The sequence below is a fragment of the Mesoplodon bidens genome (genome assembly GCF_964165515.1).
Source record: "Mesoplodon bidens genome assembly, chromosome: 15".
Classification (NCBI taxonomy): domain Eukaryota; kingdom Metazoa; phylum Chordata; class Mammalia; order Artiodactyla; family Ziphiidae; genus Mesoplodon; species Mesoplodon bidens.
The window spans coordinates 64,027,547-64,097,599 of record NC_138171.1 but is presented as its reverse complement, the minus strand read 5'-3'; the positions used below and the strand labels follow the sequence as shown (position 1 = coordinate 64,097,599).

Sequence of the window (70,053 nt, the reverse complement as noted above, 5' to 3'; positions counted from 1 at the left end):
TTTTGGATGTTGAGGAGGTCCAATTTATCTTATTGTTTGCTTGTGCTTTTGGTAACATATCGAAAATACTATTGCCTAATCCACCAACACAAAGGTTTACACCTTTGTTCTGTTCAAAGAGAGATAGGTTTAGCTCTTACATTTAGGTCTTTGATCCATTTTGAGTTAATTTTTGTATGTGTCGTGAGTCGGGGTCCAACTTCATTCTTTTGTATGTAGAAATCTAGTTGTTCAGCACCACTTGTTGAAAAGACTATTCTTTACTCCATTGAATTATCATGACAACCTTGTTGAAGAGCAGTTGACCATAATTGTGTGGGCTGCTTTTTAAATCTGAATTTAAATTAAAGTTAAATAAAATTAAAAATTCAGTTTCTCAGTCACACAAGCCACATTTCAAGTACTCAGTAGCCACATGTGGCTAGTGGCTGCCATACTGAATAGATCTTCCACACGGCAGGAATCCTGTTGGATAAAAGCACTGTTGTGGAGTTTCCGTAATTAGGGTGCATGTCTGGCCCATATCCCAATTTCCAATCACATATGCTGTCTGTCAACTTCATAATGGAAGAAAATACCACACTCACTGGATTTACCATTATTTGAAGAGAGAGTGGTGGTCAGTGTCCATGTAAGTGAGGGTATATTTGCAATGTTGAAATTTCTGATGGGTTTGCTTTTCCCTATTTCTCCTTTCTTAAACCTTTCCCCAAAGGTAGGAAGGCGGGAGGGGTTGGAGAACTTGTTTCCTAACTTTAGTACACATCAGAATCACCCCAGCTTCCCCCTGTTAACTGCAGACTTCCAGGTTCCATCCCCCAGAGATTCTAACTCAGCAGCCTTGGGGGAGCAGGGGCAGCCTGCTTGGTGGACAGCTGCCCCAGATGAGTCTAATGCAAGTTGCCAAGTGGAGAACAGCACTTTGAGAAACTTTGCCGTGTATCTCATAGCTCTTTTGCTTGGGTTCTTTCTTCGAAGCCCAGAAATGAAACATATTCTTTATAATTATAGAGGCCTCCAGAATGAAAAGTGACAACAAGGAAAATCCACAGCAGGAGGGAGCTAAAGGAGCAAAGCCATGCACGTTGTCAGTGGGCAGGCCCAAAGGGAATGGTCTGCAGAGCCCCGAACCCAGGGGGGCGACTGTGAGTGAGCCCCGGTTGTCACGGAGGCAGGTCAGCCCCCCACGCGCTCAAAAGCCATTTGCTCACTACCAGAGACATTGCAGGGAACTGGAATACATCAGCAGCCCCCTGAAGAGCCACGCACTGAGAGAGCTGAAGAAAAGCAAGGGAAGCAAAAGAAACCTGAGCAGCCGTTTGCAACGTCTTGGTCACCAGCCGACCCGCTCAGCGAAGAAACCTTACAAATGTGATGACTGTGGGAAAAGCTTCACGTGGAATTCAGAGCTGAAAAGACACAAGCGAGTCCACACAGGGGAGAGGCCCTACACGTGCGGAGAGTGTGGGAACTGCTTCGGGCGGCAGTCCACCCTGAAGCTGCACCAGAGGATCCACACTGGAGAGAAGCCCTACCAGTGTGGCCAGTGTGGGAAAAGCTTTCGCCAGAGCTCAAACCTTCACCAGCATCACAGACTCCACCATGGGGACTGAAAGCAGGGCTGGGTCCTCTCTGTTCAGAAGAAGGTACTTGCATTTCTCCTTCCCCTCGCTTGCATGTAAATCACAAAGACGTCTGCGTGACTTACAAGGAAGAAAGCAAGAGACCCCTGAGGAGTGATGGCGCCCGTCGAGCTGGTGAGGCGTCGGTCGGGAAGAGGCTGACGGGGGACTTGATCGTGCACGGGGTCGTGTACGATGATGGGGGAAGAGATGGCAGGTCTAGGCATTGGGTCAGAGAGCACCGGGGTGTCTGTTGGAGAGTGGGGAGTCACTACTGAGGGAGAATCAGGACGATCCTGCAGATGTGCCCCACACCTTGATGTTAAATCTCCCCCTGCTGCTTTATTTATCCTCTAAATCTGTTCAAGGATAAATCCTATATATAGTTATGCGTTTGCTGTCATACCAGACAATCTTTATCATTGCACACACTCCTTTAATAAAGATGAGTGATCTGCAAGAATTTCAAGGCAGAAGTTCATTGGAATGTAAATCCCCTAATATTCTTCCTGTCATTCCTGGCTCTTCATAACGAAGGACACATGAAGTGGGAGTATGGACATGTTTGTGTGAGGAGGGGGTCTCCAAGTATTAGTGCTTTTACCAAATAAATACACATATACACACACTAAAGGTTCTTTTTATATCAAAGCACCTTTGATTTGGTAAAAGAAAAATCACAGCTGCTGCAACCGCCCACCCATAGTGATAAGGAAAAGCTACAAGAAGCAAGACTGCTAAGACAGCAAAGGGAATCCTTCCTACTTTCCTTTCTCACTTAGGCCAGTAGCTTTAAGAATAACAAAATGCTTGGGGTGATGAAAATATACTAAAACTGAATTATTTCAGAACAAGTACCCCAAACCATTGAAACATTCATTAATTTTATGGTATGTAAGTTATACCTCAAAGAAGTTTCTAAAAATGACAAAATGTATTTATCTAAAATGTTAAAGTTCTAGAACTAGGCCTGAGAGATCATCTAATCCCACCCCTCATTCTCTCAAAATGAAAATTATAACCCAATCAGTATACAATTCTTAGTCACACAGTATACAATTCTTAGTCACACTTAGTGGATATCCCAGTTTAGAGAAGACTTTTGGTAGGTGGGTGCAGTATGTCAAGCAGGAAACAGGTGCAGGTAGCGTTCTTCCTAAAGCATCAGTATCATCAGGTCACTGCTGGCCACCTCAGGGCTATGGTTGTGCTATTGTGTCCCCCCAACCAAGGATCTCAGGTTCCTCTGACCACAGAGGGACAGGTGCTCACATGGGCAGCCCTGTCCCCCAGGTCTTTGCACACACTGTTCCCTTTGCCCTTAGGACCCGCCACCCCCACTCCCTCTCGCATCTCACAAGAGTTGCCAGCTCTGCAAAGCCTCCTCTGACAAGTTCTAGGCAGAGGTAGACTTCACCAGTGGCGCTCAACCTGGTAGCAGATTCGCCCCCTAGAGGATATTTGGGAATGTCTGAAAACACCGTTGGTTGTTAGGACTTGGGGGAAGGGAGCATAGCTCCTGGCCTCTGGTAGGTACAGACCAAGGATGTAGCTAAACATCCTGCAGTGCACAGGACAGCCCCAAAACAGTTATCTGTTCCAAATGTCAGTAGTACCAAGGTGGGGGAACTGTGCTATATATGTTAAAAGCTCTTTAAGGACAGAACCTTGATCTTCCATCACTTTAGCTTTAGAACTTAGCCCACACCCAGCCAGGAGAAATAGGTGTTCAGTAATTGAAGAGTTGAGGGCCCCTGCTTCACCCTGGGGCCCATTCCTGCCTGAATTGGAGATCCCGGTGGCAGTCATTGAATGCAGTGGACAAAACCTCGCATCTTTTGGGCAGAGAGAGACTTAATGGGAGCCCAGTGGCCTGCTTCCTGGTATTTGGTGGCCCTTCAGAATCTAATCCAAGGTCCCTTTCCCAACAATTATGTTAGATGTTAGAAGAGTTTATCTTTATTGTTAGGCCTGCCCGTTATCTCACTCCTGTCCCCTGCCTCTCACCGGTCAGAGCCTCCTGATTCCTTATTCTGTTACCACCTTTTTTTCTCCAGGCCAGTTTCACTGTTGTTTCTTAGTAACTTCCCTAATTATATTTACATCTGTATTAGTTTCCTCTTGGTGCTGTAACAGATGACCACAAACTTAGTTGCTTAAAACAACACAAATGTCTTCTCTTATAGTTCCTGAGGTCAGAAGTCCGAAATCAGCTTCACTGAGTAGAAGTCAAGGTGTCAGGTGGGCGGGTTCCTTTGGAGGCTCTGAGGGGTGAATCCGTTTCCTCGCCTTTTTCAACTTCTAGCGGCTGCTGGCATTCCTTGGCTTGTGGCCCCTCCCTCCATCTTCAAAGTGCGCCCCTCCCTCCATCCTCAAAATGCATCCCTCCAATCTCTGTCATCACGTCACCTTCTCTTCTGACTCTGATCCTCCAGCCTCCCTCTTAGGAGGACCTTTATGATTATATTGGGCTCACCCAGATAATCTGAGATATCTCCCCATCTCTAGATCCTTAACACACCTGCAAAATCCCTTTTGCCATATAAGGGAACATTCACAGGTTCCAGGGATTAGGATGTGGACCCCTTTGGCGGGGACTGTGATTCAGCCGACCACATCCATCTAGTGAATCAATTCGGTTAGTCAAAGACGATCTCTCCTAAAAGCAAAGGAACATAGATTTCCACTTTCCTTAGATTTGGGACAGGAAATCTCTCTTAAAATGAGAGCTTTGTTTACGTGGTATGTTTTGAAGAACCCGTGTGCGTGTGTTTTCTGTTTCCTGATTATGAAATTAATAATTGCTGAATCTTAATGTCTTTGGGTACCTGTTCAACTGCGGGCCTTGAATAAACGTGACAAAATCACCACTCGGAGTATCACTCACTCCCAAAAGGTTTTCAAGCCTGTGCTGCTGCTGCCTCCCCCAGCCCAGTTTTCCTTTGACAGGTGAGGAGTGCCCGTGAGGGTCTGAAGTCCTGGTAGAAGGCCCCTGGGCACTCAGCCACATTTGCTGGTCTGTACTCACTTCTTCAACTGTGGGAGTCCCCATGTGTGGTTCCACCAGAGGGTCTCAGCACAAAACATTGACGTGCTGACTTACAATCGGCTACCCCATATTAGAAAATAACCTCTCTCCTTTTGTGTGCAGGCTTTACCCACGCAGCGGTCTGTTAAGTGTCACCATGTTTTCTGAGTTGGCCCTGTACTCACCCGTGTGGGGGTGGGATGATTCCTACCGTGGTTATTTGGTCCCTAGCTTACCCCAGGAGACAGGGAGAGGGGAAGATTGCATGCATATGTGAGGGATCTGGACCTCGCAGATTTCTCTGAAAAGCATTTTCCATCTACAGCAGATAAGGGCTTGTAAAACCTGTCCCATGATACCGTTACTGCTCCCAACAAAATTAACAACTCCCAAATACCATCTGATAGATAGAGTTGAAACTTCCCCCAGATATTTCTAAAACCAAAATGCTATTTTTTACAACTTTATTGAGGTATAGTTCACATATAAAATGTATCCATTTAAAGTGTACAGTTTTTTTTTTTTTTTTTTTTTTTTTTTGGCTGTGTTGGGTCTTCATTGCTGCACGTGGACTTTTTCTAGTTGCAGCGAGCGGGTGCTACTCTTCATTGCGGTGCGTGGGCTTCTCATTGCGGTGGCTTCTCTTGTTGTGGAGCATGGGCTCTAGGCGCCCAGGCTTCAGTAGTTGTGGCTCATGGGCTCTAGAGCGCAGGCTCAGTAGTTGTGGCACACGGGCTTAGTTGCTCCGTGGCATGTGGGATCTTCCTGGACCAGGGTTCAAACCCATGTCCCCTGCATTGGCAGGCAGATTCTTAACCACTGCGCCACCAGGGAAGCCCCTAAAGTGTACAGTTTAATAATTAAAGTAAATTCACAGTGTTATACCACCATCACCATAATATAATTTTAGAACATTTTCAACAGCCTAAAAAGAAACCTTTGGGACTTCTCTGGCGGTCCAGTGGTTAGGACTCCAGGCTTCCACTGCAGGAGGCATGGGTTCGATCCCTGGTCAGGGAACTAAGATCCCACAAGCCGTACAGTGTAGCCAAAAAAGAAAAAGAAAAGAAAGAAACCCTGTCTCATTAGCAGTCACTCCTCACTCCCCATCCCTGGGCCCCCTTGAGCCCCCTTCCTCCTTTCACTCAGCACAATGTCTTCAAGGTTCATCCATGTGGTAGCACATGTCAGTACTTTATACTTTTAGTGGCTGAATAATATTTCACTCTGTGAACAGACCATGTTTTTTTTTTTTTTTTTTTTTGCGCTATGCGGGCCTCTCACTGTTGTGGCCTCTCCCGTCGCAGAGCACAGGCTCCGGACGCGCAGGCTCAGCGGCCATGGCTCACGGGCCCAGCCGCTCTGCGGCATGTGGGATCCTCCCGGACCGGGGCACGAACCCGAGTCCCCTGCATCGGCAGGCGGACTCCCAACCACTGCGCCACCAGGGAAGCCCCAGACCATGTTTTGTCTATCCATTCATCAGTTGATGGACATTTGGGTTGTTTCCACTGATTGGCAATTATGAATAATGCTGCTATGAACATTCATTTACAAGTTTTTCTGTGAACATATGTTTTCATTTTTGTTGGTTGTATACCTAGGAGTGGAATTGCTGTGTCCTATGGTAACTCTATGTTTAAGAATTTGAGGAACCGCCAGACTGTTTGCCACAGGGTCTGCACCATTTTCCATTCCCACCAGCAGTGATTGAGGGTTCTAATTTCTCCACATCCTTGTCAACACTTGCTATTATCTGTCTTTCTGATCGTAGCCATGCTAGTGGATATGAAGTGGTGTCTTATTGTGATTTTGATTTGCACTTCCCTGTTGGCTAATGATGTTGGCATCTTTCCATGTGTTTACTGGCCATTTGTGTATCTTCTTTGGAGAAACAGCTATTCAAAATCTCTGCCCTTTTAAAACTGGGGTTTTTGTCTTTTTATTGTTGAGTTGAAGAGTTCTTTATATATTCTGGATTCAAATCCTTATCAGATAAATGACTTGCAAATATTTTCTCCCATTCTGTTGTAATGTAATACTTTTGCACAATTGCAGTAACTCTCTTTAAAGCACCGTCACCTGCCAAAATACAAAACTGACTAATACGGTAACAGTCCTGAATTGCCAGTGAAACAGACGTGTGAGGCAAAATGTCACTCCTGCCTCTAGAAATGCGTCTGGACCAGATAAGGGCAGAGCCAACTAGGGTAGCCCCAGGAACTTACCTTGGTCTACCTACCTGACCTGACTTAGTCAAGTCTGAGGCAGCTCCATAAACAAACCAGAGTGGACTTGGTACCAGGCTAAGACCAAGGATGGCTTTGCTCGCAGCTCTGTTGTCCCCCAGCCCCCTGACCTGGATGTGTCACTTAAATTCTTCAAGCCTGTTTCCTCCACTAGAAATGGGAAGACCCACTCTGCTTACCTCACATGATTGGTGAAGTGAACACACGTGTGTGAAAGTATTTTCTGTAAAGTGTTACATAAAAAGAAAATTATGTGTCAAGTAAAACAGCATCTTGAAGTCTCCTTCTGTCAGCTTTTCAGATCCAAATACTTGTGCCTGGAATGAGCAGAGAGGCCGCAGGCGTTCGAGGGTGGAGAGGTCCTATTTTCCTGGATTTGGCACTTGCTCACACTGGGGTCGCGGTAGAGAATGTCCTGGAAGGGGAGAAGAATTTCTCCAGAAGTCTGTTTATGAAAAATTGATGTCCTAGAGGGAGGCACCCCAAAGCAGAGGCACCCGCCCTTTCTTCAATGCCCCTTCATGCTGCTCCTTACTTTTCTTTTTAACATTGACTTTTTAGAAAATTTTTTATTGTGGTGAAATATAAATAACAAAGTTTACCATTCTAACCATTTTTATTGTAGGATTCAGTGGCATCACGTACATTCACAATATTGTGCAGCCATCACCATGATCCATCTCTAGAACTTTTTCATCTTCCCAAACTGAAACTCTGTCCCCATTAAACACTAACTCCCCGTTCCCCCTCTTCTTGCACCTTGCATTCTACTTTCTGTCTCTGCGAAGTTGCCTACTCCACATACCTCGTATAAGTGGAATCATACAGTATTTGTCATTTTGTGACTGGATTATTTCACTTAGCACAATGTTCCTGAGGTTCATTAGAATTTCTTTTCTTTTTATGGCTTAATAGTACACCGTTGTGTGGATAGATCACATTTTATTTATTTATTTATTTATTTATTTATTTTGGCTGCACCATGTGGCTTGTGGGATCTTAGTTCCCAGACCAGGGATCAAACCTGGGTCCCGGCAGTGAAAGCACCAATTCCTAACCACTGGACTGGCAGGGAATTCCCATGGATAGACTGCATTTTAACCATTTATCTGTCAATGGACACTGGGGTCATTTCCACCTTCTGGCCATTATGAATAATGTGCTCCTTACTTTTTGCAAATACATAGTTTCAAAAACCCCAATGAAAAATTTGCCAGAGGGCCCCCGAGTCTTGTGAGAGTGGCGCTGCACATTAGTGTTCCTGGAGCAGCTGCAAGCAGGAATCGGGGCAGAGGTCCAGAGAAGGGCTTGTCCTAGGCTTGAGCAGAGGGTTAGGGGCCAGGAGGGAGACAAAGGTGGCAGAGGGAGGCCATCCCGGATGGGAACAGCTTTAAGGAGGGTGGAACAGCCAAAGATGAAGGTTACAAGTTAGGGCTAACCTGGGTCCCCCTGGGAGATATGGGGCCATGGATGTGTCTGAGTGTCAGGAGGGGACACCTGCACCGAGGTCTTGGGAGGACAGGAGCAGTGTTTTCAGCAGTGGAAGGGAAGGCCAGAGTCGCAAAATTCTTAAAGTGGCACAGTCTTAGGAAGTGACGCTGCAGAGAGATAGATGGTTCATGTGGAATGGGGGTGTGCAGGCTAAAGACAGTGTCCAGAGAAAGAGTTTTAAGGCATTTATTTTACCTTTTAGAAAACTTTAATAAAGGAGCATTGGGACATAGTTCAGCGTAGACAAGTGTTTTAGTCTGGGCTGCTGTAACAAAATCCCACAGGCTGGGTGGCTTACAAACAATACATATTTATTTCTCACAGTTCTGGAGGCTGGAAGTCTGAGATCAAGGCACCAGCATGGTCAGGTTGAATTCTAGTGAGAGCCCTCTTCTTGGTTCATAGATGGGCTGTCTTCTTGCTGTGTCCTTACATGGTGGAAAAGCTGAGGGAACTCTTTGGGGTCTCTTTTATAAGGGCACTAATCCCATTCATGAGGGCTCCATCCTCATGACCTACCTCCTAATACCATCACACTGGGGGTTAGGATTTTAACATAGGAATTAGGGGGGGTGCACAGACGTTCAGACCATAGCACCTGGTGTGCGTGAACTTTGGCTTTGGACAGACCTAGCTTCAATCCTGGCTCTAGTTCCCCTTTCAAACCTGTTCCTTTAACTTTATGAGGTTTAAATGAGAGGATCCGAGTTATTTGCCTCCATTGTGGTGAATGCCCCAGCACTCTAAGGCAAAGGCTCCATGGGCATAAATACTTCGCCCCTCAAGAGGTCTGGTCCCTGTCTGGGTGGCTCTCATGGGTCTGGTCCAGCCATCACTGGAAGTATGGACCAGTGGGCAAGGCTACCCCTGGCAAAGCTGGCCCACAGCAAAACTGGGAGGTGATCAACTGCCCCACACTCCTCTTTACAAACCTCTTCAAAATCACAGCCTATTGCTGGAGGAAAAAGCAAGATTGTCCACACTGCCTGTTACATAGATCCTCCTACCACACCCTGATAAGCTGTCATCCAGGCTCTTGTTAGAAATTCTTGTAGATGGGGGAATTCGCCACTTCACAAGCTGCAACATTTCATTTGGGGGCATCCTAGTTGTTTTAAGTTCTAGGAAGCTGGACTTCCAGCCATGCAGACTTTTTGCCCCTGGAGCCCTGGTTGCTTCTGTGAATACCTTGGATGGGCTGGTGCAGGGATGAGGGGGATCATGTTATAGCCTCTAGAATGCCCCAAATGAAGGCTTCATAAACACCGGTCCATCTGAACTCCTTTGAATACAGGGAAGAAGCCCACTAGTGAGGTATGTTTTCAGAGCACATCAGGGACCCAGACACCTCCAGAGCGCATGCCCCTGTATGTCCACTTCTGAGGCATATGCTGCACTGAGCAGGATGATTTCTTGGGAATCAGGCTCTGTTCTGGAAGAGGATGGTAAGAGTCCTCTCTGATCCAGGATTTTGAGAATCGGAGGTCAAGGATCACACCAGAAGTCAGATACATGCCCTCAGGAGGGAGAAACTGGAGCTAAGGAGAAAGTTCTGATGGAGAAGTTTGCTTCTAAAGAGTAAGGGGTGGGCGGAGGAGCTGAGCGGGAAGCACGCCTCGCACCAGAGACATGCATCGGCTCCTCTTTTCATCTGGATTTCCTGCTCAGTCTATAGCTTTTCCCCAAACCCCAGTGAAAACTCTCCCACGCTCAGTTCTTTGAAACTATGAGACACTCTTTTCCCTTTGCAACAGGTGGGTTCTATGGAAGGAAATCGTGCCTAAACCAGGACACATCTTTTCAGTATTTTAAAAAATCTTTTTGGGAACTGCATTCCTATATTAACATGCAGTTTATTTGATTTTTATTTTGGTTGCACACTATTGAGAAACTTCTAACGCACTCAGATAAGTAGTTGAAAAATGCTAGTGGTTCTAACAGCTCATCTTACAAGATATCTTTGCACGGAAAAGGCAAAAGCAGCTTTACTATCAGGTCTGCCCCAAAATAAGTCATGCTGGTAGCATAAATTATTTCATGTATCTGATGCGTTATTTTGTGTATTACATTTAAATATTTTATTGCAGCCTTTTTTTTTTTTTTTCTGTACGCGGGCCTTTCACTGTTGTGGCCTCTCCCGTTGCGGAGCACAGGCTCCGGACGCGCAGGCTCAGCGGCCATGGCTCACGGGCCCAGCCGCTCCGCGGTACGCGGGATCTTCCCAGACCGGGGCACGAACCCCTGTCCCCTGCATCGGCAGGCGGACTCAACCACTGCGCTACCAGGGAAGGCCAATAATATAGTTTATTTTTTCTTTTTTAATTAGCTCTACAAAGTAATAGCTTAGCATAGCTATTAGTTTATCTTGTAAATAACCTTTGAACTAGTTTCTGAGTAGGTTGTTTTCCAGAAAGCAGTATACTTGATAGAATAAACACTAAATGATTTTTTTTTTCGGTACGCGGGCCTCTCACTGCTGTGGCCTCTTCCATTGCGGAGCACAGGCTCTGGACGCGCAGGCTCAGCAGCCATGGCTCACGGGCCCAGCCGCTCCGTGGCACGTGGGATCTTCCCGGACCGGGGCACGAACCCGTGTCCCCTGCATCGGCAGGCAGACTCTCAACCTCTGTGCCACCAGGGAAGCCCTATTGCAGCTTTAAAATACATTTCAACTTTTTTTTTTGCTTCAAAGTTAATTTTTGTGTGTGTGTGTGTGGTACGCCGGCCTCTCACTGTTGTGGCCTCTCCCGCTGCGGAGCACAGGCTCCGGACGCACAGGCCCAGCGGCCATGGCTCACGGGCCCAGCCGCTCCGCGGCATGTGGGATCCTCCAGGACTGGGGCACGAACCCACATCCCCTGCATCAGCAGGCGGACTCCCAACCACTGCACCACCAGGGAAGCCCGCCAAAGATAATTTTTTAAATTGAGATATATAATTCATATACCATAAAATTCATCCTTTTAAAGTACAAAGTTCAGTTTTTTTTTTATTATACTCACAAAGTTGAACAACCAGACCCATGTCTTTTTGAGAGAGACAGAAGTTACTTCTTCACAAGGAGTTAGCTGATCACACACATGCCACTGCACTTGAACCTGACCAGGAGACAGCCTGAGATGGTGGGAAAAGGCCTGGGATGGGGAAAAGGCACTGAAGAGCCAGGTTCCATTTTCAGTGCTGCAGGCAGCCAGTTACTGAGCTCTAAGATGCCTGCACCTCAGTTTCCTTATCAGTAAAATGAGGTTTTAGACAAAATGCTCTCTAGTTTTCTTTTCAGTTCTACTCTGAGCTGCCCATGAAACCTTGAAAGTTTGGGTCTTTCTTGGGCCAAAATAAAGGTGACCCTCAGCTCAATGGTGTGGACTCTTGTTGGAGGCCTTGGAGACAGGACCCCCGGGGGAAGAGGAAGCAGGGGTGTAACGTATGCTCAGGGTATCCCCCCGTCTACTCTTTCCCAAGGAAAGGAGCTTATCACCCATCCTGTGTTCACTCTCTGAGTCTCCTCTGGCCCTTCTCACCCAGCATCCTGGTTCCTGGGCTCTCTCTGCAAATCCCCCATCAGGGATGCTGTCTTTTGTCACCCTCTGGGTGTGACACTGAACCCAGTGTGGATCCCTCAGACAGGATGGGCCGGAGAGCTCCAGTTCCAGCAGCTCCAGGATCTGCTCCTTGGTGGGCATCTCTGGCTTTAGCCACTGATGGCACACTCTCCAGAGGTGGCTAAGAGCCTCTCTGGCGCAGCCACCCCTCCTGGCAGAGGGGCCTAATGCATTGACAGCAGTGTTTCAGGACCAGGATGGTGGGCTTGCAGGTTTGAATCCCGCCCCCAGGTGGTATCTTTTATCAGGGGGCTCTCCAGTTCAGGGGGGTGGGGAGTTCCAGGGCACCCAAGTTTGCAAGCATCTTATGGCTCAGGGGATAGCTTCATACCAGCTGGGACTGAACTGAATCTGGGAATGTCACACCCTGTCTCTCTGTGGGGTTTGGTTGGGCATCTGGGTTCTCCAATTTCTGTTTTTCCCTGGAAACAGTATAGGTGAGCAGGAAAAGCTTACTATGTGTGGGGTCAGCTGACACATTACCTGAGGTCCTTGCTATGTTCTCTGTTAGGACCCTGTGCCCTTTCCGGAAGCCTCCAACCAATGAAGTCGGTATTTAGCTCTCAGCTCTTCTTTCTGGCCAGGTGCGACCCCTCTCACAGCATAACATACCTCTTCTCGATCACACTGAACATAGCTGCACTGTCACCCTCACTTGTGATGAACACGTCTCCCTAGAAAGTTTAGAAAAACTGTAAACTCATGAGAGGCAAGCAATCTCTCCACAAAGCTACCAACCATCAAGTCACCCAAACCAGAAACTTCCAAGTCATCTTTGACTCCCTGCTTTCTCACCCCACCAAAGCGTCACCTTTTCCTCCTCAATCTGTCTCGAAGCCCCATCTTCCTCATTCCCGTGACCCCTAGTGAGGGCCCTCATCTCTCACTCGCTTTATTGCAACAGCCTCCTGAGTGTCTCTTGTCTCCGAGCTTGTCCCAGTCTGCAGCATCTGGCTATGGTCATCCCCACAACGTCAAAACCCTGTCCCTGCCTTGCTGTCAACCTGGGGCAGTGCTGTTGGGTAAGGGTGGAGACAGAGAGAAGTCAGCTTTGAGAGATTTTTTTTTTTAATTTATTTTTGCTGTGTTGGGTCTTCGTTTCTGTGCGAGGGCTTTCTCTAGTTGTGGCAAGCGGGGGCCACTCTTCATCGCGGTGCGTGGGCCTCTCACTATCGTGGCCTCTCTTGTTGCGGAGCACAGGCTCCAGATGCGCAGGCTCAGTAGTTGTGGCTCACGGGCCTAGTTGCTCCGCGGCATGTGGGATCCTCCCAGACCAGGGCTCGAACCCGTGTCCCCTGCATTAGCAGGCAGATTCTCAACCACTGCACCACCAGGGAAGCCCTGAGAGATATTTTTGAGATAGGATCCACAGGACTTGATGATTGAGAGTTTGAGAAGCAGAGGAGGGAGTGTGTGTTAGTAGCATGAGCAATTGTGTGGATGTGGCGCCACATACTGGAGGCAGACAGATGAAGGACTAAAGGAGTGGGACTTCCCTGGTGGCGCAGTGGTTAAGAATCCACCTGCCAGTGCAGGGGACATGGGTTTGAGTCCTGGTCCGGGAAGATCCCACATCCCGCGGAGCAACTAAGCCTGTGAGCCACAACTACTGAGCCTGTGCTCTAGAGCCTGCGAGCCACAACTACTGAGCCCGCGTGCCACAACTACTGAAGCATGCGTGCCTAGAGCCCATGCTCTGCAACAAGAGAAACCACCACAATGAGAAGCCCGTGCACTGCAACAAAAAGTAGCCCCTACTGGGGCTTCCCTGGTGGCGCAGTGGTTGAGAGTCCACCTGCCAATGCAGGGGACGCGGGTTCACGCCCCGGTCTGGGAAGATCCCATGTGCCGCGGAGCGGCTGGGCCTGTGAGCCATGGCCGCTGAGCCTGCGCATCCGAAACCTGTGCTCCGCAACGGGAGAGGCCACAACAGTGAGAGGCCTGCGTACAGCAAAAAAAAAAAAAAAAAAAAGGTAGCCCATACTCACTGCAACTAGACAAAGCCTGCGCACAGCAAGACTCAACTCAGCCAGAAATAAATAAATAAATAAATAAATAAATAAAAATCTTTTTTAAAAAAAGGACTAAAGGCATGAGTTCGGTTTTGGGCATGTGTTTGTTTTTTGTTTGTTTGCTTGTTTGTTTGAATTTTTTTGGAGTATAGTTGATTTACAACATTTTGTTAGTTTCAGGTTACAGCAAAGTGATTCAGTTATACATATACATTTTTCATTCTTTTTTAGATTCTTTTCTCATATAGGTTATCACAGAGTACTGAATAGAGTTCCCTGTGCTATACACACAGGTCCTTGTCGGTTATCTATCTTATATATAGGAGTGTGTGTATGTTAATCCCAAGCTCCTGATTTATCCCTACCCCCTCCCCACGTTTCCCCTTTGGTAACTGTAAGTTTGTTTTTGATACCTGTAAGTCTGTTTCTGTTTTGTAAATAAGTTCAACTGTATCATTTTTTAAAATTAGATTCCACATGAGTGATATCATATATTTGTCTTTCTCTGTCTTACTTCACTTAATATGATAATCTCTAGATCCATCCATGTTGCTGCAAATGGCATTATTTTGTTCTTTTTTATGGCTGAGTAATATTCCATTGGGCATGTGTTTTCATGCCTCAGAGACATCAAAGAAAGATCTCTCTTTTGCACTTGAATACAGGCATCTAGAGTGCAGGAGAGAAGAAAAATTGGGGCTAGACAGAAAGTGAGGTACTTGTAGTCATGGAAGTGGCTAAGCTTGCTTGGGGGTTGGGGCGGGAAAGGGGGGGTGGGGACTATGGATTCAGGTGATCCCAAGATACACTCTGACCAAAAGCATGTTAGAATTCGGCTGTGGAGTACACAGAAATCAGTGAGGAGACTGGCGCTGGTTCCAGAGAGAAGTGTCGACTTTTAAAACAACACACAACTTAAAAGTTGTCGGTCAAGTTTATTCATTGTCTTACTGAGGATTACAGCTGGGGAGACAGCCTCTCAGATAGCTCTGAGAAACTGTTCTGAAGAAATTAGGAGGGGGATATATGTGATTTTGACGAAGGGGTATGCAGCACGCCCCTCTGTAGAAGGTTACTGCTATTCACAAGGAACAGATATTTCAGTAATGCTTTTAGTGCTTTTCCAAGTATGGGACGATGCAAGAATTTGGGTTCATAAAATTTTCTCCTTAAAATATCTCACTCTCTGAAGGCCTGCTCTGCCAGTTTTCCCAGAGCACAGAGTGCCTCATTCCTGATCTTCGCCCTGAATTCCTTTCGGGTCGTGTTGAAGGTCAGTGACTGCAATGGCTAACGACTCAAGCCTTGCAGAACTGGACAGGCAGCGACACTCTTTAGTTGGCAGAAGACACTCTACCCAGGGCAAGTGAGAAGCTCAAAGCGTCCCTTTCGACAAGTTAAGAGACAAACAGGGCGAGCCCATAGCTTCGCGTTGCCAAAGTAGGGTTAGGGCCCAGGAGGTAGCGCCGGGCTCCTTCTCCCGCCACCAGTGCGAGATTCGGGCTGGCCCCCCACAGTCCCACCCACGTAACCTTCCCGCTGGTGCGGAGGGAGAGACCAGAGGAGCCGCTCCGCAGACGCTCTCACCCGCCCCGCTCGGCTTCCGCAGAGGCCTCCTCTCGTTGGGTGGCGAAGGTGGGCCGGGAGCCTGGCCGAGCGCGTGGCCAAGCAGCCGCCGGGTCCCCCGCCCACTACGGCCGCTCCAGGAACATGCAGCTCTGCCGCCGGAAGAGGGCGACGGAAGTAAGCGTAGGACTTTCGATTCCCAGCCTTGTGGGCCGCTCTAGCGCGTCCCGTCTCTTTGGTGTTTCCGCCGGCTTGCGCGGCTGACGGCCGAGCGCCACAAGGTCTCTCCCAGGCCTCGCAAAGCTTTCTGGGAGCCTTACTCCACGCGTTCTCAGCTCCAACCCCCGCTCCAGACGGCGGCCCACGCAGGGCTTTGGTGGCCTGCGTGGCCGGAGGTATAGCCGTCGTGGAGCAAAGACTGGAAGGGAAGATGACGTCTAATGCCATCTCCCGGGAGCTGTGCTGGAGTTTTCTTCTGACTTCCACGAGCAAAAGATTTTACCTCCATTATTAAACGGCCGAAGTCACTCATTAACCCCTAACAATCCTTCCACACGATGTCACATCTCATTGACATCTCAAACTACTAAAGTGTAAAAAAAAATTTTTCAGTTCACTTCATTGTCATCATCATCAAAAAGCATTTATTAGATGCCAAATTGCACATCAGACAGTAATCACTGCCCAGTGAGAGCTTGAACTGTAGAGCTAAGACTGATGAGAATACACCAAAAACTGTAAAATCCAAGCATTAAACAAACAACACAAGTGCCTCCAACAAACATATTACTTCTAAGGTATCCAAAGGAACTAGAGATTGCAGCATATTCTCAGGTTTATATAACTATATTTATATCATATCCCCACACTCCCTAGATTGTTAATACAAGGAAGGGTGTCAAAAAAATAAGACAAAACACCTGTAGTCAGACGGGCTGTGAAAAGATGGATAATGGTCATCCTGATATCAATAGCTCTAGTTACAAAACTAAAACAGATGAATATAAACACTTCTAATGAAGATTAGTTACTTTTTAAACAGATGTCCAAGCAAAAACACTTTCCAACGGAAATCCTATAGGCTTAACAAGTTTAATGAACACTTTCAAATAGACTCTTTATTCAGATAAACTATAACCTGCTTAGTACACATATGCAGTAAACTGGCAGATTACTTTGAGCAAAATCTGCAGTATCAGATTGTATGACATGCTGCAGTCATCAGAACAATGCCACTTAATTATATGGAATCACAGGAGTCAAAGACTCAGAACAGTATTTGCTGTGAAATGTCACTTGTTTTTAGTTTTAACTCCCTGAATTACTGGGTTAGTCATTTTCTGTGTTAAATGCAGAGATGTGAATAGACTATTACCTACTGCAACAACGCTGTAAACAAAACTATTTTGAGTTCAACTCCTTCAAGAATAACAATTAAATTCCACAGTTTCTTTAATTACAAAATGTAAACTGTTAACATCTGCATGCTATTGGAATAATGCTGTTTCATCAATGATGTATGTTAGAGAACCTGATAGTTCAGCAATCACATTAAGGACTTTAATACACATTTTCATCACTGCATCAACAACAAAACCAAAGAAATTTGTTCAACAATTGAATTCTTCAGTACAAAGTTTTCACTCTGCCTGTGTCAACATCCATGATGCAAAATGTTGTGAACCAACTGTTCCTAACAATAAACTCCTGCATTTAGTTTTTCATCCCTATATTAACTTTCATCCAAGTATTCATTGAAAGTAACATGGTAGGCTAATGATGTCTCTGAATTAATGACCATCTGTGGAATCTGTCAGTTAACCCTGTAAAGAGGGTGAAAAAGCCATCTGCATAAAACCAGCATGGGTCTCACTGATGGATACTGACCGCTTCCTTCAATTCCTTGGGCTCAGAGCAGCTCGAATTACATCCAGCAAATGGATCTAGGTGCAAGTGCACAATAAAGCAACAACTGAAAAGATGCCTCTTTCACAGTAGCTGACACTCAGGGATATTTTTTTCCTCCGCGTAACAATCATTAACAATATTACACCAAAAAGGCATTTTAATTATACTCATGTATATATTAACGTCTTTGTAAAAGATATTTTTCTAATCTCTTATGGAGGTTTGGCATAATCTTCCAAAATCTAGAAAATAAAAATGTAAAAACTGAAGTTAATTGTGAAGGAAACCTCATCTGGAAAGGTAATTTCCCATGCTGAATGCAGAACATCATTTATGGTATGAATTTTCACCTTCCCCTGTATTTTCTTAGGAGCAAAGGAAAGGATGACAGCTTCCATGTTTCAGGCCAGTGCCACTCTGTCCAAATGCCTTCTAAAATAGTCTTCTCTACTTCTTTCTGCAGCAACTCTGCTACTAGGAACCTCTTTCCCAATTTCATCCTCGACCCTGCAACTCTTCAGTTAACTGAAATATGGGAGCCCCTACTATGTGCCAATGGCACATTGTGCCAGCTGCTCCCATGGAAGGCAGAAGCAGGAAAGCAGGGAGGCAGTACTTTCTGATATTTAGCAAAGGTCTTTATATCCCAGAGCTGGCCGATAAGAAACCTAACTGGAGACCATCTTTCTACACAATTCTAAACACCTCAGACAGAGAGACTTGCTGAAGAAGAACCCATAGGAGACCTCGCTTTTTTATTTGAGACCCCAAAGGCCTGGCAGACTAGTGTCCTGTATCCTAAGAGCGGAGACATCGGAAAAAATGAGCCAAGTGTGACCTTGACATACAGAGCACAGGGTCTCAACTGTGGATCTGCAAACAAGAAGCAAAAGAAGAATGAGGAAAAGGGGGAAAGGAGTGGGTGACCTGGGTTAGGGCTATTGGTTTCCCTTTTCCTCACCAACAGAATCTTCCTGCCTCTAATCAGTGTTAAGAGCTTACAGCAGTAGCCAGCACCTTTTTGTACATTCAGTTCTAAATCTGCTGTTCAGTACAAAGACCCTACCTTCCAGGTACTACTTTCCTCCAATTAGTCCTAAAGAGGCCTATTATTACTCCTGAGGTTTCCCAGTGATAATACCATTTTAGTAAATGCCATACTTTTATACCATTTATATAGAATAAGACAATTCTCACATCCCAATCAAAAACCCCTTTAAATGCTGCTTTGCTGATAGGTACACAATTTTGCTTTAAAGAGAAATTCCACATGAATGTAATATTTACAAGATCCCCTGGTTCTTTAACATTAATAACCACTCCATTTAACAATATTTTGCTCCAGTATTTACATGTAACAGCAGTATCTAAAGACCTATATATTTTCAAGTATTTTGATTAAGCTCTAACAATTTTCTATATGTATCTTTCTTTGGATATGAGGAAGAAAAACTTTTTTCTTAAACCAAACTCAACTAAAACCTAAACTAAACTCAAACTAAACTAAAACTGTACTCTGTAGTTTGCAATCTGATTATAGGGATGGAGTTTGAACCTCAAGTCCCGAACAGTCTCTCCGTCGCTTTGTAACCATACATGTAAGTCAGGCTTGGGATGAAGCACTAAGGGAGTGAAGCACGTGCACAGGGTATCCTCCATGATGGCCATCCTCACCCACCGATCTCAGTCTCCCAGCTGCCTGCAGTTTTAACATGTGGTGCAAATGCCAACATATAAGGCAGTGTCGCTGAACACATGGCCTCTGACAGCAGAGACCAGAGGTTAAATGCCAGCTTCAGCACGTTGCTACTTTTGTGTCTTGCGAAATGTACTGATTGTACCCTCTATGGGCTCTACTTACTCATCTACGAAAGGAGGATAGTCCTTTTCTGTCAGATTTATTCTGAAGATTAAATTAAATAATATAACTGAAGTATTGAGCATGCACACTAAACAAGGGTTACTGTTATTCATAGTAAGGCAGGTAATGTGCTTTGGTAGAGACTTGGAGGTAAATCCTCTTAGAGAGAAACAAGTACCTTTCCATTGCTCAAGTCCAGGCACCAGAAAGGGCTGTAGTCAGATTGCTAAAATTCCTTCCAAACACTTGAATCACAAAGGCCAGTGCCATCAGATCTGAGAATGGATACTAACTTCACGGATACTAACAGCCATCTTGACACTAACTAGTCCAACCCATTTGGGAACACTTCACATGGAGGGAAAAAAGCTTCCAAACCCCTCCAGAAGTTCATATGTAAAACAATAATCTCATACAAACATTACATTCTGATTGTTACAGCAAAAAAAAAAAAAAGTATAAAATAGATATAAAGGTACTTACTTTCCTAGATCTTAGATCTGCAGAACTAGCAAACAATAAATAAATTTGCCTTCTAAAACTTACTTAGAAACCATGTAAACAAAATTAAAAGAACTCTAGCAATAACCTTCATTTTAGTGAAAACTGAATTTTTTTTTTTTATAAGTTCTGTATCTTTCTCCGGCTCATACAAATGGAATCTGGATAGTAACTGAGCTACTGAGTTAGAATTCTGGCTTTGTTCAGTAGCTGTGACACTTACTATGCTTCCTTGATTATAAAACAGAAATCATGGTGCCTAAATCAAGGTTGTGGTCAAAATTAAATGATATATTACATGGAATGTGTGTAAAATGCTTAGCACAGTACCTGGCACATAAAGGGTAATTGTGCCCCAGTTTTCAGTATAAATATTGAGAAGCACGAGCATTAATGTAAACTTGCTATATTTACGTGGTGTTTTGCGCATGGGTTTGCTGATGGACAATGAGATGTGTTTTCAACCTAAAACTTTTCCCACACACGGTACATTTAAAAGGTTCGAGACTGTGTGGTTCTTCTGGTGGCATGCAAGCTCTGAGTCCGAAATAAAACTTTCTGCACAGGGTTTGCATTTATGGGGCCTTTCCCCTCTGTGAATGCTTTGATGGGAGATAAGCTCAGAGATACGAAGAAAGATCAGCGAACACTCAGGACACTTTAAGGGTTCGAATTTTAAGAACGAAAGCAAATTTTCCCCGCAATCGTTGCAGTGTTCAGGGTTGTCCTCGTGGCCCCGCTCAGGAAGGGCCAAGTGCGAGGGCTGCCCAAAGTATTTCCTGCTCAGACTGCATGGGTGCTGGCTGGCTGACCCCGTGCCTTTTCTCAGGCAAAGCCAGATTTGTTTTCTGATCAAAATATTTACCACAGGCTTTTTTGGCAGCGTGGGTTTTCTGATGCTGTGCCAATCCTGGGAGCCACATGAAACCTCTTCCACATATGCCACAGGTGTAGGGTTTCTCCTTTACATGGATATTCATGTGCCGAGACAGATGTGAGTGCTGGCGGAAGCTGCTGCCGCACTCGGCACACTTATACGGTTTCTCGCCGGTGTGGATTCGCTGGTGGGTTCTTAAGCTGGCTCTGTGACTGAAAATCTTCCCACAGTCACCACATTTATACGTTTTCTCTCCTGAATGCATTTTCTGATGCAAAACAAGGTATGAACTATCACTGAAGCTTTGGTCACATTCAGGACACTTGTATGAATTTTTGGCTTCTTCCCCAGGCAATTCAAGAATTTCAGAAAGTGCTCTGGCTCCTAAACACTGAGATAGTTCTATCAAAGGGGTGTGGTTTTCAATGGTAACTAAAAGGCTTATGAACCTTCTCTTGCAAGCAGTTCTATTTGACATCTTCCTTTCAAGGTTTCCAACTCCATGCCCAGAGGATTTTTCTGGGTAGTAGACAAGGGGCACAGCAATGGAGTATTTTTCTAGGGCAAGCTCTTCAAGTCCCATAGATTCTAGCCTTAGCTTCTGATTAATCTCAATCTTGCCTTCTCCTCCTGTTGATAAAAACAAAACAAAGCAAAACATAAACACCCTCGAGTAGTACTGGGGAAAGAACAAACTAGTTACACAGAGGACCAGGAAGCTGTAGGATGGCTGACAAAACTCAGGCCTGCCCAAAAGCATTAGTTTTTAATATTTTCCCAAATATTCTTAATTTATAAAGCCAATATATCAATCCAAAAGGGATCTTTCCTTCCAAAGCAACAGCCCTATGACTTCCCCAGCTCACTGCCTGGAAAGGGTTTCTGGGCTGCAGGGCAGTGTGTGGAAATCCAGTCTTCAGTGGTTTTTGCTGATTCGAAGAGACCAAGTTCAGGAATGCCAAGGCTGCTAGAATTTGACAGCAAAATACCAGAGAAGAGGCAGATGCCCAGGCAGAGACCTCTGGGCATCTAGATGGGGTCCCCTTAAGACTCTGGCTGCATACTAATCTGTAAATGCATCTGAGGAAACTACCCCAGGTCAGGGAAAGAACCACCAAAAAGGAATAGAAAGAGCAATCTCCAGAATTCACATAATAGTTCAATAGTTCATGTTCCCACCAGCCAAAATGGAAAGACTCCCTACCACACAGAGCATCAGGCAGTATGCTTAGAAAGACACTGCCTTAGCAGCAGGCCAAATCAGCCCTAGACTAAAGATTGCTCTGAACACACCCTAACAAAGCAAAAAGCAAGCCTTGAAAGGATGATATTGATCCCAAGTAACTTACTGATAAATGAGCACCCTACCCCAAAGTCCAAAAATTGTTTTGAAAATACAGCAAAAGCCAGCATACAACAACATAAAACTCACAATGTCCAACATCCAATCAAAAATTACCAGGCATGTAAAGAAGCAGAAAAATATGACCCATAACTAGGAGCAAAATCAATCAACAAAAGCAGACCCAGAAATGACACAGATGATAAAACTAGTAGAAAGAATGTTTAAAGAGCTATTATAAATATGCTTCACATGTTCAAGAAGGTAGAGGAAAACAACACGATGAAGACAGAAGTAGAAAATATAAAATGTGAGTTCTGGGAAAGTTCAAACAGTCAACCCTAGTCAAGGATTTATCCTAGACTAGGATAAAATGACTAATGTTTCTACATTATAGTTCCTCTTAGGTGAGAAAGGCACACCATCCCCTTAATATTAAAGCGATTTCCAACCTTTAGCAAATAATAGTAACCCATACTAATGGAGTTTCACAAGTAAAATTGTGAATTGACGGTAACAAATATCTGGAAAGATTATCAGGTCTTATGCAAAACCACAGTCACTGTATTAGACAGGATTTTTGCCTTTTTAAAAAAATTTTAATTTTTTATAAAATAAATTTATTTATTTTTATTTATTTATTTTTGGCTGCATTGGGTCTTTGCTGCTGCGCACGGGCTTCCTCCAGTTGCAAGAGCGGAGGCTACTTTTCATTGTGGTGCGTGGGCTTCTCATTGTTGTGGCTTCTCTTTGTTGCGGAGCACGGGCTCTAGGCGTGCCGGCTTCAGTAGTTGTGGCTCGTGGGCTCTAGAGCACAGGCTCAGTAGTTGTGGCACACAGGCTTAGTTGCTCCATGGTATGTGGGATCTTCCCAGACCAGGGCTCGAACCCATGTCCCCTGCTTTGGCAGGTGGATTCTTAACCACTGCATCACCAGGGAAGTCCCTAATTTTTTTTTGCCCTGCTGCATGGCTTGCATGGGATCTTAGTTCCCTTTCTGGGGCTCCTGGCAGTGAAAGCACCGAGCCCTAACCACTGGACCGTCAGGGAATTGCCAATTTTTGCCTTTTAAGAATCAACTCACCCTTTGAAAACTGCACTCTTCTGCAAGTTCTTATCATGTCCACATAAATCACTCAGGGATAGGTCCCACTCCCCCATACCAACATGTGGATGAGATATGCAATCCTAATCCTAGAAATGACCAAAGTTCAAAAATGCAGGAAAAACAACTTTGTTACCCATCAAGGCCATATCCTCCAAACACTCCTGTGGCGTGTCTCTGCTGCAGGACCTCTGGGCAGGGTGCAGACTCACACACTCCTCTTGAGAAAAATATACAGCCAGGTCCTCAAACAGCACTGGCCCCTGAAACAACACGAGAGCCCATCTCAGGACAAGAAGCTGGAAAGCTACCCCCTTACTCAGTCTGGGAAGGCTGAGAAGAGCTAGAAACATCAGAGGCAAGGGAGAAAAGGGCTTGGTGGAAAAGGTCCCTGAGTGCTGGCGAGGGGGTATGAATGGGTTCTGAGGGCTGGGGGTGGGGATTAGGAAGGAGAGAGTAAAAATGGACCACTGGAGGTAGTGGTATAAGGACCAAAACGGTAAACTGGGAGAAGTTCTAGAAGAGCCTATTAGAAAAGATGAGGGAACAACTCTCAGGGAACCATTAAGGAAACCATTACGTAGGGATGCTCTAAGGGAAAGGAGAAGACTGAGCAGCCCGGGAAGAATCATGACAGGACAGGAGGTCCATTGTTCTCCCAACATCCTTCCCTTTGCTAGTCCCTCTCCTTCTTCTTCGTCACACTCATGGCTAAGCTCACTGCAGCATCATATCCAGGCCTATTCCTCCTTCCCTAAGTTTACCAAACTTATAAATCAATAGAGCTCTGGTGTGATTAGGAATCACCTGGGGTTTCTGTTTGTTTCTGTTTATTCAACAGGTGTGGAATGAAGCTTAGAAATCTGTAAGTTTGAGCAGCATTCCAGAAAAACACTTTGAGGTACCCTGTAATAGCCTTCTCCAATGGGCCCTGCTCCCAGTTGGTGGTTCTAAAAGGAAGGCTCTGATAAGCCATTTCTCCTATATGCCTGGTAGGAACAAAGACAGCTTGGTGAAAGGGCTCTCTGGGGATCAGGGCCCCTCGCATCACGGGCATGCCTCACCCTCCTCCAAAAGAGGCCAGGCAGAGGCCAGAAAGGAGCGACCGGAACTTGGACCGAGAGAAGGGACCCGGTCTCACCTGGGCCCCGGTTGTAGAGAGTGTGGATGCCATCTTGAGGGGTGGTAGTGTCTTCAAGTCGCCACAGGGACTTCGGAACAGATCTGGGAAGGGAGAAAATAGTATTTGGAGGGGCCAAGCTCCTCCACGCACCCCCTCACATCCCCACGCCCTTTAAGACCTGAGCCTATGACTCCTCTCCCCGGCCCAGCCTCGTAAAGGCCGACTCCCGGGCCGGCCGGGCCCCACTTACGGCTCCGAGACTAAAGATCTCAGGAAGCCTCCCGCTAACCAGGCAAAAGCAACAGGAAGCGACGCCCAGCCGAGACTCGAGACCGAGAGACGCCGTTAGGATCCCACGCTCCCATGCTCCCCTACGCTGGACCTGCCGGGAAAACCGCTGGATGCGGCGGGCCCCCGTGCTTTTACGCAGCTCTGCCTCTGATTGGCTAGCGTGACCTAAGAGGGGGCAGTCCCTTTTAAGTGTTGACCAATAGGGCGCCTTAACGGAGAGCCTCCCTCCCCCGGCTCACCCGGCATTCTGGGAGATGTAGTTTTCCCTCAGTTTTTCCAAGCATTTCCGGTTCCGCTGTCTGGGTCTCCCCCGTGAGCTCCGTGCCCACAGACCTGGTGAGGTGGAGCGATAGGCTGACCACGGAGGGACGTAATGTTTCAGGGAAGAAGGAAAGCAAGTAGACGGAGAGAATCCGGAACCTGAAGAGTATCGGTACTGAAATGTGGGTTCGGCCGGCAGTACCCTGTGGGTCCGAATCTTTGGTCCGGCCGAGGTGAGATGCCTGAGTGGCCAGGAATGCGGGTCCTAGTCTTAGCCTGAGTAGTCCGCTGTGTCTTGGGCGGACTGCGGGGCCATGGAATGTAAAGGGGCGTCTTCTGAGTGGACAGAGTTCAGGTCGGCGCAGGCCGGTTGCTCGTCTCCAACGCAGTGTATTCTAGGGGCATTGTGCCCGGCGACTGCAGCCCAACCGAGCCATATCAGGCTTGGAGCCACAGCGGACTTCAAGCGGTAGTAGAGCCATCGGATTGCTTCGCGGGACGTTGTAGGCCTCTTAATACCTCCCATTCGACCTGCCCCATTGCCACATATTTTCCACTTTACAGGCCTTGGGTGCCGTGGTGTAGGGCTTTGGAATTAGAAAATTGAGCTGCTTCCGCAGCTCTGCCACTAATTGCTTGTGTCATTTTGGCCTATATACAACTTTACTTTCCTCAGCTGCAAAGAACTCAGAAGCCTCTCCTCAGAGGGTAGTTTCAAAGAAATTGTCAGTTTACAAAGGTGTCGGAAAAAACAAGTGTGATATTTACCTTAATAGAAAATTCTGAATACGTCTCAATATATTTTCTTATTCTTGTGCCAGGCATGTTCCTATACCTAAAAGGTCACTCAAGGAGTGGTTGCATATTAATTGAAACAATATTATCAGAGTTGACAAAATAAGTAATGGGATTTGGTGGAGTATCAGATAGGATAGTTTCAGCTGCAAGTAACAGAAAACCCAACAAAATGTTCAAAGGTAGGGCAGTTATAGGTTGATTAATTCAATGGCGTAATGACACCATCACGGTCCCAATACTTCCATATTTGTCCTCTGCCATCCTTAGCATGTTGGGGAAGATGGCAGTGGAATCCACGTAATACATGCAGACAAGCATTGTGTCATGTACCAATCCTAAACCAATCATTATCAAGAGTAAAAAGACTAGCTACTGTATTGGTTTTCACCCATCATGGTTCACTTCCAGGGGACCCAGTCTCTCTTGACCATCTGCCTGCACAAAATCAGGGCTCTGTTGGAAAATAAAAAGAAAGACGAAGAATAGGTTAACTAACCGTATCTGCCACAAGTGACATCTTGACAGGTAGAGCTAGGCCTTGTGGGGATGGGTCACAAAAGAGGTATCTGGGGGTCCCAGGAGGAAGGAAAAAGGTGCTGAAAGGACAGGTGGAAGAATGATAAGGACAAACTTTCCTACAGGTTAGACCAACCCAAAGTGTAAATGTTGAAGAAGAGCTAATGGCCTGGTACATGTTCACCATGTAATCACAGTGCTGTTCAAGTAGTCCTCTTTCCCCTCTTCCTTTGTACTTAATTTTATGGTATTCTTATGTCAGGGATATCTCATTTGGGGCTCAGATCCTCCTGATTTTGATCTGTGGCCCTTTCACCAAGAACAAGTGGCTCTAATGGCCCTTTACTTTGAATCCTGTTCTCCTTATTACAAAGAGATAAACCCAGTTTCCAATGACTAGAAGTTAAGCCTGTGGTATTAACTCACTGGGTAACCGGAGAGTTATCTTTGAAACAGGAAAGGAAACAAAATCTTCCCTAGGCCTTCTGACTACCAAAACTGAACACATAGATCAAGAAAGAAGAAGCTTGAAAGCTTGATCTTGCTTAAAGGAAAGAGATGAGATACAAAGTCTGTGATAGACCAAGATTGAACGAATAAGACTGAATTATATACCTAACTTGATTTTTTATTTTTTTATTTATTTTTCTAACTTGATTTTTTATTTATTTATTTATTTATTTTTGCTGTGTTGGGTCTTCGTTTCTGTGCGAGGGCTTTCTCTAGTTGTGGCAAGTGGGGGCCACTCTTCATCGCGGTGCGCGGGCCTTTCACTATCGCGGCCTCTCTTGTTGCAGAGCACAGGCTCCAGACACACAGGCTCAGTAGCTGTGGCTCACGGGCCCAGTCGCTCCGCGGCATGTGGGACCTTCCCAGACCAGGGCTCGAACCCGTGTCCCCTGCATTAGCAGGCAGATTCTCAACCACTGCACCACCAGGGAAGCCCCTAACTTGATTTTTTTTAAATCAGAGGTGCTTGACCATATATCCATTAGAAGTTCAAGTGACAGATTTTAATCATCCAAACTTAAGAATTCGTCTGCCACAACCCTTTGGCAAGTTTCTTCATTTCAGCCCCTAACATACCAATAATAATAATAATCTGTATGTATTAAAATTCTTTCCATAGCCAAATATCTGCTTTCTCTCTGAAGATCACATCATCTTTTTTAAAATTAAAAGTAATTTTTTATTATTACAAAACAGTATATGTACATTTTAGAAAGTTAGAAAATACAGATAAAAAAATAGAAGATAAATGCACCACATTCTTATCACCCAGATGTTATCACTATTTATTGTTAAGTATATATTTTTTCCTTGGTAATTTTAAACATGATTTCCAGAATGAATTACTCACTAGGTTTGGTGTTATTTTGGCCATGCTGCGCAGCTTGCGGGATCTTGGTTCCCAGACCAGGGGTCAGACCTGGTCCCCAGCAGTGAAAGTGCTGAGCCCTAACCACTGGGCAGCCAGGGAATTCCCAGGTTTGGTGTTTTTAACATTCCCAGATGGTACTGCTTTTTAGGGTTTATTACTTAAAAATAAGTATGTCTGTTGTTCTTATAGCAGGGGTCCCCAACCCCCAGGCCGTGGACCGGTACCAGTCCATGGCCTGTTAGGAACTGGGCCTCACAGCAGGAGGTGAGCAGGGGGCGAGCCAGCGAAGCTTTATCTGCCGCTCCACATCGCTCCCCATCGCTGGCATTATCGCCTGAACCATTCCCCAACACGCCCCCGCCACCGCTGTTCGTGGAAAAATTGTCTTCCATGAAACCGGCGTCTGAGCCCAGAAAGGTTGGGGACCACTGCTTAGAGCCTTTAGTGTATCCTTCATGAGATTTTACTACCAATGGGAAGTTCTTCTTACAGTGCACCAAAGGAGTCTAGACAAGCAAGAATAATCTTTTTTCCCGACTTCAGCAAGAGGCTTTTCTCATAAGTATCCAAAATGCCTGACTGAGCAGTTAGAAAGCTGGGTTCACTAGTTTGTCTCTAATTGGGGAATGATGGCTGTAGCTCATGCCTGCAGGTTTTACTTTCACCAAGAATAAGAGGCTCTCATGATTTGAAGCTAGGATCACCTCTAGCTGGGCAGGAGTTCCTTCATCAGAAAGAAGCTCAGGGCTCTAAAATGTACCCCCAGTACATTAATCCCATTAACAGAAAGTGGCTTTGCTCCATATCAACTCTAGCAGGATTCTTTTTCAGTCACTGAGGCCAGAGACACTTCCAAAGAAAGGTTCTAGATCTACTGATACTGATTAATTCTTGCAAATAGAAGCTGCAACCAGAGATTCCTGGAGGGTAATGAGATCTACAGAGAATGCAGGTTAAACACAGTGAGGACGGAGAAGAAATGATGGGTTGGATAGTAGGTTAGAGGACTATGTGCTCAGATAATTCATTTTCCCCAAAAAGGCCCATCAGATTGAGAATTCTGAGATCAGACTTGTCTGAGACACTTGGCCTGGGAGTTACAGAGATGGCGTGGCCAGGAGCAAAGTGATGGCCTGCCTCTTTCTCCCCTGCAGCATAAGAATGGCTGTACCTGGAGGGACGGGGGACTGAGCCAGCCGGAGTGCAGAGAAGAGTTCCAGGGAGTGAGTCAAAGCCTGCTGTGTCCTAAGCAAAAACTAAAAGAATACAGCAACACTAAACCTGCCCTAAAAGAAATAATTGAAAAGTCTTCCTTAAATAGAAAAGAGGCAAGGATCTATAGGAATGGGAAAATCACAATAGGAAAGGCAAATGTATAAAAGGACTGAAGATCACTTAAACAATCCAGTACATAGATTTAAAAAACAATCAAAGTTTTGTAAAAGTGATTATAACCACAATTAACAGCAAAAGGATAAACAAGATGTAAAAGCCTGCTCTGCCTTGCTGTGGATGATGTGCTCATAGTCAGAGGGAACCTACTCAAATGAAACCCATCTTGCTAGTCAACATTTAAAAAATTATTAATACTGAATAATAGAGAGGGTTCAGTGAGACAAAAGCTTTTACTTTGCTGGTCAGTTGGTAAGCAAGTATACTCAGTATACTCTTGTAAAGTAATTTGCCCCTATTGTATGCATTGTGCAGTTGAAAGCTATTCATACCATTTGACTCTGTAAATTTAATTCTAAAAATCTATGTTTTAACTGGGCATCTGATTTCATTAACTCTACTAAGAAATTCAAAATAACATTGGCTTAAACAAACAGAAATATATTTTTCTCCCACATACAGTCCAAGCTGGTCTGATAGCTATGCTCTGGAAAGTTGCTGGGGACCCAGGCTCCTTCTGCTTTGTGCTCCACTATCTTAGAGTGCTTCGTATCCTAAGCATGACTCTCACCCAGTATGGCTCAGTACCACACCTGCATTGCAGCCAACAGGAAGGAGAAAGGGAGGGCATGTCCCTTCCTTTTCAGGGTGGAACTTGGGAGGTTGCAACTATCACTTCTGTTCACATTCCATTAGCTAGATCTTAGTCACGCGGTCACATAACCACACCTAGCTCAAGGGAGGCTAGGAAGCATAGTATCACTCTGGTAGCCCACACCCAGCTAAAAAGCACAAGTTCTATTACAACGAGAAAGAAGGAGGAGGTAGACACTGGGCACAGCTGGCAATAATTGCCATGTTATCCTAAGGAAATATGTTGAATATGGAAAAAGATGAATGGAAATGGATGGGAAAACATGAAGGTCATTGCAGAATTATTTACAGTAGAGAAAAATTGGAGAAAAATGACCTAATTGCTAAGTATTTTTCCTCTCAGGAGGAAAGATTGCAGCCAATTAAAATTATATATAAAAGGAGTTTTTGATAACATGGGGAAATGCTTCCAATATGTTTTTTTTTCTTTATAAATTTATTTATTTATTTATCTTTGGCTGCTTTTGTTCTTCGGTGCTGAGCATGGCTTTCTCTAGTTGTGGCGAGTGGGGGCTACTCTTCGTTGCGGTGCGTGGGCTTCTCATTGCAGTGGCTTCTCTTGTTGCAGAGCATGGGCTCTAGGTGCGCGGGCTTCAGTAGTTGTGGCTCGTGGGCTCTAGAGCACAGGCTCAGTAGTTGTGGCGCACAGGCTTAGTTGCTCCATGGCATGTGGGATCTTCCCAGACCAGGGCTCGAACCCGTGTCCCCTGCATTGGCAGGCAGATTCTTAACCACTGCACTACCAGGGAAGACCCCAATATAAGTTTTTAAATGGGATACCAAATTTTACATAAAATACCATCATAATTATTGAAAATATACTGAAAAGAGCAATAAGGAAACAGTAATGTTGAGTGATTATCTTTGGATGATGAGCAAAGGGTAATTTTTTCTTCTTTATACTTTTTTCTATATTTTTCTTATTTGTTACAGTGAGTATGTATTTCTTCCATAATTAGCAGATTATTTAAGCCAGGGCTCTGGAGTCAGATTGCCTGGGTTGAAATTGCTCCTAACAGTTTAACAGCTATAACATCTTGGGTTAATTATTTAACCTCTCTAAGCCTTAGTTTCCATATCTGCAAAATAGGAGTAATGATTGTAACTGTCTCAGGTGATTATTGGGAAGATTAAATGAAAATATATTGCATAACACTTGCCATAAAAGAACTGCTCAAAAAGTATAAGCTTTATAATTGAAAAGGTTTCTAAATAAAACTGTTGTGTATTGGCACTTTAGCAATCAGATACATCAGTGTAATCCACAGATAGCTTCCTGTAATGAGGCATTTCCCAAGAACTTGAAAAGAGGGGAATAAGGCTGAATTTTGAGAATTAAACGGGGAAAATGAAGATAAAATCATGTTTCTGCAGAAATAAGAAGTAACCTCGGGACGTCCCTGGTGGTCCAGTGGTTAAGACTCTGTGATCCCAATGCATGGGGGCCCCAGTTCGATCCCTGGTCAGAGAACTAAGATACCACATCCTGCAACTGAGCCCGCGTGCCTCAACTACAGAAACCCGTGTGCTGCAACTAGAGAAGCCTGTACGCTCATCGAAGAGCCTGTGCAGCCAAAATAAATAAATAAATAATAATAAAAATTTTTAAGTGACCTTAAGGAAAGCCTGGGAAGTTAAGGCGTGATTTATGGATCTGAAAAGTAATGTGTTTACAGAGCGGCCTAGTCTGAATGGAGCCAAGAGAAAGAAGAGTCAGCAAGAGTCTGGCAGCCCTCCTGGCACTGCTCAGACACAAGGAACATGGACTTGTGGGGCAAGCATTCCTGACCTTTGAGAAAGGCCTGAGTAAAAGATCTCCCTTAAGGCTCTCTTTTCTTTCCTCTTTATACGCTGCTCACCAAGAACTTTCTGGTTAGCAGTCTAGTTTCCCAGGAACACTAAGAGAGGAGGAGGTGTCTGGAGCAGGGTTAAGAGCATTCCAGTGACTCTTGACTATAAACAAGTAAACCAGAATTTGGTTTAAGCCTCAGTCTTTTGTGAGCCTGACTGGTAAGCCCAGTCTCAGGGTACACTGACAATAAAAATGGAGAATCAGACCTTCCCAATATACTGGCTTGACCCTCTTAGTCCAGGCTAAGTGGCCACCTCTGTCTTGGTTTTAATTGCAGCAATCAGTATCATTCTTGGTGATCCAGCTTATACACTTGCATCATTTTACACCCAAAGGGAATTTTTTTGGAAGCAAATTTTTTTTGGCCTTGCAAAACTATTTTATTTTTATTTTTTGAAATTAATTTATATTGGGGTATAGTTGGTTTACAATGTTGTGTTAGTTTCTGCTGTACAGCGAAGTGAATCAGTTATACATATATCTGGTCTTTTTTAGATTCTGTTCCTATATAGGTCATTACAGAGTACTGAATAGACTTCCCTGTGCTATACAGTAGGTTCTTATTAGTTATCTATTTTATATATAGTAGTGTGTATATGTCAATCCCAATCTCCCAATTTATCCCTCCCCCCAGAAGCAAAATTTTTGGTTCCTAGTTGTACTGGCTTTGATTCATGCAAATTTTTTCCATTGTTTATTTTACAATACAAATGTGTTATAGCCTTTGCTTCTTTACGCTTAAGTATATCTAGAGAGACTTTTTTTATATTTGCCCATGTAGATCTACTTTGTGTATTTTTTTTCTTTTCTATTATGGTTTATTACAGACTATTGAGTATATTTTCCTCTGGTATACAGTATAGGACCTTGTTGTTTATTTTATATATAGTAGTTTATATCTGCTAATCCCAAACTCCTAATTTATCCCTCCCCGACCCCTTTCCCCTTGGATAATATATGCCCAGTAGTGGGATTGCTGGATCATATGGCAACTCTATTTTTAGTTTTTTAAGGAAACTCTGTACTGTTTTCCATAGTGGCTGCACCAATTTACCTTCCCACCAACAGTGTAGGAGGTTTCCCTTTTCTCCACACACTCTCCAGCATTTGTTATTTGTAGATTTTTTAGTGATGGCCATTCTGATTGGTGTGAGGTGTACCTCATTGTAGTTTTGATCTGCATTTCTCTCTCTCTCTCTCTTTTTTTCGGCCGTGCTGCCCTTGCGGGATCTTAGTTCCCTGACCAGGGATTGAACCTGGGCCTCGGCAGTGAAAGCGCCAAGTCCTAACTACTGGACTGCCAGGGAATTCCCTTGCATTTCTCTAGTAATTAGTGATGTTAAGCATCTTTTCATGTGCCTATTGGCCATCTGTATGTCTTCATTGGAGAAATGTCTACTTAGGTCTTCTGCCCATTTTTTGATTGGGTTTTTTTGTTGTTGTTATTGAGTTGTATGAGCTGTTTGTATATTTTTTAAATTAAGTCCTTGTCAGTCACATCGTTTGCAAATATTTTCTCCCAGTTCGTAGGTTGTCTTCTTATTTTGTTTGTGGATTCCATTGCTTCGCAAAAGCTTGTAAGTTTGATTAGATCCCATTTGTTTATTTTTGCTTTTATTTCTACTGCTTTGGTAGACTGACCTAAGAAAACATTGCTATGATTTATGTCAGAGAGTGTTTTGCCTATGTTCTCTTCTAGGAGTTTTATGGTGTCATGTCTATATTTAAGTCTTTACACCATTTTGAATTTATATTCATGTATGGTGTGAGGGAGTGTTCTGACTTCATTGATTTACATGCGACTGTCCAGCTTTCCCAACACCACTTGCTTAAGAGACTGTCTTTTCTCCATTGTATATTCTTGCCTCCTTTGTTGAAGATTAATTGACTATAGCTGTGTGGGTTTATTTCTGGGCTCTCTATTCTGTTCCATTGATCCATATGTCTGTTTTTGTGCCAATACCACGCTGTTTTGATTACTGTAGCTTTGTATTGTCTGAGGTCTGGGAGGGTTATGCCTCCAGCTTTGTTCTTTTCCCTCAGGATCGCTTTGGCAATTCTGGATCTTTTATGGTTCCATATAAATTTTAAGATTATTTTTTCTAGTTCTGTGAAAGATGTCATGGGTAATTTGATAGGGATTGCATTAAATCTGTAGATTGCTTTGGGTAACGTGGCCATTTTAACAATATTAATTCTTCTAATCCAAGAGCATGGGATGTCTTTCCACTTCTTTGAATAATCTTCAATTTCCTTTATCAGTGTTTTATACTTCTCAGCATATAACTCTTTCACCTCCTTGGTCAGGTTTGTTCCTAAGTATTTTATTTTTTTATGCAATTTCAAAAGGGGTTGTTGTTGTTTGTGTTTTTTTTTTTACTTTCCCTTTTTGATATTTCATTGTTAGTGTAAAGAAATGCAACCGATTTCTTATGATCCATGTAAATATTAATGAACCCATCAGAACCATGAGTCAGAACAATCCACTGCACCTCCAGCCAGTCTCCTGGAACCTTTCTCCTCTCCTGGGAGTGCTCCCAGGGAGGTCCAGAGTCCTCTCAGGCAAAGAAGATGCTAGTCAACAAGCTGACTGTCTACAGGGCTTGCCATGAAGTGGCTTGTTCATGATCTGTTTCTGGGATCCTGGAAAAATGTTTTTGGTGTCTTCCTGGAAAGGCTGGTTTTGGTAAGTCAGCTGTCTTCCTGGGTGTCAGGAAGGTTGTGATCCAAGAGAACACATCACGTCTTTAAATGAAGAACCAATTTGTTTGTTTCTTGACTTGCATCCTTCATGGTGCCCCTGGAGAGAGAAGTTTCATTCTGCATGCTATAAAGGCCTTGGGTGGGTGTTTCATTGTAAAATGGGACAACAATACTGACTTTTCAGGGTGATTGGGAGAGTAAATGAGGACATTGAGGAAGTGTGTAGCACATAGCAGACACTTAGAAACTACATGTTCACTCAGATTACATTCAGAAAGTTCCATTATTCTGTGTAAGTGCTTCTGTTGAAACCCTCATCAAACCGTCTTGTAATCACACATCTTCTCAAAGGCAGAGAACACATCTCAGTCACTACTGGTACCCACAGCTCCCAGAGTAGTGCACAGCTATCCTTAAGTGAAGGAAGAAGGGAGGACAAGCATCCAGTACCCAAGCTTGGCCCTCATCTCACTCACACTTGCTTTTCATTTATGAAAATATATTGTCCGTGTAAATAAGATCTCTGAGAGCATGCAGAGACGCTGGTAACAGTGGAGAACTCTGTTACTCAGAGTCAGAGGGAAGGAAACTTACTTTTCACCGTATATCCTTTTGTTCTGCTTTTAAAATTTTACCATGGGCATACATACTTCTTTGCTTTTAAAAAACTTATTTATTTATTTACTTATTTATTTTTTGGCTGCATTGGTTCTTCATTGCTGTGCGCAGGCTTTCTCTAGTTGTGGTGAGCAGGGGCTACTCTTCTTTGTGGTGTGCGGGCTTCTCATTGTGGTGGCTTCTCTTGTTGTGGAGCACGGGCTCTAGGTGCGCAGCCTTCAGTAGTTGTGGCACGCAGGTCAGTAGTTGTGGCACACGGGCTCAGTTGCTCCGTGGCATGTGGGATCTTCCCGGCCCAGGACTTGAACCTGTGTCCCCTGTGTTGGCAGGCGGATTCCCAACCACTGTGCCACCAGGGAAGTCCAGGGCATGCATACTTTAAAAAAAATGTTTATGTCATAAAATCCCCCCAAGTTAAACCAAAACCAAAATATGTTGGATACATCTGTAAAAATCATATAAAGGTGAAATGTAAATGGTTAATAAAAATAGAAAAAAGTGATCAAACTTACTAAGAAGTACACATTAAAATAATGAGATTTTTTTTTCCCCTTATAGAGTGCAGAGAGGTAAGGAATGATAATATCCCATGTTGGTGAGGATGTATGAGACAGGAGGCAATGTGGCATTTGTTTTCAAATGAAAATGAAATGTTTTCAAATTGAAAATGAAATCAATTAAAAATAACCAACATTCGGGACTTCCCTCGTGGTGCAGTGGATAAGACTCTGCCCTCCCAGTGCAGGCCTGGGTTCGATCCCTAGTCAAGGAACTAGATCCCACATGCATGCCGCAACTAAGAGTTCACATGCTGCAACTAAGGAGCTGGCAAGCCACAACTAAGGAGCTGTGGAGCCACAACTAAGGAGCCTGCCTGCGTCAACTAAGGAGTCCACGTGCTACAACTAAGGAGCTGGCAAGCCACAACTAAGGAGCCCTGGAGCTGCAACTAAGGAGCCCACCTGCCTCAACTAAGACCCCGTGCAACCAAATAAATAAATATTTTTAAAAAGAATATATTATATATATATTTTAAAAAATCAACATTCTAGGAATTTTCGCTAAGGAAATAATCTGAAATATGTGCAGGTTTCTGTCCAAAGTTTTTAGTGGCAATACTGCGTACAACCTGAATGTCCGGGTGTTGGGAGGGAAACCTTATCCCCAGCCCCTGCTCTCCCCATCTCCCCAACCGCAGTCCATCTATGATAGAGCAGTGAGTAAGGCCCTGGGTGGCTGGGATCACCTAGGGTTGGCAAAAGACAGCAGTACCCGACCTTATTCCTCTATGCAACAGAGAGAGAGATGAAAATTAATATGCTTAATCTCGCCTTAATTTCTGGAGAGATCTTGGCCTTGGAAGTTTGTGGAACGGCAGAGAAAGTTAATTCCTATTTGTTACAGTGAGCATGTATTACTTCCATAATTAGAGTAGTTCAGCCGGGGCTCTGGAACGGCAGAGCCTGCCCATGGAGATGGTAGCTTGCGGCTCTCCCTGACCCAGCAGAGCCTGATTACCTCCCTATCACCGAAGCTGGGAAAGGGCTCTGCAGCTGAGGAGGCAGGAATTGAGGGTTTCCCTTCAAGAGCTCCACAGAGAACCACTCTTCTTGGCAGCTTGGAACGTGGCTCGAATGCAGAAGTAGAGACTGATGACGCCCCCACTGGTAATGCCTGTAGATATCTCTGTGCTTGACCCATGGCCAGAGGGTGAAAACAGTCATGAGTAGGCAAGAGAAAAATAACAGTACACTTGAAGAGACTTGGCAGCCAGAGGGAGAAGGAGCTGGCAGAACTCTCAGAATAGGCAGCTCTTGAGGAAATAAAACTTATGAAAGAGACAGATGGCAGCTCTACCCAAATACGATGACTGGAGGAGGTTCGATTATAGCAAAACCTTCTGGAACTGAAAAGCATGTTTTGTTTTGTTTTTGAATTTACATTCAGTAGGGACTTCCCTGGCAGTCCAGTGGTTAAGAATCCACGCTTCCACTGCAGAGGGCACGGGTTTGAACCCTGGTTGGGGAACTAAGATCCCGCATGCGGCATGGTGTGTTGCAGCCTAATTAATTAATTAACATTCAGTAGGTAAATTGAAGGAGAGGATGGTCATCATAAAGTCAGTGGTCTCTTAGATCAAGTGGAAGAAATATCTCAAAACACACCAAAAAATAGAGAAAAACCAGGAAAGCAAAGACTTGGAGGACCAATCAGTATTGAGCTCAGTGCTGATTAGACCTTTCCTGAACCAATTCCTGTGGTCAGGAGAGGCCCCTTCCCACTTGCTGGGTTATCTGAGCCAGTTGCTGAGCCAAGGGAGAATGGGTTGAACTTAACAGGTTAGACCAAAGTAGGGACCATTTTGGGGTGGAGTCAATACCACCCACACAATGTGATAGAGTGGAATTTTTTTAAAGAGGACAACTACCTGGAATATCTCTTGTAGTAACACATGGTACCTGACTGAAACCATTGTCCTGAGGATAAATGAGATCCTGTGTAAGTTGCTTACACAGTGCCCAGCACATAGTAAACCCTGGGGGAATAGTTATCATTATTTTCTCTTTTTTTTTTTTAGAAAGTGCTTTTAAAGTTTGAATGGATGTAGATGCCCTTCTCAGTTTTGACAATTCATCTTATTAGTGCTCTGTGTAGAACCCTGGAAACAACAGAATGTTGTTAACTTTGCTACACTTACAGAGTGCTTCATACAAATTCTGATTCAGTCTCGTGAGGCTTGAGGTTCTGCATTTTAAACAAGCTCCCAGGGCTTCCCTGGTGGCGCAGTGGTTGAGAGTCCGCCTGCCGATGCAGGGGACACGGGTTCGTGCCCCGGTCTGGGAAGATCCCACATGCTGCGGAGCAGCTGGGCCTGTGAGCCATGGCCGCTGAGCCTGCATGTCCGGAGCCTGTGCTCCGCAACGGGAGAGGCCACAACAGTAAGAGGCCCGCGTACCGCAAAAAAAATAAAAAATAAAAAAAATAAACAAGCTCCCAGGTGATGCTCATGCTGCTGTACCACAAGACCACACTTTGAGTAACAAGGACCTGGGAAGGGTTTTGCCTTTCCTGTGTGATTGAAGGGGCTTACCACTACCCCCATGTTCCTTGGATGGGAACATGATGGAAGGCAAGAGAAAGGATGAGGAAAACAAGCAATTTCCTTTTTGTAAAACCTCATCCTTTTAATTTAAAAATTTCAAACCTTCTGAGTATTTGAAAGAATAATGCAGTAAACACCTATGTACCTTTCACCTAGCTTCACCAATTATTAATATTTAAGCAATTTCCTCTTAAGGACATGCTTAAGAACTTGTTGTCCACATCACTTCCACTCTTGTCAATCAGTAAAAACTTTGGCATATAGCCTCACATTGCTGCAAGGGAGGGTAAGAAGTATAAGCTCAGCTTGACAGCTATTACCTGCTATAGGGGGTGCTGTTCTATTACTACAAGAGGATATGAGAAAGCAGTTGCTTTTTAAAAAGAACGAAGATGGGACTTCCCTGGTGGTCCAGTGGTAAAGGATCTGTCTTCCAACGCAGGGAGCGCAGGTTCAATCCCTGATCGGGGAACTAAGATCCCACATGCCACAGGGCAACTAAGCCTGCGCCACAACTACTGAGTTTGTGGGCCTCAACGAGAGAGCCCATGTGCCGAAAACTACAGAGCCCACGTGCTCTGGAGCCCACGTGCCACAACTAGAGAGAGGGAGAGAGAAGAAAAAAAACCCCGCATGCCATAACTCTAGAGAAGCCCGCCTGCCACAGCGAAGAGCCTGCGTGCCCGCAATGAAAGATCCCACATGCCGCAACTGAGACGCAACACAACCAAAAATAAATAAAAAGAAGGGAGAGGAGGAGGAGGAAGACAGTCGATACTAGGGGACAATTAGCCACCTCTGACACACTGACTCGCTGGATCTCCCAACCAGTTCTCTTCAAAGTGGATTCTGGAAAGGCTGAAGCTAAATTTGCAGCCCATCTCTACAAAGTATGTAGGACTTCAAAGTATGCATTTTATACCCGCCTCACTGTTGATTGTTCTATCTTCATTTATATTAAAGCTTTTTTTTCAAGTTTGATTATAATAGTGACACACTAAATATAATTGTATAGAGCGCTTGAAATGCTCTAAGTGGACCCAAACACGTTTACCACAGCATCTTTGCTTACAATAGCATGTTTGCAGTACTTAAAACTGTTAACTGTACCGAGTTGTAAATGATATTGTTTTCATTTGCCCGAGATTTTTCAGCCTTTAAAAAAATAGGAACTTGCAGAAACTGTTACAGAAAGGAAATACAAGTTGCTTTACACAAATCAAGATTCCATCAGTCACTAACATCATATTATGTAGACAATAGAATATCCTGGTTGTTTTACATCCCCTTGTTCCACTACTCTTGATCTATTTACACCAATTGCCTTTAAAACTTATAATCTCTTTAGGTATATTTTCTTTGTCAAAATGTTAAAGAATATGCATTCAACATTTATGAGATAGTGTGATTTTATTTTATTATTTTAAAAATATTTATTTTTTATTTATTTATTTGTTTTGACTGCGCCGGATCTTCGTTGGCGGACTTCTTACTTGCCGCATGCATGGGGGATCTAGTTTTCCGACCAGAGATGAAACCCAGGCCCCCTGCATTGGGAGCCCTGAGTCTTAACCACTGGACCACCAGGGAAGTCCTGATAGTGTGATTTTAGACTGTTTTAATCTGTGATAACGTTTATTCATTTAGATGTGAATTAAATCCTTTTAGGGTTGATCATTTTAGCCTTCCGATTCCATCCTTTGCCCCTGTTACCACTGTAAGTTATTTGAAGGCAAAGAATAAATCTCTCCTTTAAAGTTAACATCAGAGTGCTCAACACGAGTCCCTTAGCAACAAAATTTGAGTTAGGTTTTGTGATGTAGAACCTCCTCTAACTTGAGGGCAACTGACCCCCCCCCATTTACACGGCGACAGCCTTAACTGCCTGTCTGCGGAAGCTGGACTCTGGCTGCCGGCCGACGTCCGGCGCTGGGCGCGGTGGCGCTGCCCTCCAGCCGCTGTCGGTTTTCCGATCTCGCTTCCCTGGCTTGACAACCCTCCAGCCGCTGGGGATGGAAAAGCTCAAGCCCTAAACCCAAACAAGGAGAGTGTTGGCTAGGAACTGGAGGGCTGTGAGCCTCCGGGTCTGCGCGGGGACGCTCAGCTGTGCCCGAAAAACCCGAGCCGGCCGGCTACCAACCGGACCGCGCCCCCGGCGTCCACACCCGCCAGGCTCGGGCAGTTCAAAGTTCGGCCGGGTCCGGAGGGATCTCGGACCCTCCGCTGGCTCTCAGAGCCTCGCCAGCCGCTAGCAGACGCGCCCCCTGGAGGCGCGCCCCCAGCCCCACCGCCAGCATCCCAGCCTCTCCTGTGTTCGGCTTCGCGCCAGGCCTGCCAGCTCCTAAGATGGCGGCGGCGGCGTCGAGAGGTGGCGCCTCACGTGGGCGCCGGTGGCCAATGGGCTTTGGGCCTGCGCCGCCGGCCTGAAGCGGGAGGCGGAAGTGCCTCGGGCAGCCGCCTCCTTCCAGGCTGCGGCCCCTGCTGGTTACATAACTCGTTGCGGGCTGCGCGCGGTCCCACTTCCTGGCTCCCTGAGAACCGAGGATGCACTGAGCCTCACAACGCCGTCCGCTGCCGCCGGCTCCCTCCCGAGGTGAGGCATCCCGGGCTCGGGCCTGCAGTGGGGCGCCGGACCCGGCCGGGGACGTGGGTCGGGAGAGGCAGGGAGCGCAGCTGGGGGGACGGCCGGGGTGCAGGGGGACCTAGGCGGCCCTGGCGGGGCGCGGAACTGCCCGTCCGTTCAAGGGAGGCCGGGGGCGCGGCACACGCCAGTCGGAGCCCAGATCTTTCCGCGGTGTTTCGGGACGGCCTCAGAGCTCACGCTTCCCAGGGTGAGGAGGTAGCCGCGACCCCAGACTCCAGGGGTGCCGAGAGGCGCGATTCCGACCCTTTTGCCTGGGACGCCTCCGTGCGAGGCCCCAGGACGAGTTGGTGGGGAAATTTGGATCCTCAGGTCAGCCTGCCCCTTACTACACCCTAGGTCTCACGGGAGGTGCAGGGCCTGTCCTCTTTCACAGTTCAGTGATTCACCGCTGCCTCGCCCGGCCCTACCTCTGCTTTAGTACTTGTTGCACGGACTGTAGTTATTTGCCGACTTGTTTGCCCTCCCGTGAACTCCTGAAAGCCTGGGAATCTTTCTTGGTCGTCTCCACATCTTACTCCTTCAGCTGTACATTTTGATTAAGATAACTTATTCCTTACGTTTTTGGTAGTTTACAGACTAGCCATGCAGACCCCTACACCACCTCTGACCTCCTCTGCCCTATCGGGCACTTCCCAAGGAATAGAGGGAATCTATAGCTTCTGTGGTTTGTGCCCCAGGAAGATTTTCAGGGAGGCTGAGTGCCTTCCCTAGACCACTGACAGCAAAGATCTGTGTGCCCAGCGGGTGACGGAGCCCAGGGCCTGTAGATGAGGAAAGGAGTTACTCTGCAATAAACATGGACACTGCCTGCTTCATTGGTCTGTTTTCATTCTGCCAAATCCTTGAGCCATGCCATTTTCTTACTAATTTGTCCTGAAGGAAAAGGATAACAGCCCCACAGGGTAGCTCCCTGTGGTACCTGGAGTGGTTGTTAATCAGAGAGTCAGAACTGGAGAGAACATTGCTGGTTGCAGATATTTTACCGGGGCATGGAAGGCAGAAAACTTCTAGTTAATGCTTAACTGACTGAACCGGGAAAGTCACTGTGACTCCAGGTCATCTATAGAAATACCACATTCCGTGTAGTACTTTGTGATGTACAGATAAGCCTTAGAAGTTCTTTGGCCAGTAGTACTGGATTGCGAGGTGGGGAGAAGGGGAGTCTTGAACAACATTGAATTAAAAGGGGCTGGAGCAAAACAAATACTCTCTCACAAGAATCCCTGAATTGAGTTAAGCTCAGTTAGAGAAGAAGGGATTCCAGACCAGAAGAAACTCAAGGGTAGCTGAAATATAAACGTCAGTCATTTAACAAATGGACAAAGTCAGTCATGGCTCTGCACTTAGGTCTTCATCTCCCCTGTTCCAGGATTTTGTACGTCACAATTAAAGTGCAAACTGGCCCTTTGAGAAAGCAGTGTGCGTGAGCTCCTTCTCCTTTGGGCCACAGTTTGCTGGAGTTCCATCTCACTGAGCTTGCAGACATGCTGGGTTTCTATAAAGATGGTTAAAACCTGTAAGTAACAAAGTCAAGGCATGGTGTGGTGTTCACAAGCCAGAATAAAAAATACAGACACTTTTTTAAAAGGTCTGTGTGTGTCTTATCTTTAGCCTCTCCCGTTGTAACTTACAGTGACTTTATCACCATGTTTATTTTAACCGCACCCACTCTCAGACTTCTGATGTGACTTGTTGAGGTTGCTTGGCAACTTGGCCTGTGCCTGGGATGGAAGAAAATCCCTGGATGTTAGGAGATTGGAGAGATAAAAGACACCCAGTAGAACTAAGAAGGTTGGTGCCGTCACTGCTCACCAGGTGCTCTGCCCCACAGACGGTCCCAGCCTCACTGGACCTGCTAGCAGCAGTTTGTCTTCAGGCAGCCCGAGGTGTGTTTAGACCAGGTGGACACAGCATCCTTACCTGGCAGCAGCCACAAGGAACACAGTGTAGAGAAGAATCCTCAGAGCTCTGAGTGCGGGGCAGTGCATATCTCTGCTCTGCTAAAATGACCCAGAGGTCTCTCCTTGTTGGTGACAGCTCTCCTACCTGAGTAGAAGGCTGGCTGCTTGTCAGGCCATGTCTTCTCTTAAATGGTGGCTCCTGCATCTCTACATCTTACCGCCAACACCTCCTCCCCTGACATCTCTTTCTGGAAGCAATCCACAAAGTCCTCATGGCTTTTCCACCTCAGTTCTTCGTTTGCAGAAAGCTAGATTGGGATATAGACTCTGTGCCGAAGCTGGTCCTGCTTCTGTCCATGTGCAGTGCTTTCAAGTAAAATGCTGATTGGTGAAATGATGCTGGAACTCCTGGGTCTCATTCTGGCTAAGGCCAAATGTTGAATTTCATTCAATGAGTATTTCTAAGTGTCTTTGATAACTCCAGGATCAGGCCTCCTTCCCTAAATATCATTCTTTTTAGGGTGACCTCTGATACAGGCTGGCTGACAGGCTAGGTCAGGGTTATCTGAAGCCCAGATATCTTACACTGCTGATTAAAGAGAGGCCTATGTGTTTGAAAACCCAGTGAGCACATACATAGTAGGGTTGACGTTCCACTCTGAACCTGAAGGTGTTTGCTCAGTGCTTGTGGAGTGATGGGAAGGGGATCTGAGCAGGGAGCCAGGGCTTTCTGCAGGAAGTAGTTTGGGGTCTACATCAACAGTGGAACCAGTGCTCCACTGAGTGCCCCACTGCAGAGGCTGGCAGACACGTGACAGTCACCCCGAGGTGCCCACAGCACTGAGCCTGGATGGTCAGGTGGAGGGGGAGTAACCATGCATGAGGGCCAGTCCCTAGTCCCGTCCTGTGGGCATCTCAGACTCCCCATCTCCTCACCTGAGGCCCACTTCCTGCTCAGGCAGGGCCTACATGGCAGGGAGGGGTCCAACACTCTGAATATTGATGGCGAGAACCACCTGTGAGTGTGACAACGTAGAGCCTTTAAAATGTCTCTTCCAATTCATAGACTCTTAGTGCCAACGTTTAAGCCCCATACCCTTGGAATAGCACGGCATTTGTTCACTGGTACCAGAAGTAAACATTCTAAACGTTCTAATGAGATGCACAATTGTAAAGAAGCAAAGAGGAGCTGATTGTGGAAAGGGACACAGAACAAATGTTTGTTCCCTTTGCTTCCACAGGAAGACCAAAGAAAAGTATTTTGTCATCTTTAACAGACCACATTAAAAAAAGGAATTCTTCCCAGTTCTATTTCTTGTTGTTATTAGAAAGCAAATTGTGTTCCTCTTTTTTGTTTCCTGCATTCCTGAAATAGGGCAGCAAAGTATTGGGGCAGCAAAGTAGTGAAATTTGAGCCCATCTTAAAAATAACTGAGAAGAAAGCAATTTCATTTTATAAAATAGTCTTTGGGTAATTGTCCCTTAGCTACTGAAAATGATTTTTATCTGGAAAATGTTAATACAACAATATTTCCATGGTTTCTGTAGCATTCAGTAGCTGTTTGCTACTTCAAAAAAATTTTTTTTATTTTTAGAAGATGACTCCTGACTAGTTGTAAACTATTCAGAAGGTCTTGCTGGTCAGATATTTGCTGCTCTTTCTACTCTTACTGTCAAATTACAGTATTGCTTCTCCTCTGGCCTCCCATTTTTAACTTTTTTGTTGAAGTATACACACTGCTTGACCAGCGGTCATGGCATGAGCGTACCAGTGCAACCACCACCTCAGAAGACCCCTTGGGCCTCTTACCAGGCAAGCCCTCTCCTATTAAAAAAGTTTATTTTCTTGTAGGAAACGCAAGAAACTATGAATGTCATTTTATTGGGACTGGGGTGAGGAGGGGATTTCAAGTTTTTGCTTCACAAACATAGTTTTAAACAGCATTTAACAAAAGGGGAATGTTCTTTTTAAACGTTTTTTTTTTTTTTTAAATGGCTGTCCTGAAACCTATGAATAGTTTTAAAAATTGATTTTTATATGGCCACTAAATTTTCTTTTTAATAGTTGCACAGGAACTCTTTAAAATATTTTCACAAGTCTATTCGGCATCCTTATCCACAACTACCTCCTCTTTGCTTCATTACAAATGTGGGTCTGTGTTTAGAATGTTTATTTCTAGCATCAGTGCATAAATGCCATTCTGTTCCAAGGGTATGTGGCTTAAACGTTGGCACTAAGAGGGTCTATTTGGGGGCAAAATGGGTAACCATTCTACTTATACTTTGAAGAGACATTGTAAAATTCCCAAGTTGTTACTAATTAAAACAGATTATTTTAATATAAAAGATGTATTCATAATTTTCACATACCACCTGGAAGTATTGTTTTTTTCTGTTAATAAAAACAACCCAAGCTCATTGTTTTAAAAAAAAAGCTCAAATGATACAGAAGCGAGTGATGTAGGACACCAACATCTGCCTTAATTCCAGAGGCAATTGCTGACAGGAGGTTGAATTACTTTTAAAAATAATTTTTGTTATAAAAGTTAACCTCGTGATCAACTGTTAATTTATACCAAATTTGACCCACTTTCACATTTAACATCTATTGGTTTCTGAAGGATCTTAAATGCAAACCCAGAGAAGTAGAGATTAAAATCAAACATAAAACAAAAAACCCCAGCAGGGGTTCCCTGGTGGCGCAGTGGTTGAGAGTCCACCTGCCGATGCAGGGGACACGGGTTTGTGCCTGGATCCGGGAATATCCCACATGCCACGGAGCGGCTGGGCCCGTGAGCCATGACCACTGAACCTGCACGTCCGGAGCCTGTGCTCCGCAATGGGAGAGGCCACAACAGTGAGAGGCTCGCATACCACAAAAAAAAAAAAAAAAAAAAACCCAGCAGAGTGAGATGGGAAAAGTGCAGAAAGGCCAGTGGTGGGGCTGGCTTGCTGAAGGGGCAGCGGTGAGGGGCAGGCAGGGTTTCTGAAGCCCGATGCCCCCTTTGCTGTGCTTTTCCCCTTCAAACTGAGCAGCCAGTGGTCCATTTCACCCACTGCCCCAGTGCTAAGGGCACCTGCAGCCGCCCAAGTTTTCTGTGGAAGAACTCACTCGCTCTCAGTTGGGTTAGAGCTCTCAGTAGGGTCCAGTCTTGGGTGTCAGTCAAGGACATGTGTTTAATTTTTGGCGGCACCCTGCGGCATGTGGAACTTCTGCGACCAGTGATCGAACCCGTGCCCCCTGCAGTGGAAGTGCAGAGTTTTAACCCCTGGACCGCCAGGGAAGTCCAAGGATGTGTATTTAATACGTACATTTTACTACCGTTAAATGCATACACTTACCACCATCAACCCCAACCTAGTATTTACAGGTGTTTTTTGTTGTTGTTGTTTGTTTTGTTTTTAAACCCAACTGGTTGACCCACTCCCTCGATCTGAACTGGGAATCAGCATTCTTGGCAGCCCTGTCCCAGCTTGACCAAGATCCCCAATTGAAAAGCCATGGGGCAGTGGCGCCTCTTGCCCAGCCGTCCTGGTGACCCGTCCAGCCCAAGCCCGGCTGTCTCCGCTTCGCGCTCTGACCGAGTCCGTGGGTGTGAACGTGTGGTGGGCAGTGGAGGCGCGCCTGCACTTCGTTTCCGTTCCAGGAAGAGGAGATGTGCCCGAAGCTTTCAGGAGAGGGGACCTCGGGGTTTGCTCTTGGCTCCACATCTCTGGCCCCCAGTTCAGTGGCCCTTTTTCTCCCAGGTCACATTCTTGTCTCTGTTTTCCCTCTTTGTCCTTGTCTGTCCCCAAACCTGGGCTGTAGTTCCCCAATTCTGACCAAGTGGGGCCACAAAAGACGAACAGTCCTTTGGCCGCCCATCAACTGCTGGGATGCTGGTCCTTAGAACAACCACAGGATTCTGCCTCTGGAAGGAGTGTGGGGGGTCGCAGGTGGCATACGTGCACAGTGGTCCGAGGACATGCCCTCCGCATCTGGTCACTTTACCATGGACATGAGGTAAAAAGCAAAATGATGAAATAAAATTTAAAACAAAATAAGATGTCTCATCTTGGGATATAGTGTAAAGTTAAAGGGCAGAGCTCTGAAACGCAGGATGCCCTGAGCTGTATAGTGCCCTTATCTCTGCCTTCTCATCCTCGAGAATCTGGTGATGGCCCAAGTTCCAACTGCGGGTCCCCAAGTTCGCCGGCCCCTGGCAGAGAACTTGGCACCTGGCAGTCACGACCACCTTTTGCAGAGGGCTTACATCTCACTGCCTGGCAGGCGTTTTGCATGCTTCCTATGAGGACTTCCATCCCCACTTTATAGCCCTCCCTGCGTCTCATAACCCGCACATGGCAGGCGGCTGGACAGTGAATTTGAACCCAGATCTGGTGGCCTCGAAGCTTTGCTTAGCCCTGGACTCTGCTGCCTCCTGCTTCACAGGCCCTCTGAGAAATGTTGTGAATCAATGATCCTCTTGTTTGTTTGTGTCCCACGCACATGGGATGTTTCGGGCCTCAATATTTTGCCTCCCAGAACTCTTTGATTCGAGGAGGCAGAACAAATAAGAAAAACATGATCTTTTCTTTTTTGGCTGTGTTAGGCCTTCGTTGCTGCGCGGGCTTTCTCTAGTTGCGGCGAGCCGGGACTACTCTTCATTGAGGTGCGCAGGCTTCTCATTGCAGTGGCTTCTCTTGTCACAGAGCATGGGCTCTAGGCATGCGGGCTCCAGTAGTTGTGGCACGTGGGCTCAGTAGTTGTGGCTCGCGGTCTCTAGAGTGCAGGCTCAGTAGTAGTTGTGGTGCACAGGCTTAGTTGTTCCACGGCATGTGGGGTCTTCCCAGACCAGGGCTCGAACCCGTGTCCCCTGCATTGGCAGGCGGATTCTTAACGACTGCACCACCAGGGAAGCCCAAGAAAAACATCTTGACTGAGGCAAGGGGATGGATTCCTCACCTTTCCTGTGGCTGAGGGAGGAGAGCATCCCTTCCCACAGTTGTGTTAACCCCTCCCAGCCCAGCCTGGTGGACAGCACTTTTCCTGTTCATTGATGTGCTGTTTGCCTCAGAATTCCTCAAGCAAAAGAAGGGGTTTCTGAGAGTATTTAGGTAATAGTGCAGGAAAACACACACCTTCCTTCTCTGCTCAGTAGCTCCCCCAATAATCAGAGATGTCCAACGATGCTCTTTGCTGCGACCCCAGTGCCTAGAGCAGTCCCTGGGTTTTTAGTACAATTTTGGTAAACAAATGACTGAATGGATTCTCAGTGTGGAATGGGCGGGAGGTGATAGAAGCTTTGGCCCAGAAGAAAGCCAAAATGGGCTGTCCCCGGACTGCTCCTGGACCACCCGTTGTCTTATTTTTAAATAGGGAAGTGTGCAGATGCACACGGTTGGTGACCCCAAAGGACACGTGGAACGTCACTGCCAACCCAGCGGGTCGCCCTTTGCCCCCTCTCAGTGTCTTCTGACCTCCACCAGCCCCATTCTCATTTCTGTCGCCATCGGTTCCTTCAGCCAGTTTTAGAATTTCACACAAATGGAATCCTCCACTGTTATCAGTTCATGTTTGAAGGGATGTGTCTTAAATTGTGTGTGAGGAACACGTGGGCTCCCGTCTGGGCACGATGAAGTGGGTTGTACGAGGGAGGCTCTTTGGAACTGGAGTGCTGGGTGTCTGTTTCTTGTCGCCTGTAAATTATTCATGTTCCTCCTACTCTGAGGCTTTGGAAGGAGCCCAGGCTGCTTTGGAGACGGCTTGCCCCACCACGAGCAGCTGCTCATTTGAACAGACAAGCTGTGCTGAGTGCTCAGTTTCCCTCACTTGCCATTCTGAGCCCTTCAGCCCATTTTACTGATGTGCAGGGCGGTGCCCTGTGTCCATCACTGGCTTATAGTTCCTTTTCTGCATCATCCATCCTGAAGGCAAGAGCTTGGAGTCCATGGCTGTTGGGTTTTTCAAGCCGATAGGCCTGGCGCCTGCAGAATTTCACACTCCTGAGGGCCCAGCGGTCTTTCATTCTAGTGCCATGGACGAGTGTGTGCTAATCTTTCCTGTGCTTCGCTTGAGAAGACACCTGGAGTGCTGGGGACAGACCAGGGCGGTGCTTTGTCACAGGGTGCAGGGAGCTGAGGGCTCAGGAAGGGGATTGACGGAGATGTGAGCTGTAGTGAGTTTAGGGAGGTGACTCCTGAGGGAGGCTGCTGGGTTGCAGCGGGGGAGACTGTCAGTGTGTTGTCACCATGTGCTGGAGCAGAGGCCAGGCCAGAGGGGAGCTGGGGCGGGAGTAAAGCAAGAAAGTGGCAGCAAATGTGGCAGTGCGGGCAGTTCCATTGAAGGGAGAGAAGGTGGTGGGAGGCTTGTCCAGGAGAGAGGGGGCGGTGTGCACTGGAGGGTATTTGTGCAAAAGAGCAGATCGAAAATGTTGGAGAAGGTGGTGCTCGGGCCAGGCAGGGAGGAGATGTGGAGCTGGGCCAGGGACTGGGGTACCCATTAGTGGCCATCTCATTTATCTTCCCAGCGATGGATAGGAGAGCTGAAGCATGCAGCAGGACAGAGATGTCCCAGTGGACAGCAGAGCTGGGATTGACCTGGGCATGGTGACTCCAGCATCCCTGCAGGGTCTGGGAGCACGTGGAGGGCACAGAGTCCAGAGCACAAGTGGAGGGTGGCCTAGCCTCAGCAAGGAGAAAGGACCATTTTGAACCAACAGGAGTAAAAGAAAAGAAGGAAGGGGGCTTCCCTGGTGGCGCAGTGGTTGGGGGTCCGCCTGCCAATGCAGGGGACACGGTTTCAAGCCCTGGTCTGGGAGGATCCCATATGCTGCGGAGCGACTGGGCCCGTGTGCCACAATTACTGAAGCCCGCGCGCCTGGAGCCCGTGCTCTGCAGCGGAGGAGGCCACCGCAGTGAGAAGCCTGCACACCGCACCGAAGACCCAACGCAGCCAAAAATGAATAAATAAAATTAAATAAAATAAATTTTAAAAAAGAAAAGAAAAGAAAAGAAGGAAGGGAAGGTTCTAGGGGCAATGTGGTCATGGCTGGCCTGACTACTGGCAGTCTGCTGAGGTCAAGGTGGAGTCCAGAGCACTTCTCAAGCCATTAAGATGATGGGAGCAGTTTTTAAAAGTTAAGTATGGCTTGTTCGGGACTGAGAAGCAGTGCCTTTGAAGGAGGGAGAGGCCCTGTGGACCTGGGGCATCAGGACACAGTCTGTAGAGGGGAGTGGTCTCCAGGAAACAGGGTTGTGTATGGCTTTCTTCACTGGTTGGGAGTGGAGTGCGCCGTGGGGATCTTGCTGGTGCCAGGAAACCCCTCCCAAAACTGGAACAATCCCATTCCAAGCTCCCAGGTTCTGAATCCCAGCACTTGGCAATGGGAGGGGGATGGAAGATGCTCCCAGGATGTTGGCTTTCACTCCATCCCTCTGGCTGAGCACTCAGAGGCGCTTGGGAAGTGTGGTCGGGGAGGGGATGCCTAGGTGATCAGGCACCACCCACCTCCAGCCACCACGTGGACTTCAGTACAGGGACCCGAGAGGTCATTTCAGCTCAGAAGGAAGCTGAGGCTTGCAGACAGCCCACAAGGACAAGGTTTGGGGAAGGACAAAGGATGGACCGAGAAGTGAGCTGGTGGGTCCTTCATTGTCTTGGAGAATCCAGTTTCTGTCCCTCCTGGAATTGTTCCACCCACTGACCCCTAAAGGCCAAGGACAGGATGAAGACCCAGGAAACCTGGGGAGAACTCTCCCTGCAGGCCTGAACTATGCCTTCTCCCGTACAGCATGTCCCTGCTTTCATAGTATCGGCGTGTCTGTGTCTTTGTAGAGAAACGTACCGAAAGGTGGCCTGTGCGGCTTCGGTGCCCGTCCACCAGCACCCCAGGCCTTAAGACAGAGGGCTGACTCGGGGGCTGTGCTCTGGCTTCACCCACCGGCCTCTGTTCTCTAGTGAGTCTTCAGAATCCTTGTCTCTTAAGCCCTTAGTGTGGCCCATAGTGATAGGAGATCAGTTCCGGGCAGACAGGTGGGGTCCCCACAGGTGTCAGATGTCAGTCCCCGGCCTCTCCCGTAGCGGTGGACCAGCCACACCAGCCTCCCACCTGCACCACCACCGCTGCCTTGACCTCGCCCTCCCTGGCACCATTCCTTTCTCTCTGGCACACGGGCGCCAGATTCTCCATTCCCCAAGCCTTCCTGCCCCCTTCTCCACTCCTGTTGGTTGGGCTGGGACAGATTAACACTATGACATGCTGCATTTTCCCTTAGTTAAATGTGACGTGTTTCTATTTTTAAATCAAGGCATCTAAAGAACTGGTCTTTGAAAACACGGAAGTACTTTTAATAGGGATGCAAGAATCCACAAATAGCTGTGTGTCTTAGAGCCCAGTGTTCTTCTTGAAAGTTGAACAGGGAACAAATCCTGCCTCTTTGGTCAAGAGCATTATCCCAAGGGTACTAGGGGGAAAATGTATAAATCCCAGGACATAAGAGATGGTCGTTTATTATGAGTCTCTCTCTTTGCTATCAAGCCTCAATTTTTTTAATGTTTTAAAATCAACTTTATTGAAGTTTAATAGACATATGACAAAATGTACCCAATGAGTTTAACATGTGTGTATATATGTGTGTGTATACATATGTGTTTGTGTGTGTAACCACCACCATCAAGATACAAAACATTTCCGTCCCCTCAGGAAGTGCCCACTCAGCCTCCTTGCAATCAGCCCCCTGCCGCAGGTACCAGAGGTCAAGGCCTTGCTTCCTGTGGCTCCGGGTGTCCTGTGTCTGCCTGTGATCACCCAGATCCAGGCTCTGCAGCTGGTTTTGTTGGTTGCCTGCACTTGTCCTACCAGCTCCGGATGAGAGACTGGTGAGAGTGAGCTGACGTATCCCATCCTGCAGCTCCTTTCTGCGGGAGCTCAGAGCACATTTGCTGTTGGTTGAGAGAAGAGTGGGGCACAGCCAGTGAGACACCTGGAGCTCTGCCAAGGGTGGTGAGGGTGGGCAGGCATGTCACCCTGTTTCTCAGGCTGGCTTCAGCCCATCAAACCCCAGACAAACCACCTGGAGCCGGTTTTCCAGGAAGAGGACGATGTGGAGTTTCCTGGTGCAGGTCAGGTATTGGAGCCAAAAGTTGATTTGAAATTCATCCGGTGATTTGTGCTTTGTGTTGACTTCCCAGACAGGGGCAAATCTGAGCCTGATCTTTCCTTTCTTAAAATCACCTAAGCAGCTTACCCTGTGAAAACCCGTAGACAACACAGATGTACTTGGTTGAGCCTCGATAACTTTCTTTGGTCACTTCTTACACACTCCAAGCCAAAGACAGATTTTTTTTCTTTGAATATGAAATATTAAAATTGGCCCAAATCTGGAGTAAGCTACCAGATCGGCCCTGGTGGGCTGGCGGCTCTTCCTCATCTCTGTGAGTCTGTGCCTCCCTCCAGCCTCCCTAACCTTCAGCCTCATCTTCCTCAGAGCGCCCCCATCCCCCACCCTGGTGGGCCTGGCTCAGAGGCGGGGGCTGGGGGAGGTGGGGTGTGGACCAGCCCCACTGCAGGAGCCCCTCTCCGGTACCAGCTTGAGCCCCTGCAGTTTGACTTGCAGGCTGGAAAGTTTCTGATTCTTTCTGGAATCTACTGTGACTTCCTTCAGAAAGAATAGTTTTTATCCATTTCACCAAAGAAACGTTTACTCTCAAGATTGGGGCTGGTTTTTGTTTTCTTTTCTTTTTCTTTTTTTTTCTTTTTTTTTTTGTGGTACGCGGGCCTCTCACTGTTGTGGCCTCTCCCGTTTCGGAGCACAGGCTCTGGATGCGCAGGCTCAGCGGCCATGGCTCACGGGCCCAGCCGCTCCGCAGCATGTAGGAGCTTCCCGGACCGGGGCACGAACCCGTGTCCCCTGCCTGGGCAGGCGGACTCTCAACCACTGCGCCACCAGGGAAGCCCTTGTTTTCTTTTTAACAGCTTTATTGAGATACAGTCCACCTACCATGAATTCACCCAAAGTGTACCATTCAGTGTTTTCAGTGTATTCACAGAGCTGTGCAGCCATCACCATGTTCAGTGTCAGAACATTTTCACCACTCCTGGAAGAAACCTACACCCTTAGCCATCACCCTCCAAGCCTCCCAACCCCACTCCCCACCGTAGGCAACCACTAATCTGCCTTCTGTCCCTATGGATTTGCCTGTTCTGGACACTTCATGGAAATGGAATCGTAAGGTGCAGTATGCGGCCCGTTATGTCCGGTCTCTCACTCAGCATCATGTTTGCCGTGTTCATTCACATTGTAGCATGTGTCAGTACTAAATATTCACCGCATGGATGCACACATTGTATTGGTTCAGGCATCCATTGATGGACATTTGGGTTGCTTCCACATTGGGGCTGTTATTTGGTGAGCTCACAGTGGGCTCTAGCTTACACTCCTTTGCTCAATTTAGAGCAGGGGTTGTGCCCTCACTGGAGTGTTGAGCAGAACGTGTATAGGGCATCCTGTTTGGCCACTCAGATTAGGCAGGTGGTGATGTATTGGGGCTTGTCCCCCAGGATTTTCCCTAAAGGCAGTTGCCACAGGGAGAGGGGGATGCCTGTCTCAGGAGCCTTCTCTGGAAAGACTGCACTGAGGGCCAGGCCTCGGCCTCAGATGGTGCGGGGTTGTCGACCGTCCCAAAGGCTCGAGGTTTTGACAGGGGTTTCCTGCGTTTCCCCGCTCTTGGCCGCGAGGGAAGGAGAAGGGGCGCCAACTGGCCCCGTGGTTAAGACTTAGCCCCTCGGGCAGCTTCTAAAGCGGCGCCCTTGTCCTCGGGTGTCTACACCCTCCTCTTTAAAACCGCGGTGGAGTTTGGGGGTTGTTTAACTTGGGTCCCGGATGGTATTCCTGCCCCTGGAAAGCTCCGAACCAGGCACCCAACCCTCCAGGGCTCCCGCATGTGGCCGGTGGGCAGCCGCGGCCAGCAGGGAGTGCACTGTGCTGTTCCCAGCGAGGGGTGTGCAGAGGCAGGGTGGCCACTGCAAGGTGGCCTCGTGCAGGATGGCAGAGGTACCTCCATCATCACCTGGGGAAGCAGCCGTCCATGCCGGAAGCTCAGCCTGTGGAGAAGTCTGGCAGGTTGGTGGTTAATTTTAATTAGGAACATTTTCACACATCCACCTGGTGTACCCGTCATCCAGTTCAAGGGTTGTGAACATTTTGCCACCTTCGCTCCAGCTAAATTCAGCTCCAGAACATTCTGCATTTTACCCCTATATGTCCAGCGTGCATCTCTTCAGGAATATGGACATTTCCTACACAACGACAGTGCTGTTTTCATGCCAACAAGATTAGCAGCACCTCCGTGGGTGCTTTTAGAGGTTTTTTGTGGACTCTCTCCCTTTGTGGGGGAAAGAGGGTCACGTGTGCAGTGGGTTGTTTAGAAACCTCGCAGGAAGCAGTGCTTTGTTGTGGCAGGTGTGATGTGTTGGGCCTTGTTCTGCTCCTGGAACTGTACGGTCTGGGATGACCGTGAAGCCACGGCCTGGCTGTGACTGCCAGGATGTATTCTGGACAGAGATGACTCATAAAACTCAGGAGTTGCCATTTTTGGTTGACAGTCCATTTCCCAAGAGGTGGCCGGCCTGAGGTCCCTGAGGTCACATTCACCAGAACATCCTGGGCACCATTGGTGGTGGGGGGGTGCTGCTGAGCAGTGGACCAGCCAAGCTGTTCACGAGAGATGGAGCCGGACAGCATCTTGGTTTCTGAAAGTGTGTCCCAACAACAAGAAAAACACCGGCGATGTGGGAAGGTCAGATTTGCCAAGTCTGGGAGGATTTTTTTGTTGTTTGGTTGGTGTTTTGGTTTTGTTTTGTGTTTGGAGCCGAGAACTCAGCCCAGCAGCTGTGGCTGCCCTTTCTCCAGAGGCCTCTCACGTTAATGTCTGTGATGGCCTGGTCCCTGGTCCTATCATCTGAAAACAAGGACATGGGCAGCTGTCTCTGCCCTGCCTGAGTGGGCTCTCAGAGGTCCCCTGTGAGTGACAAGTCTTCTCAAGAAGGGTGCCTGTTGGGATCCACCAGGCCTCAGGCAGGAGCTCACTGGCTTCTTGTCCCGATGAGCTTCCCTCCACGCTGCCAGGGGGTCACAGGAGGGGCCTCACCTGGCAGACCCCACGTGGGCAGAGTGTGCAGTGCTCAGGTGCTGGCTGAAAACACGGAGGAAGAAGAGAGAGCAGGTCCCCTCTCATCTCGGCTCTCAAGCCGTGCTGTGCAGAGGGACCTGTCAAGGTGGCATGGTCCTTACCCTGCAGGGTCTGGTGAGAGCTAGAAAGACAGAACCCGATGTGGACACAGAGCCATGGAGATCCTGTAGTACCTCCTCTCTGCCTCCCCGCTCACCCCATGTCTGCTTCAAGGTCACCAAGGTCACCATGTTTCCAGCCCCGTGGACCTGACCTTTAAAGCCCCCACCCCAGCTAGTCCGTGTCAGACTGGCTGGTGCCACGAAGGGGAAGGGGGACGGTGGCAGACCTGTCATTGCCCAGCCTACCCTTGGCCGCCCCTCAAAGGAGCCCTTCTTGCTGGACAGAGCCTACTGGGGTCATGTCCAAGTCTCAGAGACTGAGCAGCTGCCCCACTGGCCCTATGGTCAAGCCTCAGGGTGGATTCGGCCCCTGGCAGGTGGCAGGTTAGGACACGGCCTTCCCGGGGACCCTCATGGAAACGCCTGTGTTTCATGGGAACCAATCAGGAGCAGGGTCAGGACAGCAGGAGGGCACTGCACTTGGGCTCCCTTTGACCTTTGGGCATTGCCTGGACTCTCATGGTGCCCATTCATAGAACTGTGGTTTCTAGAGTCAGTTTAGGTAACTTCAGGCTACCCCCTGCCCCAACCCCGATGTTTATTATGAAAATTTTCAAATACGTAGAAAAATTGAATGTGTGAACAGTAAGTTCCTATTTTATATCAACCTGCCACTTAGGTCCAACCGCTAATAGCGTTTTGTCACATTTGCATTCTAAGCAGTTGAAAAATGTTTGAACTGTTTAGTTTTAGACCTCATGATACCTCACTCCAAAGTATTTCAGCAATGCATCTCCTAAGATTTTCTGCATAAGCACTGTACCCTCCACATCTAAGTCAGTTAATTACAGTTTCATGATAATTTCATCATAAATTCATCATCTACTGTCCAGCCAGTATTTAAGTTTCTCCAAAATGTTTAATTTTTTATTTTTCCCAGGAAGAGTTTACACATCATATTTGGTTGTAGGTCTCCTTGTCTTTTTTAGTCTATTTTTTTTAATGACATTGACTTTTTTTTTATTAATAAATTTATTTATTTATTTTTTGGCTGCATTGGGTCTTCGTTGCTGGGTGCGGGCTTTCTCTAGTTGCAGTGAGCGGGGGGCTACTATTCGTTGTGGTGCGCGGGCTTCTCATTGTGGTGGCTTCTCTTGTTGCAGAGCACAGGCTCTAGGTACATGGGTTTCAGTAGTTGTGGCTCGCGGGCTCATTAGTTGTGGTGCGTGGGCTCTAGAGCGCAGGCCCTAGAGTGCAGGCTTGGTAGTTGTGGCGCAGGGGCTTAGTTGCTCCACGGCGTGTGGGATCTTCCCGGACCAGGGATCGAATCTGTGTACCCTGTATTGTCAGGCAGATTTCTTAACCAGGGAGGTCCCTAAATGACATTGACTTTTTGAAGAGACCAGGCCAGTTGTCTTGTAGAATTCTACCTGTTCCGTGTGTGTCAGATGTCATGGTGCCCGGGTGCCAAGTGTTACCTGCAGTCGTGAAGTTAGGCCTGGAGGCTTGATTGGCTTCAGGCCCAGCATTGTAGGTGGGAACCTTGAGTGTTTTGTGTATTTCACAGGAGGCACTGGGAGGATGGCCTCCATCCCTAGGGGATGTGGGACTGCAGGATCTCAAGAGTGCGAGGTTAGGCTTTTCCTTGGCGATCGTTGAGTCCTGGGGGCGCAGGTGCTTTGTCAGAGTCCACCCGTGGCCTTCCTGCCTGGACTGAATGTAGCTTCCTGATTTAATCGTTGCTACTCATGGCCTGTCTTGAACTTTTGGCATGTCTTGAAGTCCTTCTGTGCGCACATAGGGAAGGAGAAATGGCCCACCCAGCAAGTGCCACTCTAAATCCAGCAGGTCTCTGGGGCTGCTGAGCCCTGGGTCGTTTGTTGGCAGCCACTGGCCCAGGCTGGGAGGAGTCGGGGCTGGCAGGGCCGTGTGTCTCCCCAGTGGAAAAACAGCAGGTGTGAGAGAGACGTGAGAACCTCTGGGCAGAACTAGGGCTGGTGTGGGCGCTCAGCGGGCAGCTCAGAGGGGCCAAGAGAAGAGAGAACACAGACCAGAGGTGGGCTGCCCTCTGTGGGGCTCAGGAGTATCCCATGTGAGCAGCGAGGGGACCCTGGGTCCCCATCCTCCCAGGCCTTCCCGATCCTTGGTTTCCTGCCCTGCAGGGACGGCGGAGGTGGGGGTGTGCCTGTGATGCCTAGTGCAGGGAGTGTTGTGAGGGGAGGAACACTCCATCAGGGGGACAGTGCGAGCTTTCCCACCTTGCTTGCCTCACAGGTTATATGAGGAGGAGGAGGAGGAGACGGCAGCGTGGGTGCGGCCGCCCTCCTGACACCTCCCTCCCTGCAGGTGTGAATGACAGAGGTGGTGCCATCCAGCTCCCTCAGCGAGGTCAGCCTGCGTCTCCTCTGCCACGATGACATAGACACCGTGAAGCACCTGTGCGGCGACTGGTTCCCCATCGAGTAAGTTGAGCAGTGTCCCCAGCTGTGGCTTGGGGGATGGGGAGTGGCGGTGGGGATGTGTGCAGAGCTGCGGGTGCCAAAGCTGAAAGGCTTGCTGTGAAGGCGCCATGGTGGCCCAGAGTGACCTCACCTGTCGGGGCCCCGGGCCCTGCTGCCTGACTACCACCAGGCTCTTTGCACCTCATTGTGTTCCTAGAGATCCCCGAAAGGGCTTGGCTGAGAATCTTTAGTTACAAAGATGTTCCATGCAGTGCTACTTATAATATTCAGAAAATTAAGAAGCTACTTAAGTATCTTAACAGAAAGGAATTGGTTACCTACATCGGGGTATGTGTATGCAAAAGTATAATGTTATTCTGCTGGGGAAAAGAAAACCTGTCTTAGAGGTATATATGTTGACAAGGAGAGGTTTTTTTACGAGATATTAAGTGGAAAAAGCAGACTAGAAAGCAGTATGTACCACAATCCCCATTTTATTTAAAAACACATACAAGATAAAAGCTTAGGAGGATATGTACCTCGTAGCAAATGTGTTCGGTAGTTCGGGTGGGTGGATGATTAACATCTACAAGTTTTTCTGGTTTTACTTGTCTGTATTTCCTACATTTTTCTGTAATATGCACATAGAGCTTGTAGTGAGAAAAATAGTGCAAACTTTTAAAAATTAAAAATAAACAAGATCCTGCCAGTCATCACATTTCCGTGAGCCTTAGCCTCAGACATGTTTAACCTGCTGCCAGCAGGAAGGGAGGGATTCCCTTACGTCCCCGATGGGAATGTGAATTGTCACCTTCTGGGGCCACGGGTTAGCGGCGGCTTCATAGGTTAGAAAATAAATGTCATCCCAGCAGTCCCACCGCTGGAAAGTAATCCAGTAAGTCCGAGGTTAGACCCTGCTGAGGGTCACCTGGGGCAGGTAGAGCCTCACCGGCCAGAGCCTCTGTGCCTCTGAGGAGCCCGACCTGCTTGCCTCTCCTTGCAGCTTCCTGGGCCTATGGCCTCAGGTTCCAAAGATGAGGAAGAGAACTTCAGTCCCATCAGAGCATGTGGTGGCAGCTCCCCTCCTGGCTGCCGCGCCACCCGGCACTGCTGGGGTCAGAAGGCGGGAGTGTGATGAGGACCAGGAGAGGAGCCTGGGTGATGCTCAGGTTCTGTGGAACCTTCCAGTGGGCGGGCGGTGGCCTCTACAGTGCAGACCCTAGTAGAGCACCTCTCTGTGTCGCCAGGAGAGTCTGAGACCCTCCTCCAGCTCTTGGTCTCGTGAAAGGCATCCTGGGCTAACCTGCTGTGTCCGTTAGGAAACAAACCCATACACCCTCCCGACTGAGCCTCCTTGGCTGTGGCTGAGTCTGCCTTTTCATCACTGCATCACGGTTCTGTTCCCTGCTCCCCTCGGACGGCACTTGGTGAGCAGCCTCAGTGACGCTGGATACACCTTGCCCTTGAGGCCCTGTCCCTGAAACTCAAATGCCACTCTGCAGCGAACCTGGCTCTCCCCACACCACTTCCCCCAGTCTTGAAAAAGTCTCACAGAGTTCTTGGAAATCACCCAGGTGTCCACGGGCTGCGGGGGTCATCAATCTTAACTCATCCACCTGCCCCCCCCAGGCACTGCTCTCGAGGGGACAGCGTCATCAGAGGTTTTTCCCCTCTTGTCTCTGTGTCTTGTAAGATCAGTTTCCTATCAAATTTCCAGTCCTGTCCGGACAGATAACCGCTTTCAGAAGATGATACTCTGAGAGTGATACACTTCGGTGGAGACTGAGCGATGGGCAGACCCCTCGTCAACCCTGAGTGGTGGACAGAGCAGCCTAGGGTCCCCTGTGGTTCAACTCTCTGAAGCACGACGGGGGTTGGACTTGACCTGGCCGGTTCATCTGAGTTTGTCTCCTCTTCAGGTACCCAGACTCATGGTATCGTGATATCACCTCCAACAAGAAGTTCTTTTCCCTTGCTGCAACCTACAGGGGCGCCATCGTGGGAATGATCGTAGCTGAAATAAAAAGTAGGACCAAGATACACAAGGAGGTGGGTGTATGCGGCAATGACTTGGCATTCGGTGCCTCTGGACAGGACTGTGGGGCCTTGTGACACAGTCACGCTGCCTGCTCCATGGCCCTTTCTCTTGGGAGCCCAGACAGCATGTGAGATTTGTACCTGGTTGGTTTTTTTCTGTGTGTTCGTGACACAGTCGTATATGCATTAAGTAACACGACCACAGGCTTCACAATGACAGCCGTTTTGAAGTAGGGAGGCGGGTGAACGGTACACTGGCCTTTCTGCGGGCTTCGAGTCACAAGAGCAGGAAGGATGCTTACCTCCCTGAGACCGATGGCAAGCCCACCTGTGTCCAGGCTAACTGTGGTTTGGAGGATGGGGTGGGGAGTGGGGAGCCGGCCCACTCCCAGCATGTGGGAGCCACTCAGCAGTGGACGGGACACAAAGGCCAAGTCACCAAGTGTCCTTTTCAGTGGGGGAGAGAAAACCATACACATGGCAGATCCTTCTAGTTCTTTGTGAGGTAGAAGAACAAAAGAACCTTGTGCTGGTCGGATTCATGACACTCCTGGTCCAGAATTGCATCTCCGGAACCAAGAGACCCACATGGGGCAGTGTGTCACTTGGCCTGGCCTTGGCAGCGGAGCGTGGTGGAGGGCACCACTGCCCACCCTACCCCCCGCCTCCCCCTTTACTGCAAGACCACCTGGGGCTGTGTAGGATCCCTAGTTAAAACATTCACACTCTCTTGGGCTGTCTTGTCTCTTGGCAGGTGGACTGTCACATGCTGAGGGCCCGCTGAGCGGTTCCTTCTTCCCGCCATGACTTCACTCGTCTGGCATCCCTGACCCTCCTTGTCTGGTCTACCACCTACCCCAAGAGAAGTGATTTTTTTGTGTGCTCTTATATCTGCAGTTTCTCGCAGAAGGGCCCACACCCTCTCGTTTCCATGGGGGTGGAGGTGACCCTCTATTGTCTTCTGTTCCCTCTGCCCCAGTGTCCCCCCAGGTGTCATGGCTGGGAAGTTGGCAAGTGAGCTGTGTCCTGCAGTGGGACCGGGGCCTCCACTGCTGACCTGACTGTTTCTGACTTTCTCTTTAGGATGGAGATATTCTAGCCTCCAGCTTCTCTGTTGACACACAGGTTGCATACATCCTAAGCCTGGGAGTAGTGAAGGAATTCAGAAAGCACGGCATAGGTAAGAGTGGCAGAGCTCATAAACCACCATCGCCAACTCGCCCCCCCCCCACCGCCCCGTTCTGACGATTGTCTCTCATAAATACCCCTCAGTCTCTTCCTCCATCCCTGTCCCTCTGTTTGGGGCCAGACCTTCATCCTTCCTCCCCTTCCAACAAGACCCATGGACCCACCCACTCCCTTGGCCTTCAGCTTGTCCTCTTTCCATACAACACCAGGTCTTTCTGCCATGGCCTCCTTCCCAAATCTGACAAGATCAGATTAATAACTGCTCCCGAATGTCCTCATTTGGGAATGGGCACCTCTTATCGTGCCTCTCGCCACACACACAGCTTATGTCTGATCCCAAGATATATATATTTTTTAGTATCTTTATTGGAGTATGATTGCTTTACAATGTTGTGTTAATTTCTATCGTACAACAAAGTGAATCAGCTGTAAGTATACATATATCCCCATATCCCCTCCCTCTTGAGCCTCCCTCCCACCCTCCCTATCCCACCCCTCTAGGTCTTCGCAAAGCATCGAGCTGATCTCCCTGTGCTATGCAACAGCTTCCCACTAGGCATCCATTTTACATTTGGTAGTGTATATATGTCAATGCTACTCTCTCACTTCGTCCCAGCTTCCCCTTCCCCGCTGTGTCCTCAAGTCCATTCTCTACATCTGTGTCTTTATTCCTGCCCTGCCACTAGGTTCATCAGTACCGTTTTTCTAGATTCCATATATGTGCTTTAGCACATGGTATTCGTTTTTCTCTTTCTGACTGACTCTGTATGACAGAGACCCAAGGTATTCTTGATTAAGAGTAGAAAACATAATTGAAAAATAGTGCCAGCCACCATTTATCAGGTGCCCGCCACACCTGGGGTGCTGGGCTGCCCACATGACTCCAAATTCCCATCCCACTTAGCCACACAGCCAGTGAGTAGCAGAGTCTTCATTTGTGTCCATTCCACATTTTCCTGGGCTCAGGTTTACACTTCATTGTCTAAAAAGATCAGTGAGTCTCTGTTGTGGGTTCAGCCCCTGGGAGGGAACTAGCAGGCTGGCATCCGCAGTCCTGGATGCCTGAGGGCCTCAGGTGACAAGCCCCATCGGGCCATGTTAGGGACTTCTATAGTGGTTGGTTATGGGAGGTCGGTCTTCGGTCCAAAAGCAGAGAGATCTGTAGAGACCTCTGCAAAGATGACTTCCTTGTGTGCCTCACGCTTCCTTCCCACTTGCCCTGCGCCTCTTCCTCCGCAGGTTCCCTATTACTTGAGAGTTTAAAGGATCACATATCAACCACCGCCCAGGACCACTGCAAAGCCATCTACCTGCACGTCCTCACTACCAACAATACGGCTATAAACTTCTACGAAAACAGAGACTTCAAGCAGCATCACTATCTCCCCTATTACTATTCCATCCGAGGGGTCCTCAAAGATGGCTTCACCTATGTCCTCTACATCAACGGTGGCCACCCTCCCTGGACCATCCTATATCCTTTCTCTTTCGAGGGTGAGGTATTGTGGTTTCCTAGCAGGGCCCGTGCGCCAGCTGGAGCTGTGGTTCCCTTCACATGGATCACAAGTTTGCCTTGTGGATCACAAGGCCAAGCTCACAGGACCAGATGTTGTGGGCGGGTCTGGCCGGCACATCTTGGGAAATGACGGTCTGGGTGTGGACATTGGGAAAGCAGGCCAGCTCTGGCACTTGGCGCTCGCTGGACGTTAGACTGGTGTGAGGGGAGGGTGTTCAGCCTCCTGGCCCAAGATCCATCCATCCATCAAGTATCGAATGAGAGCCTCCTGTTCCAGGTGCGTGGGGGACACAACAGTGAACGAAACAGCCAGAAGCCCCTGCTCTCATGGGGCTGTGTGCTGGTGGGGAAGAAGACAAGCAAGTGAGGTGAAATGAACTGTTTGCTGTTTTTGAACACTTGGGTTCAAACCTTCTTTGCTGGGTGCGTGACCCAGAGGTGTGTCCCTGCCCTGCTTCCTCCTCTTTAACTCTCTCTGGCCCTTGACAGGTTCGGTGGAGGCCAGGAGACTTCCTGATAGTCATAGGGTGTGACCCCCAAAATACTGTGTATATGTGAGAGAGAGAAGTTAAATGAATGAGTCCAGGATTTATCCATTTCACAGGGAAATAAACAAGAAAGACAAGGGTGGCCCAAAAGCCTGCAGGCCTAGCTCCTGTGAAGATGGGTCTCTGTGGGTGTCCACAGGGTCAGGACTGCTGACCCCTCCTCATCACAGAGACAGGGCCCTGCCAGTCTGAGGACTGAGCGTAGGGGAGAACTAGGAACACTTGCTCTTCCAGACCCCTCCCCCAGCACCCAGTCCTGTCCAGCCTTTGTCTGGGTGTCCAGGTGCCTGGGGCCTCACCCAGAAGGTCCCTTGTACCCAGGCTCTGCCCTGCATTATTTTGTGCAGCAGAGTCCCCTCCATCTGATGAGGCTTTCCAGCCTTGCAGAGACTGAGCAGGCTCTTGGCCTCCTGCAAGAGTGGCGTGCTGTCTGCATGCAGCCCCCATGGTCACTGTGCTGACAGTGCCACCCTGGGGCAGTTGGGCAGGCGAGTCGGAATCTTCCTTAACAGAGCTGCACGGACTACATCCAGCACCTGGGTTCTGCGCTAGCAAACCTGAGCCCCTGTTCCATCCCGCATAGGATCTACCGCCAGGCCCACAGCCTGCTCTGCAGCTTCCTGCCGTGGTCAAGCATCTCCACCAAGGGCGGCATCGAGTACAGCCGGACCATGTGACGCCAGCCGGGCAGTCTCTGCCAGGCCCCACCCTTCGGCACTCTGTAGAAACCACCTTCCCGGCCATCTGACTTCTGCTGTCCTCTGCAGAGGAGCCGGTGGGCACCTGCCAGGCCTGTCGGCCTGCCCCACCTGCAGGCCCGGTGCTACGTGGGCTCGGGAGAAGAGAGTCCAGGGGCGTGCCCGGTCTCCCCCAGGTACACCAGAGCAGGGGGTGCAGAAAGGGGAGCAGAGCCCAGTGGGCTCGTGGTTGGGGAAATGGAGGCGGTGCTTTCAGCAATGAAAACAGGAGGCCCTGGATGGGCACCTGCTGCTCAGGGTGCTGGGAAGCATAGCCTGGGGCCGAGATAGTTCCCGAACGTCTCTCAGAAACTTCAGGAGGGAAAGCAGAGCTCTTGAGCCCTGGCCAGAGCTTTATCTTTTCACTACCTGAACTACTTTTTAAAAAATAATGCATTCACATGGTTCAAAAATTGAAAAGTTACCAAAAGATCAAGCCCCTTCTACTCCTGTCCCCAGACACTCAGCTTCCCCTTCCCAGGGGTTATCAGTGCTGCTGTGTCCCTGGTGGTACTTCACTGTAGATGGCGGCTTTAACAGCAGCGGCCTTGCCCTGTGGTGGGCACCTAGATGAGAGCTCTGCTTAGACGTGGCCGCTTCTGAGCACCATGGGGAGCTGGTCTCCCAGACCTCAGGGAATGGCAGAGCTAGAAGGCGCCATGGGGACTCCAAGGTCTACCCCTTGTGCATGGACACGGCCTAGAGCGGATTGTGACGTGGGCCAAGCCCAGGCGGCAGGGCTCCATGGCCTCCTGGGCTGGCACCCCCGTCGGTACTGTGGTTTGTGCTGGGACCGAGGAGAGCCAGTGGTCACTGGAAAGGACTCTGGACCTGGAGGAGGGCTCACACTTCAGGAGCGCCAGGGGCCCAGCTTTGGGCTCCTAGGCTGGGCCCCTGGGGAGGGGAGGGAAGCAGAGTGTTTCTGCTGAAGCCTTCACCCCTGCTTCCCTCTTGTCTATCCCACAGGCTCCTCCAGCCCTCCTTCCCAATCTGGAAACCTTCACTTCTGCTGAGCCCTGGCTGGGCCCCCACACGTGCTCCAGCCTCACGGGCACCTGGGGGTGGCAGCGTTCACTGTGGTCTGTTTCTTCTGCTGCCCTGGGAGCAAGGGCATGGGAAAGGGCTTCCTTCCCCATGCCCCTCACCGGCCTCTTCCCCTCCGCTGCCCGATCCTTCCAGCTCCTTCCTCCAAAGTCGGAATAAACTTCTGGGAGGGAGGAACCCAAGTGTTACGGACAGACTTGACCCTAAAGACACAGGAGCCTCTGAACAATGAGGGGTCGAAATAATGGGAAGGCCAGCCCCTGGTCCAGAACCAGCACCCAGAAGCCCGGGGGGCGGGGAGCAGCCCCGGTGTCTCCACCCGGGGCTGACACTTGCTGGGCACAGCTGGGGAGGCTTCTCACCCACACACTGAGCTCTGGGGCTTCGCTCCCCACATGTGCGGGCGGATAACGAGACAGGTGCCGACATCCCCACTAGGAGGCTGAGTCTTCCCGCAGCCTCTTCCTGCAGGCTGCTTCATTCTGTCCCGAGCGATTGGAACCGCCTGTCAGATGGTGGATGTGCCATTCAGCTGAGCTGCCGCAGGGAGCCGGGCTGAGGACAGGCGCCGCTGAGGGCCTGGGGGTCCTCTCCCCCAACCCCCCAGCCCCACGAGCAGCAGCTCCGAGGCCTGGCCAGGTGCAGACAGGACGAAGCTGAGCACCGCAATGACCAAGTGAGACCTGGCCTTTGGGGCTGGGGATAGTCACGTGCCTTGTGGTCCCTCCACCTCTGGGGCAGAGACAGTGCCTGGAAGTGTGCGCGTGGATGTCACGTGCTCCTGGCGCCCCTTCTGCCAGGGCCCCTAGAGCTGCTCGCTGCCTGGCCTGCCCCTCCGGAGCAGAGGGGATGGCACAGAGTCTCACGCCGGACGAGAGCAGGAGACAGGAACACCCCAGGTGGGGGCTTCGTGACCGTGTCCTTCCCTCCCTCAGAACTTCCCGGCCCGGGGCTCCTGCGGCCTCACCGGTGGATCCTGGGCAGGAAGGGCACTCCATCTCCCCCCACTCCCCACCTCCACGCTGACACTGGTTTCATGCTGAGGCCCAGCTGAGTGTCCTCTCTAATCTGAATCAATGATGATCATGTGATTTTTATTTCTGCCCCTCAGAGTAAGGGAAGAGTCTTCCAGAAGGTTCTACCTTGTACATTCGTAATTGAGCTCAGAGGCTTTGCCCTGCCCCTCCCTCCCTGCCTCCTTATCACTGCAGTGTCCAGCCCAGTGTTGAACGGATTATAATGTTTTGTCTTATTACAAACAAATAAATAGACTTTAATTGGTCATATCCTGTCTTTGCAGGCCCTGTGCCTGTGGACCTGCCCCATGGCTGAGGGCGGCCCAGGAGCTGCTTGTCCCCTGGCAAGTCCCAAGGACGGCTTACAGCTCAAAGGGCGATTGTCTTTTACGATCATAATTGTACCTTGCCCTGCCAAGGAATGCAGCCCTGGAAGAGGTTCTAGAGCTGGTGACAGTGCAGTGGTCAGGCAGGGGCCCTGCCCAGGGCACCCCACCACAGGAGCCTTAGGTGGGGGGCAGGGGGGCAGCAGGTCCCAGCCCCTGGCTGGGCCAAGCCTGGTACCAGGTCCTTCCACCAACTCCTTGGAGCCTCTGGCCACCCTGGGGGCAGGAGGTCGTGCCTGTCACCCTCTTAGACAAATGACTGGTTGAGGGGCTGGGAGTTGCTCAAGAGCCACACAGCTGTGAACTGTGGGCCTGAGACCCCAGCCCAGGTGTGGACCCCTCCAAAGCGTGGGTGCGCTGCTCCCTGAGGGCTGGGCCTCCCCACGATGGCCCTCCCTATGGGACAGGGCTTGAGGCTGGTGGCCCGGACTAGGAGCTGCCACCACCCAGGGCCGCATGCACACTTAGAACAACCTGAAAAACACCCAGGGACCAAAGTTTCCAGAATCTGCTGTACCAGGGTACAGGAGCAGGGCAGGGGCCTGAGGGAGCTTTTCCCCATGTCTGGAAGGAGCCCAGCTGTCCTGGTGTCCAGAATGTCCTTGACAGCAGCATGTGTGATCTGACAGAAGCCTGTGAGAGGGTAGGTCAGCCCCTGCCTCTGCCACAACAGGAAATCAGCCAAATGGTGAGGGTCACTGAGGCAAACCCAGGTTCTCCCATCTGTCCCCACAGGCTGAGGCCCAGTGGTGTAGAGCAGGGGGTCTCAGCCCAAGAGATTCTGCCCCCCAGGGGACATCAGACTCTCCAGAGATGTTTTTTGTTGCCACACTGGGCAGAGGGCACTACTAGAATCTAGTGAGTGGAGGCCAGGGTCGCTGCTAATCATCCTGCAACTCACAGAACAGCCCCTGAAACAAAGAATGGCATAGCCCCAAATGTCAACAGGGCTGGGGTTAAGACCTCCTGATACAGAGGAGCCCATGCCTGGGTGCCTGGAGTCTAGCCCAGCTGGGAGAAGGGCTATGCCCATTCTGCCTGGAGGGTCAGGGCAGCCAGGGTTCTCCAGAGAGGGTGAACTCAACCAAGGCCTCAATGAGGGGCGGCGTGGAGTCAGGGCCAACGTCTCTGCCCAGGTTGGGAACTTGCTCTCCTCCCGACACCCTCCCTAAACTTGGCCTAACTTTCTCTGTCCTCTGCCCTCTCCACCCAGAACACCAAGCCCTGCTCTTAGGCCTGCTGAGACCCTGCCCACCCAGGAAGCCTGCCCAGAGCCCCGCCCAGAGGAGGACGGCTCCCTCCTCAACTAAGGGTGGGAGCACCTCGGATTCCCCCAGGATCGACATGGAACTCTGCTCTCAGAACACAGGTGCCGAGGGGCCATTTCTCTGGCTGAATTGGCCTGATGACAGACCCAGGGACAGAAGGTGCAGGCCTTGGCTTTTATTGAGATTAGACCTGTAGGCTCCCCGATCTCTCGGGAGCCCAACTCTCCACTCCGCCCAGCCTCCCAGGTACAAGTGGCCAACTTGAGTTAGAGCAGGCTGCAAGGGTACGCCCAGGCTTCTTTCTGTCCCTCCCGCAGGACCTCCTCCTCCTTCCACCCTCGAGTTTTCCAGAGACTGGCCTAGGCTCTGGTGCTAGGCAGCTGCCCAGGCATCTCAGTGTGGGGATGCTACTGGTGGGGACTGAGCCCTTCCCCCTGGACCTGTGTCCTCCTCCTCCTCCTGGGTCATCCTTTCCCCTCCTGTCCTGAGCTGGGAGAATCAGCCCTGGCACTTGGATCCCTATGGCCTCTCCAGAGCCCCAGAGCGAGTTCTCTTGCTCAAGGGACATGTGGATTCCTCTGAGGCCCCCCAGGATCTCTTAGGCCTGAGCCCCAAGCCTTCAGGGGGACCGGGCTGGGAGGGGGCACCCTTGGCTGGGTCCATGCTGGAACTGGAAGCTGAGGAAAGCGGGGGGAGAGGAGTCACTTGGAGGGACCTGGGGGAGGCTGCCAGCCCATCCTATGACCCCCATGAACCTGGCATCCTTCAAAACCAGAGGGGAGGGGGCAGTTCTCCTTAAAACCTGGGAGGGGAAGAGGAAGAGGGAAACACGTTTCAAACTGAAAGGACCCTTCTCTAACGCGAACCCTTCATTTTACAAATGGGGAAACAGGCCTGGCCAGCGGGGGAGAGCAGTCCAAGGTCCCTCATCAAATGTAGACCTGGGACAGGTACCCAGGCGGATTGGGAGTGGAGAGGGGCCACCTGGGTCCATCTGAGTGCCCAGCCCAACCCTGCCCGGGGTCTTCCCCTCCTGTCCCCAGCCCTGCATCACCTGTATTTCCCAGGCTGTCGAGCTTCCAGAAGGGCTGAGTAGTGACTTACCTGGGCCCAGAGCCCCCTGTGGTAAGTCCAGGGGCCAGACTGTGCCCTCAGGTTGTGGGAGGCAGCCCCCGGCCATGAGCTGGCCCAGCCAATGGCTCTCACACTGGCCGGCAGGCTGCATGTGGCCTGGCAGGTAGAGAGCCAGGCCCTGGAGGTGGTGCAACCAGAAGTTCTTGGGCTTGCTTCCCTGGGCACTGGGACACTGCTGCTGCTGGACCCCCAGCCCCCCCTCGTAGATATTGGGTGGCATGTCAGGGTGACTGGTGTGTCCTCTGGCCCAGCTCACTGCATCTGTGGAGGGGAGAGCAGGAGATTGGTGGCTGTTGGGCTACAGAGGCCGTGAGGGGACAGTGTAGTCACATGCTTATGTGATGGGCTCCACCCCTGGCCTGCGGAGCCTCAGCTTACCTGTCTGTCAAATGGGCTCTGCCCCCCGTCTCCCACCTCCCTCACCCAACAAAACACTCCTTCTCCCTCCCCACCAACAGGGAGGGCTGAGAAGCCTGAGTCTTGGCACCAAGATCTCTTTCAGGACTGCAGGCTCTTTCTGCCACCACTTTTTGCCCCCTACCCTAGAGAGAGCATTCTGGTGCCCAGGGTCACATGGCCTGGACTGGTGGCTTTGGGCCCAGGTCAGGACAGGAGGGCATCTCTCCTCCTGCCACTCCTCCCTGCAGCCTGGCACCTTCTCTTATGCGCAGCTGAGAGAACGCACAGACCAAGGCTTCCTGGAGGGCCAGCCAGGTGGGGGAGGAGCAGCTGGGCCTCCTACGCAGCAGGGCTGTGCTCTCCCCTGCCTAGGGGATGGATCTGCAGGTCTCCCTTGGCAACCAGCTCTGTGATGTCTCAGGGAAGACTCCCAGGTTTCCCAGATCCCTGAGTTTGGGAGAGGATGATGCTCAAGGGCAGGGGCAGGGTGGGAGGAGGACAAGGGAAGGGGGCAGAACCTTAGGGGAGGTCCCTGGTCCCTCTGGCTTGGGACAGGCGTGCCAAACAGATTCAGCTCTTGCAGGCTGAGGAGTCACTCCCAGGGGTGACCGCTTGGGGTATCAGTTTCCTCATCCATGGATGGAAAATGAAGGTTATGGGATGCAGACTTGGTGAGATCTGGGTCAGTGCTTTGAGCATACTGAGAAGGTGGTATTGGATAGGTCCCTTAATTTTTCTGTCCATTTTCCCATAAGTAGATGATAGGGTACTGTGGGATCACACCAAGTGTAAGGAAGGATTTGGAGGAACCGGAACTCTCATATATTGCTGGGGGAATGTAAAATGGTACCACCAATTTGGGGAACAGTTTCTTAAAAAGTTAAACCTTCAATTCTCTCTATTCACAGATGACATGATCTTATACAGAGAAAAAAATTAATTCACACTAAAAAAAACTGAGCTAATAAAACTATCGGAGCTAATAAGATTCAGCAAAGTCTCAGGATACAAGATCAACACGCAAAATTAACTGTATTTCTATACAGTAGCAAAGAACAAAAAGAATAAGACAGGAATAAAATTAACCATGGAGGTACAAGCCAACACTGAAAACTAGAAAACATTGCTGGGAAAAAAAAAAGAAAAATAAATGGAAAAAGATCCTGTTCATGGTTTGAAGACTTAATATTGTTAAGACAACAATCCTTCCCAAAGTGATCTGTAGATTCAATACAATTCTTATCAAAATCTCAATGGCCTTGTAGGCAGAAACAGGAAAACTGATCCTAAAATTCATGTGGAATTACAAGGGAGCCCAAAAGCCAAAAACAATCTTAAAAAGTTTGAAGACTCAAGATTTCCGATTTTAAAACTTATTGCATACAATACTACAGTAACCGTAACTGTGGAACTGGTATAAGGCTAGACATCCAGACTAATGGAATAGAATAGAGAGCCCAGAATAATTTCATACATCTCTGGACAATTTATTTTCAACAGATTGCCAAGACTATTCCATAGGGAAAATAATAGTCTCTTCAACAAATGGTGCTGGGACAACTAGATGTTCAAAAGATACGAATGAAGAATGAAGCTGGACCTCTACCTCACAACATGTACAAAAATTAACTCAAAGAAAACTCTTTGAAGAAATCTTCATCACCA

The 70,053-nt window shown here is 48.3% G+C and overlaps 4 protein-coding genes across 4 annotated transcripts in view; 2 read left to right on the top strand and 2 right to left on the bottom strand.

Moving 5' to 3' along the window:
- Nucleotides 1-4,475, top strand: part of ZNF174 (zinc finger protein 174) — an 8,798-nt gene extending 4,323 nt beyond the window's left edge. Inside the window, exon 3 of the mRNA XM_081257049.1 lies at nt 1,012-4,475. Coding sequence (XP_081113175.1) covers nt 1,012-1,613 — 602 coding nt within the window. The 3' untranslated portion in view covers nt 1,614-4,475. The remainder of the gene's footprint in view (nt 1-1,011) is intronic.
- A 15,996-nt stretch (nt 4,476-20,471) lies between these two features.
- On the bottom strand, nt 20,472-24,665 carry ZNF597 (zinc finger protein 597). The gene is made up of 4 exons (XM_081257856.1): nt 24,538-24,665; nt 24,306-24,388; nt 23,301-23,427; nt 20,472-21,347 (listed from the first exon to the last, which is right to left on the bottom strand). Exons 2-4 carry the CDS (start codon nt 24,336-24,338, stop codon nt 20,581-20,583), a joined length of 927 nt encoding a protein of 308 aa, XP_081113982.1. The 5' UTR covers nt 24,339-24,388; nt 24,538-24,665; the 3' UTR covers nt 20,472-20,580.
- Nucleotides 24,666-40,286: 15,621 nt separating this feature from the next.
- Nucleotides 40,287-65,466, top strand: NAA60 (N-alpha-acetyltransferase 60, NatF catalytic subunit). Its single transcript, XM_081256366.1, has 7 exons — nt 40,287-40,449; nt 57,021-57,136; nt 59,035-59,164; nt 60,236-60,332; nt 61,580-61,815; nt 62,926-63,278; nt 64,108-65,466. The coding sequence occupies exons 2-6, from the start codon at nt 57,027-57,029 to the stop codon at nt 63,079-63,081; spliced, it is 729 nt and encodes a 242-aa protein (XP_081112492.1). The 5' UTR covers nt 40,287-40,449; nt 57,021-57,026; the 3' UTR covers nt 63,082-63,278; nt 64,108-65,466.
- Nucleotides 65,467-67,184: 1,718 nt separating this feature from the next.
- Nucleotides 67,185-69,297, bottom strand: LOC308629046 (uncharacterized protein C16orf90 homolog). The gene is given in 3 exon segments (XM_081256482.1): nt 67,185-67,570; nt 67,910-67,948; nt 67,950-69,297. Coding segments are annotated over 3 exon segments (495 nt in total). The 5' UTR covers nt 68,210-69,297; the 3' UTR covers nt 67,185-67,374.
- Between the last annotated feature and the right edge of the window lie 756 nt (nt 69,298-70,053).

Coding starts and splice junctions, on each gene's coding strand:
- ZNF597 (XM_081257856.1), bottom strand. CDS start 24,338: ATGGCATCCACACTCTCTACAACCGGGGCCCAG. Junction 23,428..24,305: donor TCTCTACAACCGGGGCCCAG/GTGAGACCGGGT, acceptor GTGTTGTTTCAG/GGGCCAGTGCTGTTTGAGGA. Junction 21,348..23,300: donor GGAGGATATGGCCTTGATGG/GTAACAAAGTTG, acceptor TTTTATCAACAG/GAGGAGAAGGCAAGATTGAG.
- NAA60 (XM_081256366.1), top strand. CDS start 57,027: ATGACAGAGGTGGTGCCATCCAGCTCCCTCAGCGAGGTCAGCCTGCGT. Junction 60,333..61,579: donor ATTCAGAAAGCACGGCATAG/GTAAGAGTGGCA, acceptor CTTCCTCCGCAG/GTTCCCTATTACTTGAGAGT. Junction 61,816..62,925: donor ACCCTCCCTGGACCATCCTA/TATCCTTTCTCT, acceptor CAGAGCTGCACG/GACTACATCCAGCACCTGGG.